Source organism: Solanum dulcamara, chromosome 4, assembly GCF_947179165.1.
Source record: "Solanum dulcamara chromosome 4, daSolDulc1.2, whole genome shotgun sequence".
Lineage (NCBI taxonomy): Eukaryota > Viridiplantae > Streptophyta > Magnoliopsida > Solanales > Solanaceae > Solanum > Solanum dulcamara.
In genome coordinates, this window is record NC_077240.1 from 82,341,377 (window position 1) to 82,413,465 (window position 72,089).

The following is a 72,089-nucleotide window of genomic DNA, read 5'->3' on the forward strand; positions in this document are numbered from 1 at the left end:
TGACAAAATCGCTTAATTCCTATTACGCCGTCAATACAATGCTCCTAAACCCTTCTAAAGTGCCTTTGGTGCTACTGAGGTCATTCCCTAGGTCGTTACGGATGCTAATATGGAAGAATCCAAGAAAATTCGACCCGGACCCCCAGCACCTAAAAATTTCGTGGGCTAACACATACGAAAAATTTACAAAATTGCCTAATTCCTTTTGCGTCTACAATAAAATCCTCCTAAACCCGTCTAAAGAGCCACCGGGGCTACTGAAGTCATTCCCTAGGTCGTTACGGACGCTACTATGGAAGAATCTAAGAAAATTTGACCTGTACCCCCTGCACCTAAAAAATTCGTGGTTAACACACACGAAAAACTAGCAAAATTGCCTAATTCCTATTGCGTTGCTAATAAAATGCTCATAAACCTCTCTAAAGCGCTGCTGGAGCTACTAAAGTCATTCCCTAGGTTTTTACGGATGCTACTATGGAAGAATCTAAGAAAATTTGACCCGAACCCCCGGCACCTAAAAATTATGTGGGCTAACACACGAAAAACTCGCAAAATTGCCTAATTTCTATTACGTCGCTAATAAAATGCTCCTAAACCCCTCTAAAGCGCTGCAGGGGCTACTGAATTCGTTCCCTAAGTCGTTACGGATGTTACTATGGAAGAATCTAAGAAAATTCGACCCGTACCCCCGCCACCTAACAAAATCTATGGGCTAACACACATAAAAAAATTGGAAAAATAGCCTAATTCCTATTGTGTCGCCAATAAAATGCTCTTAAACCCCTCTAAAGCTCCGACGGGGCTACAGAAGTCGTTCCCTACGTCGTTACAGATGCTACTATGGAAAAATCCAAGAAAATTTCGACTCGGACCCCCGGCACTTATAAAATCTGTGGGTTAACAGACACAAAAAAATTGGCAAAATCGCCTAATTTTTATTGCGTTGCCAATAAAATGCTCCTATACCCCTCTAAAGCGCCATGGGGACTACTAAAGTCGTTCCCTAGGTCGATACAGACACTACTATGGAAGAATCCAAGAAACTTTCTACCCGAACCCCCGGCACCTAAAAAATCTGTGGGCTAACACACACAAAAAACTGGCAAAATCACCTAATTCCTATTTTATTGCCAATAAAATGCTTCTAAACCATTCTAAAGCACCATCGGGGCTACTAGAGTCATTCTCTAGGTCATTACGGACGCTAAGGAAGAATCCAAGAAAATTCGATTCGGACCCCCAGCATCTAAAAAATCTGTGGGCTTAACACACGAAAAACTAGTAAAATCGTCTAATTCCTATTGCGTCGCTAATAAAATGCTCCTAAACCCTTCTAAAGTGCCGCCGAGGCTACTGAAGTCATTTCCTAAGTTGTTACGGACGCTACTATGGAAGAATCCAAGAAAATTCTACCCGTACCCCTGGCACCTAAAAATTCATTGGGCTAACAAACACGAAAAACTAGCAAAATCGCCTTATTCCTATTTTATTGCAAATCAAATGCTCCTAAACCTCTCTAAAGTGCCTCCAGGGCTACTAGATTCTTTCCCTAGATCGTTACGGATGTTACTATGGAACAATCTAAGAAATTTCGACCCGGAACCCCGATACCTAAAAAACTGTGGGCTAACACACACGAAAAAATAGAAAAATTTCCTAATTCCTAATGCGTCGCCAATAAAATGTTCTTAAATCCCTCTAAAGCACCGTCGGGGCTACTGAAGTCGTTCCCTAGGTCGTTACGGACGCTACTATGTAATAATCTAAGAAAATTTCGATCAGACCCCCGACACCTAAAAAATCCGTCAGTTAACACATACGAAAAACTGGCAAAATCACCTAAATCCTGTTGCGTTGCTAATAAAATACTCCTAAACCCTTCTAAAGCGCCACTGAGGCTACTAGAGTCGTTTTCTAAGTCGTTACGGATTCTACTATGGAAGAATTCAAAAAAATTCAACCCAGACCCCAGCACCTATAAAATCTGTGGGCTAACACACACGAAAAGCTGGCAAAATTGCCTAATTCCTATTGCATCACCAATAAAATGCTCATAAACCTCTCTAAAGTGTCGTCGAGTCTTCTGGAGTCGTTTCCTAGGTCATTACGGATGCTAGTATGGAAGAATCCAAGAAAATTCAACCCGTACCCCCGGCACCTAAAAAAAGTGAGGGCTAACACACACGAAAAACTGGCAAAATCACCTAATTCCTATTGCGTCTCCAATAAAATGCTCCTAAATCCTTCTAAAGTGCCACCGGGGCTACTGGAGTCGTTCCCTAGGTCGTTATGAAAGCTACTATAGAAGAATCCAAGAAAATTCAACCCGGACCCCCGGCACCTAAAAATTCCATGGGCTAACACACATGAAAAACTGGCAAAATCGCCTAATTCCTATTTTATTGCCAATAAAATGCTCCTAGAACCCTATAAAGTGCCTCTAGAGCTACTAGAGTCATTCTCCAGGTCGTTACGGATGCTACTATGAAAGAATCCAAGAAAACTCAACCCGGACCCCCGACACCTAAAAAATCTGTGGGCTAACACAAACTAAAAACTAGCAAAATTGCCTAATTCCTATTGTGTCGCCAATAAAATGCTCCTAAGCCCTTCTAAAGTGCCTCCGGGGCTACTGGAGTCGTTCCCTAGGTCGTTACGGATGCGCCTATAGAATAATCCAAGAAAATTTGACCCGGACCCCTGGCACCTAAAAGATCCGTGGGCTAACACACACGAAAACTGGCAAAATTCTCTAATTCTTATTGCGACGCAAATAAAATACTTCTAAACCACTCTAAAGCACTGCCGGGGCTACTGAAGTCGTTCCCTAGGTCTTTACGGACGTTACAATGGAAGAATCCAAGAAAATTCGACCCAGACCCTCGGCACCTAAAAAATCTGTGGGTCAACACATACAAAAAACTAGCAAAATTGCCTAATTCATATTGCATTGCCAATAAAATGCTCCTAAACCCCTCTAAAGCGCCACCATGGCTATTGGAGTCGTTCACTAGGTCGTTATAGACACTACTATGGAAGAATCCAAGAAACTTTCGACCCGAACCCCCGGCACCTAAAAAATCCATGGGTTAACACACACGAAAAACTAGCAAAATTGCCTAATTTCTATTGTGTCGCCAATAAAATGCTCCTAAACTCCTCTAAAGCATCGCCGGGGCTATTGGAGTCGTTTCCTAGGTCGTTACGGATGTTACTATTGTAGAATCCAACAAAATTCGACCCAGACCCCCGGCACCTAAAAAATCTATGGGCTAACACACACGAAAAACTGGCAAAATCGCCTAACTCTTATTGGGTCACTAATAAAATGCTCCTAAACCCCTCTAAAGTGCCATCACGGCTACTGGAGTCGTTCCCTAGGGTGTTACGAATGTTACTATTGAAGAATCTAAGAAAATTCGACCCGTACCCCAGCCACCTAAAAAATCTGTGTGCTAACACACACGAAAAACTAGCAAAATCGCCTAATTCCTATTTTATTACCAATAAAATGCTCCTAAACCCTTCTAAAGTGCCTCTGGGGCTACTAGAGTCGTTCCCCAGGTCGTTATGGACGCTACTATGGAAAAATCTAGGAAATTTCGACCCAGACCCCTGGCACCTAAAAAATCCGTGGGCTAACACATACGAAAAACTGGCAAAATTGTCTATTTCCTATTGCATCCCTAATAAAATGCTCCTAAACCCCTCTAAAGCACCATCGAGGCTACTGAAGTTGTTCCCTAGGTCGTTACGGACATTACTATTAAAGAATCCAAGAAAATTCAACCCGGACCACCGACACCTAAAAAATTCGTGGGCTAACAAACACGAAAAACTGGAAAAATTATCTAATTCCTATTGCGTCGCCAAACAAATGCTCTTAAACCCCTCTAAAGCATCACCGAAGCTAATAGAATCGTTCCCCAGGTCGTTAGAGACACTACTATTGAAGAATCCAAGAAAATTCTATCCGGACCCCCGACACCTAAAAAATTCGTGGGCTAACACACACAAAAAACTGGTAAAATTGTCTAATTCCTATTGCGTCGCCAATAAAATGCTCTTAAACCCCTCTAAAGCGCCGTCGGGGCTACTAAAGTCGTTCTCTAGGTCGTTACGGATGCTACTATGGAAAAATCCAAGAAAATCCGACCCGGACCCCCGGCACCTAAAAAATTTGTTGGTTAACACACACGAAAAACTGGCAAAATCGCCTAATTTCTATTGATAAATATATACAAATTGTTACCTTCTAAAAAAAGCTTAATTATTCTCTCGAGTTTGGAAATTTCTAGTAATTAAGAGTGTATATAACTTTGTTAAATTACTGACTCAAGGCATTCATCTAATCTATCAAATCACGCCATGCCTAATAAAATCAAATCAATAATTCCCCTAAAGTTGTAGCGTACACAAGTTTGTTATAAATGTATTCAATTCGAGGCCCTTAATGGAATTTGACAAGAACATTTGTTAGTCAGCCATTTGAGTATGTAAGGTTTGTGGAAATGCATCTGAACTTAATGACTACCTAATAACCTCGGAAGACCGGTCACCTCCTAGTCTTGGAATCCCTCTTGAACCTCAAATCCAAAAGTCATATCCCCTCGTGTTCCCCTAACTTGTTGTTCAGACAAATCTCTTTGGCAAGAGACCCTATACAAAATTGGAAAATCGTTCTTTAACACCAAACACCCACACCAATTCTGGGCCCAAAAACTAACTTACTTCCAAACCCAACTTTAAATGAAATGTTTTCATTACATTCATCCACACTCGAAAAGCATAGTGATATCATTTATTCTCCACCCCTCTTTCACCATACCATGTTTATCCATTTTCACCCCATTTCCATAAAGCTTCTCTCTCCACCCCGAATCTCCACAACCACTTACCCAAAAGAGCTTTGTTAGAAGTCTTGAAATCTTTAGACCCAAGTCCTCCCAACATTTAGAATAGTTGTTGAAGGTGTAGAATTGAATTTTGTACAGTTAAAGAGTAGCCCCTTATTTCTTTTCGGTGCACTCATAAGGTCCCGATTTGTATAGATGAATGGGTGTCTTTCATAGAAAACCATTACGAAAGATTGTACAAATGAAGCACAAATGATTATGCCAAAAATTACATACAATTCACTTCCTTAGGAATTTTAACAATTGTGCATCAATTATTCTTTGACTAACCTCTCTGCAATAAATTAGCATTCTTAAGTAAGAGAACCTTGGCCCACAAACCATAGTTTGCCTGAAGTGGATCAGTGATATATAATGATTACTACCTATACTTTTACATTGATATTACTAGGAGAAATCAAAACGGATAGAAACAGGGATTATTTTCCAGTGGATTAGTAGAAGCAACTTAACTACAAAACTTTTTTGTAAATTCAACAAAAGAATTCAGACTTCTGTGAAGGATGCCAGAGTCTACAAATAGAAAGGAGTACTTGATGAGAATAGGTGAATAATCATAAACTTGACTATTCTCTCTAGCTTGGTTGGAAATATATTAATTGCAAGTGGTATAACTTTGGTAAACTACTGATTCTAGGCAAGTTTAGATCTAATATAGGTATAAATATAGTAATTGAATAAAACCAAATCAAACCTAAGTGATGTAAATCATGTTATAATCTCAATAAAACTAATATTATCACACATCATGACCTTAAGATGTACGAAAAAAATGATGGATAAACCCAAGTCTTTCACCATATGTTCCCATAGAATCCAGAGACAATAATTAAAACGCATCAAACAACACTATGACAGACATCAATAGTCTGCAAGTTTGAGATAATTGCAACCCCATTATCTCCCTGACACAAATAAAAGAAAGAAGGACAAGGAAAATTTGATAACTTAACCAAGATACTCAAATAACTTAGTTCGTCCCAATTTTGTCCAAAATTGATGATGCAATTGTTTTTACTACCATTACATTCCTCTTTGCTGTCCGAAGAATTTGATCAAATTTAAGGACCATCAGTGATTACTATCGAGTGTGCTCGATATCCGCCCCATTACAACTTCTCAAACAATAAGTTGTGTGCCCCTTTAGATGTTTCCTATCCCGTCTGGCTAAGGATTTGACAAGCTCCACGCCGCTTCCTGCCCTATTGAGAAACCCAAACGTGCGGCCCCAAAATATGTAAATGAAGAGAAGGTTTGGACCTTTCATATGCAAAAAATAGAAGAATCTATTGGGCTCTCACCTTTCGCTTGAGAATCTGAGCGGCAAAAAATTCGACTTCAAAGTCGCAGACAAATTGCTGGTGATAATTGGATGTGAGGATGGACGTGGCAACTTCCCAAGCAGAATCTGTCTGCTGAAACTGTACTAGCCATTGATTAGCAGCAACACGGTTGCACGATTGGCTATCGTGATTTAGCACGTGAACAGCTTGCGCGACCTTCGTTTGCAGTTCCATTTGTCTTCGTCTTCAACTCTAAGAAAGCAACGGACATTACTCGATCATCAAAAACCAACGGCGATCGAGCGATACCTGACAGGGTCACAAGTCTCGGAAGCCCAAAGCCCTTAAGTGGAAAAAGTATTACGCTATTCGGTCGTGCCTGTGCCCCACCCCCCAACTACTTACATACAATTGATGTGTTTTTAGCTTTCCACAGTTTTAAAAATAATATTTTTTTTTACTTTTAATAGTTACGATTTTTAATATATTAAGAAATAATATTTTCTTTTTTTAATTTTATCTTTTGATATTAATTAATTACTTCTAAATTATTTCTCAAGATTTAAAATAATATATTAATTAATATAGATATTATGGTTAAATATTCATACTAATTATTATTTCTTAAGAGAAATGCATAGTTCAAAATGGATAAGTAAAAGTAAATAGAGATAGTATTTTTTTTAATTATAATTTATGTATCTTACTTTTTAAAAAACTTTAGTTTTATTTTTTCTAACAATTTTTTTAATTTGAATATCCTACATCTAAATAATATATTTAAAATCATAAATTTAAAAAATATTTTTATATATTACATATATCTTTAATTTAGGATAACAGAATTTCAAAGTCTTGTTTATTTTCTCAAACTTCACATCCAACAAATTAAAATACAAAAAGTAGTGGCAAGCTATTGAAAAGGTCACTTGACAATTTTAAGACAAAGTTAATAATAAATATTGTAATAAAAAATTGAATTGAAAGACTAATAATATTTAAATTTAAAAATACATTAGATTTTTGAAAAGAAAGAAAAAAATAATTAGTTTAGAAATAAAAATAAACAATAGAAGAATCCTAAATGAACTCTTACTTTTAGAACTTTTACTATTTCATTAAAAAAAATCCAGATATTATAAATATATTTAATTAGAAGAATATTAAATATATTTAAATTTAAATTTGGGAGTATGGATAATTTCAAAAAATACAATTCAATTAAAAAATTAAAGATGCGATGTATGTTCAATAATAACTTACAAAAATACGTATTTATAAAAATTCATGACAGATTATTTCATAAACATATCCTTAAATTGTTATAAAATATATTTGATTATATTTGATTTAAATATTAAATAAAAAATGAAGATATGATATCAACAATAATAATAATAATCTTTAATAATAATAATAAAAAAAAAGTAGTAGCAGTAGTAATAATAATAAAGAAAGAAGGAAAGAAAGAAAAGAAGAAGAAACGAGAAAAAAAATAAAGAAAGAATAGAAGGAGAAAACGAGAAAAAATAAATAAAGAAAAGAAGAAGAACGAGAAAAAGAGGGAGAAAATGTGGAAAAAAGATTGGTCTCTTTTATTCAGTTATTGTTAACTATAAAAAATATTTGGATTGTATTTAAAAAATTAAAAATAAGAACGAGTAATAAATTGATTTTATTTTAACAAGTAAATTTTATATTTGAATTTAAACTTAAATGAAATTTGAGTTGGAATGAAATTCTACCTTCTTAACCTCTTCTTATATATGCTCCTACAATTATATCTAATATTAAGTTTCTTCTCTTTTTATATATAAATGATCATTAGCTATACTGGCGAATTTATTTACTTCATTTCTTAATTTTTTAATTTTTTTTTTTTGTTTTAATATTTTTATTTTTATATGCAGATAAGTGATGGTCATATTATAGGCTAAATTATTTTCCTACTATATCCTGACCTGAAATCAAGTAAGTTATATTTCTTATTCTAATTTTGTTCGTTTAGCTTTTTGATAACAATATATACATTTGATTACATAAAGTCTTTATATTGTAAATAATATAATAAAAAAATATTAAACGCAAAAGCTTTATTGTTAATTACATAATTATTTTTACTCATATAGATTTTGATTAGAGGTAGAGGAGGGGGGGAGATATTAACCATCTAATATCTTTAGATTTTGAATAATATAATTAAAAAATATGAAGAATAAAAGTTAAAAAATGTGAAAATAAAAGTCTTTTCTTTTTACGATTACATGAATGTTTTTTTCGTATAAATTAGATTGGAGGTCGGGGTATTAGAGTCATGGGGTGGCGGAGGTGTCCTAGGGTGGAGGTGTGGGGAGAGTAGAATATTTTTTAAAAAAAAATTGAGGGAGGGGGGGAGATATTAACAATCTTATATCTTTAGATTTTAAATAATATAATTAAAAAATATGAAAATTAAAAGTCTTTTCTTTTTACGATTATATGAGTATTTTTTTCGTATAAATTGAATTAGAGGTCGGGGTATTAGAGTCATGGATGGTGGAGGGGTCGTGGGGGTGGAGGTGTGGGGAGAGCAAAATATTTTTTTAAAAAAAAGTTTGAGGGTGGGGGTGGGGTGTAGGGGTAAGCGTAAATATTTTTTTTCTGTATTTTATTGATAAATACGATAATAGTTGAACTTTTATTTCAATGTTATATGATTTTAACATGCTCAAACAAGATATTTCAATATGAAATGATCAAAAATATTAGTTTCATATTATTCGCCCATCGCGCGAGTATGTATACTAGTTAAAAATATATTTTTTTAAACTTTTAATGGTTACCATTTTTAATATATTAAGAAATAACATTTTCTTTTTTAAATTTTATCTTTTGATATTCATTAATTACTTCTAAATTATTTTTCATGATTTAAAATAATATATTAATTAATATAGATATTATGGTTAAATATTTATACTAATTACTATTTCTTGAGAGAAGTGCATGGTTAAAAGTGAATAAGTTAAAATAAATAGAGATAGTATTTTTTTTTAATTCTAATTTATTTATCTTACTTTTGTAAAAAACTTTAGTTTTAAAAGATTTTTTTTCTAACAATTTTTTAAATTTGAATATCCTACATCTAAATAATATATTTAAAATCGTAAATTTAAAAAAATATTTTTATATATTACATATATCTTTAATTTAAGATAACATAATTTCAAAGTCTTTTTTATTTTCTCAAACTCCACATCCATATTCTATTTTTCTACATTATTGCTTGATTACTTAAAGAGGAATTTAAAGTGACAATGTAGATAGCATGTAAGACTTCAACGGTAGTTCGACAATTTTTCTATGGTTTTTAGTTTAAATTACTTATCTTATTTTTAGTGCTTTATAGATTTAGTAATTGTGTAAAATTATTATAAATTATGATAATTAACAATTTAAAATATTTTTAAGATATAAAAAAATTAATTGGCTCTTAAAATTTTATCGATGCCACATAAAATATGACAAAGAGGAAGTAACATGTATTATTTAACAACGACGTAAAATATACTGTAAATCTCAATAATTAGTAGCTTGAAATATTTAAAATCATATTTTAAATTTGGTTGAATCTTTAAATTCTATATGTGCCACATAAATTGAGACAAATAGAGTAATATATATTATTTAAAAAATTATATAAAATAAATCACAATAATTCATAATTTAAGATATCTAAAACATTTGATTGGCTCTCAAATTTCGTGAGTGCCTCATAAAACAGAGAGTCTGGATAAAGGAAGTAACGTATATTATTTGAAAATAACGTAAAAAGTAATATAAATAACAATAATTAACAACTTACAAATTTAAAAAACATATAAAAAAAATTGGCTGACTCTCGTAATTCTATCAGTACCACATAAATTGAGATGACTAGAGTAGCATATATTATTAAAAAATTACGTAAAAAGTATTATAAATCACAATAATTAACACTTTAAAATACCTAAAAATCATATTAAAATTTAGCTGACTCTCCAAATTCTATTTGCGTCTCATAAATTAAGATTAAAAAGATAACATATATTGGATTTGTGCTAGCACGGACTCCTTTATCTAGTTATTGTATAAGATAGTCTTTTGTTTAATTCAAAATGTACAAATTTCAATGTAAAATAATAACATGATATAGTTATACTTAAAAATCAAAAAGATTAGAGAATAATTGGGTAAACGGTCAAATCATTTATTTTGAAAAATATTTTTATCAAAATAATTGTTCATAAAAGTGCATTCAAAGAAAAAATAATTTATATTTGGCTAATTTATTTAAGAAATTATTCTTTCGAGATTTTATAAACATATTGTTTTTGGCCGATCAGCATCAAATTGTAAAATAGATAAATATCAAAATGCATTTTAATATTACGATTGTTTGTAGAGAAATAATTTTAACTTTTTGTTATAAAAGCTTTTAAATTAATGTAAATAAAATATTAACTCATAGTCTTCCTCTTAATTATAGTCTTCATCACTATAATTCTCCTAGAATTCAGAGTATTTTGTCAAAATAAATTCTGTATTTTTACCTTAATAGTTCAATAAGGAAGAGAAGATAGATGACAGAAAAAAAGGGAAGCATTATTCTAAATATGACGAGAAGAAATGAAGAGAGGCTAAATTTCATTTTAACCCATCAATATCATTTTTTGTACCATTTAAACACACAAAAAATATCCAATATAAGTGTTCAGCATGTGTTAGACAAACATTAAAAGGGTAAAAAAAAATCCAATCATAACGTCACATGTTTTGTTTTCTACAAGTCATCCGAATTTACTTCACACGTCAATTGAATCGATTTATCATCTTTAAGTAATATAAGAATATGTATTAATTTGCTATATTCAATTGTTACAAAATTTATTGTGGAGATCGATAAGTAACGCAAGTTAATATAAACATTGAGTTTATGTTACCATGAATGTATCCATTTTTAAAATTTTATTTAGCATCAACAAAATATTTGATATCATTCGGGTAATTATAATTTTAAATTTTGATATGATATTATTCTCCTCAATCTAGCTCTTACTTATAATTTTAATCATGTAGAATATATTATATAAATTAAAATAAAAAGAATATTATCTTTAGCCTAGAGAGAGTTAAATAGAAAAGGAGTTAGATGAAGAAAATAAATGGATAAGTAAAGTAGATGAAGGAAAAAATGGGGTTGAAGGGAAGATGGAGAAAATAAATAGTGGAGAAGGTTGTTAACAATAAAAATATTAAATATTAACGTTAAAAATGATCTTTTACGCGTTTTAAAAGGTGAATAATTTTATTATTCTGTTCAACCAACATTTGTGTTTAAATGGTACATTGAAAATGGAATTGGAGGGTTAAAATAAAACAAGATTGAGTTGGAATGCCAAAATAAAATTTTGGGATAAAGTAAAGGGGCCATGTGTTTGGCATTTTCAATTTACGTGGCATCAACAAAGTATTTGACATCATTGATAATTATAATTCTAATTTTTGATATGATATTGTTCTCATCATTCTAGCTCTTTACTTATTATTTTAACAGTTTATTTAATCCTTTATAACATAGAAAATAATTGATATTTTACATTTTATATAGACAAAATGAATAATATAAATAAAATAAAAAATTATATCTTTTGCATAGAGAGTTAACTAGAAGAGAAGGTGGACGAAGGGAAAAAGATGATAGAAGAGAAGATAGAATAAATAAATAATTAGGAGAGAAGGTTACTAACGACAAAAATGTCAAATATTAACATTAAAAGGATCTTTCACGCACTTTAAAAGGTGAACAATCTAATCAAATCTATTCAGTCAGCATTTTATGTTTAAATGATACATTAAAAATGGAGTTGGAGGGTTAAAATATTACAAGGTAAGTTGAACTGACAAATGATACAAACTGAAATTTAGGGACAAGTTTAAGAAGTTGTGTATGTGTTTGGCAACGTAATTATTACTCTTACTTCCATTCAAATTATCTTATATGCTTTAGTACTTATTTAAAAATTATTAGAGAATATACCCCCTCGATTTTAATTTATCTAATTTTCATTTATTACGGAGTTTAAAACAGTAAAAAAAAATTGAATATTATGATCTCAAACGAAATGCATGTGGTTTGAGGGATAAGGTCTTCTGGAAACCTTTTGAAGTGGGCAAACCAAGTCAAAGAAAGAAGCAACTCTCCCAATACAGCCCCCTATAGTTTTCGTTACCGAGATATCTTTTTTTTTCCATTGTTCCGAGGGATTTTTTGGGGAATCTGCTCCCATGCTGCAAACAGTCAAATCTGAACTGAACTCTGTCGCTCTTCAGGGAGGAATCCTGATCTTCCAATTGCGTCAATACAATAAGATAGATGTCTGAATCGCTCCGTGGCTTTATACACTCCAAAAAAGAAGCCTAATGACCCTAAAAAAAGGATAGCCCGTTTCAGCATATCATCTCGCCCGATTCAAAAAAAAAAGAAGAAAGAGACGCAGTTTTTTATTATCCAGTTCTATATCGAAAACGATACTAAAACGTTCTTTAATCTTGTAATCTAAAATATGCCATATTTTAAGTTAAAATTAAAAAGTTGACAAAAGAAAAAAATATTCTTTTTGAAACACATTAAAAAGGAAAGTACGATCAACAGAAGTAATTCTTTATGTAAAGCGAATGAAAATGAGTTTATTTCCAAGAATTTAAAAAATTCAATTCTAACAAAGCAATTATTCAGATAAGTACTACCCAATTCATTTTTTTTTTGTTAAAAAAAAACTAAAGAAGAATAGAAAATGAAAAATTGGACTCAATCCAAAGACACAACTGACCGGAATTGATCCGGCACTAATCATGCACTTAAGACCAAAAAAGATAGATAGATCAAGAGATAAATTGAGTAAAACTGAAATTGCACTTGAAATTCGTGAAGATAAGAATTAAAAATGTGATATTCGAAAAGCAGTTAGATAAAACATACAGTAAAACCTCGATAAAGTAATATTCGATAAAGTAATAATCTCGTTAAATAAATATTTTTCTTCGATCTCGACTTGGGCCAGTTATATTAAAGTAATATTCTCGCTAAATGCATTAGATAATAATTAAAAATAAAGTATTAAAGGCCCAGAAAAAATATAAAGTAATAATTACTAGAATACATCAATAATTTATATATATATATATATATATATATATATATATATATACTTAATCAGTCAATAATACTAGATCAATAAAATTTCTTTTTAAAATATGATTCTATAATTGAATTCTCTTTCTTATACTCACATATTAAGTTTCTTATTTTATTGGTTAAAAATGATTTTTGTACGCCTTTCAAATGATGAGAAGACATTATACTTGAATTATGATTTTTAAATATCTAGCTTTTTCTTTTTATAGTTAACATAAAATCTCTTCATATTCTATATACATGAATACAATTAGAAACATAATACTTCACTAAATTCGTTTAACTTTCCTAGATTTAAATAATAAATATGCAAAGACTACACTTTTTAGTTTCCTAGATTTAAACTTTTGAAATTCTTAATTCAAATATTTTTTTTTCTTTCTTATGACACATATTGCAAAATACTCTCTAAAATAGTAAATATTTATTTATCGATAAATAAATATTTTTTACATTTATTGATAAACTAATAATCTCGATAAATAAATATTTTTTTTCGATCACAAACATATACATTTATAGAGGTTTTAATCTATTTAAAAGTTGAAATTATCTCGGAACATGCATTTAACTTTAAAATGAGTAAAAATCTTTTGAGTGAAAAAAAGGGTCAAACTTCACATTCATCTTTTTTTCAAACTTGAAACTCACCTTCATCAAACCAATTAAAAGAATCAACATCCAATATACGATCAACATTGTTTTTATCCTTTAATGAATAAAGTGATGAAAAGTGGCACAAGAAAACCAAAATTACATTGAAAAGAAAATCCACATCTTGGTATTTATTTCTTGATTCTCAATGTAACCTGATCTTCAAAAGTGTGTTGAACATGAGCTGTTTCAAATTTGGAGGAAAAAGGTACTCACATGAAAATCCCACTAAAACGGAAACAAAATACCAATCCCCACCAACAGAGTCAGCTAAACCTGTAACTTCACTATATGTAGAAGTTGTTACTTTAGCAATCAGCAAGTGCAATAAGCTGATCAACCACAGTTGGGTCTGCAAGTGTACTAGTGTCCCCAAGCTCATCTAACTGCCTGGAAGCAATTTTCCTCAGAATTCTTCTCATTATTTTCCCACTTCTTGTCTTTGGAAGACCTGGTGCCCAATGTATCTTGTCTGGCGCAGCAAAAGCCCCAATCTGACATGTGAAATGGAAAGCTTCAGACAGTGGTAACAACTTCATGCAGTCTCAAATATAAGGAGAATGCTAGTGTACATTTTGCAGTAAAAAATTATATGCTCATATTTATCAGATTAAAAAAAGCCCGTCTAGCTCAGTTGGTAGAGCGCAAGGCTTTTACCCTTGTGGTCGTGGGTTCGAGCCCCATGGTGGGCGTGATAGGTTTATCCTTTGTCTTCCAGAAACAAAAGGTTTGCGTACACTCTAACCTCCCCAAACCCCACATGTGGGATTACACTAGGTATGTTTTTGTTGTATATTTATCAGATACGCAGGGACTCATTAGCATTTAGCAGTGCTCTATAACCTTCTCTTTTTCTTTTCCTTTTTTCTACTTTGGTGTTTGTACAAGGACATGTATGTTTGGCAAAACAAACTAAATAGACAACTCCCCAAAGGAATAAAACTAATAATTCCTTGGTTTTCATTTTATCTTCTCCAAAAATCCAACACAACCGTTTTTTTCCAAATATCCTACCAAGTACCACAGGTTTAAGTGTCGGACCCGTCAAGGAGATGACTACTTATGCCAACTACTACTTCAGTACTGAACTCCAGAAGAAAAAAGCAACACACACACACCAAAAAAATCTAGTCTTGGTAAGAGATAAGAAGGGCATGGTCCCAACAACTTTGCAATGGAAAGATGAGACACTTGAAGCTTTTGAAGATTGGCACACGCTCTTTGTAAAAGTCATAGCTTCGGTCCCATGGCTAGATTTTCTCTTCTTTTTGTTTTCATTTTCAATTAAGTTTGGATTGTTTATTGGCAAATTTCGCCCCATTAGTAGATAGTATTCAAGTAGTCTGTCTACCAAAGGGAAAAACACACCACAAGCAAATGTTGGATTGCCAGAGAAAATGGAACAAATATACCTGATTCCTAACAACCATCACAAGACTTCTTCGCAGGTCATCACTGTATGGAACACCTCCAACTAGAGTAACAAATGCATATATTCCCTGTCCTTTAACCTTTCACAAGAATCCAAAAGAACAGATTAGAGTAGAGAAGGGAAAACTCCATTTAAACTCAGACGAGAACTAGACCATGAAAGTACCTCATGCTCCACACCAACCACAGCTGCTTCAGCACACAGAGGATGTGAAACTAAAGCAGATTCCACTTCAGCTGTGCCAATGCGATGTCCGCTGCATGTGTTAAAAATTACTTTATACAACAAACAAGTAGAACAACCAGTTCAACCAGCTATAAGAAATAGTACCTGCAAACTACTCACTTCCAATTGAATTAGCACTATTAAAAATTACTTCCAACATAAAAGACATCTCTTCATAATTGAAAGGTACCCGCACAGTTCCCCAAAGGAATTTCCTTGTTCCTCTAATTCTTTCAAACTCTAATTAGGCTCTGAAAATATGAAATTCATATGCAAACTATACCTCACATTAATCACATCATCTACTCTTCCAGTGAGCCAGTAGTAACCATCTTTGTCCCTGAAACAGAAGTTTGAACATGACAATGGAATATCAGTCAAAAATGCTTCAAGAAATCAGAAGGAAAACAAATTATGCTTATACGTCCCTTATGAGAACGTATATAGACAACCAGGAGTGTACTTCACTAGAAAATACCTGCTGCAGCCATCACCACTGAAATAATAGCCAGGGAAGGCACTAAAGTATGTGGTTTCATATCTTTCGTGATCCCCATGAAGTGTTCGGAATGCCCCAGGCCACGAGCTTTTCACACACAGATACCCGCTGCACTCACCTTCAATCTCAACACCTTTCTCATCCACTATTACTGGCTGCAAGATTTTAGACATCATGACCATATGTTGGAGAAAGCGCAAAGACCAAATTTTAGAGGGTATTCCTTGATCCACATTATCATGATAAATAAAGATACAAGAGCTGCGTGCCTCCAGTTTTAACTTTCCTTAGACACATAAGAGGCATCATGTATTAAATCCTAAATATATATTGCGTGGCATGGGTGATACAATCACATACTTGGACATTGGCTTTTACAATAATATCATTCCTACAATGCAAAATGAAATATTGGTTTCTACTCATATTTGGAGATCTGTTTATTATCTCAAGTAGGTACCTGGACTCCAAAGAAAGGAAAAGTAGCAGAACCAGGTTTCTGCGGCCACGCTCCTGGTAAAGGAGTAATCTAGAAGGAAATAATTAAGACTGAAGTAAGATATTAATTTTTCGGTGAGCAATAATAATGATGAAATAAGCAGTAACTGAGCTACCATGAAGCCACCGGTTTCTGTTTGCCACCATGTATCAGATATGGGGCACCTTGCATCACCTATCACATTGAAAAACCACCTGCTCAAAGACAAACAAAAACTTGAAGAAGGCATGTTGTGGATGTCTTATTTAGGGGAAAAAGAACACAAAAGATCTATATGTATAGTTGACACCTCCATGCACTTGGATTGATAGGCTCACCCACACTTCCAAGCACCCGTAAAGATTTGCGTGAATATCGAGAGACATGCTGAAAAGTCAAATAAACAGTTATATATATAAGTTACGCCACTTTTATTTGTTGATATTAGGTCACAATCAATGTTTTAAATAGCAAAAGCAAGGAGTTTTGCCTTTTCTTTTTGATAAAACAAGTATATTATTGATAGAATGGGAACACCTCGCAGACAAGGTGTATATATAAAGCATAAAATTTTCATACAAAAGCATGATTACTATGAATAACATCCAATCATCTGTAGTCTATGTTGCTCGAACTCTTCAAAAACACAAACAAATGCATGTTAGACACTTCATAAGTAGTGCATTTTCGGAGGATCCGATGCAGGACATACACTCGGACGAGGGAATACACAAGGATGAATTTCCAAGTATCTTTCTTAATAGGTGAAATCTTTTACTTTTTCTTTTTGGATAGAGTAATAAAATTTCATTAAAAGAAGAACAAAGCATGCTTGTATACAAGAAGTATACCAAAAAGGTAACCTCAGAAAAAGATATGGTTTCTAGAAAAGACACCCAATATTCTATACATCCTCCTCAGAGCACCAAAAAGAAAGGGATAAGGGGCTATTCCTCAAGTATACGAAATCCTTACTCCAATAAAAGCTCTCTTACTTTTCTCTCCACACGGTCCATATAAGTTCTAGCGGAGCAACATCCCATGTTAAACATTGTTTCTTCTTTCACAGTGTCCATCATTACTTACTTGAGGCCGAACTATCTCATAATTTCCCACCACAAACGAGATGCTATCCGATATATAAAGGAGGTGATTCACATCTTCTGTTGAGTCTTTACACTTAAACCACTGACATAAGTAACCTTCCTCTTCCTCAAGTTCTCTACCATCAAGATCACTACTCACGCAACTAACCAAGTTAAAAAATACGCTTTCTTGGTACCCTAGGGATCCATACCAAGATGTAATGCCCGAGAAATTTTTCCTAAGTTTGGATCAAGTTTGAAGGAAAAAGGGCAAGTTAAGGCTCGTCGCGTCACTCGGTGATTCGCCAAATGCATTCAACAACTCGCCGAAGTGCACGGCAGCTTGCCCTTTAGTTTAGAGAAATTTGGCTCAGGGAGCAAGGAATTTGGCGAGAAGAAGCTTTGGTGACTCACCAAATGGGTTCAGTGAGCTAAGGTACCTCGCCAAAATGATCAGAGGATTTTGCTCAGACTTGAAGCCAAGTTGGCGAGACGATTGTGAAACGTCGACTCACTGATCAGATCGGCGAACTAAGTCGATATCGCCAACTAAATCAGAGAGTTTTCCCCAGGAACTTGAGAAGTTTGGCGAGAGGAGGGAGAGATCGGCAAGCTCGATCGACCTCGCTAAACCGACCCGTCAATAACTTGATCAAGGCTATTTCAGTATTTTTCTACCCTATTAATCCCTAAGCTACGATGTTTTGGGCTATTTTTGGAAGACCTATAACCACCCTAACCCTTTGAATTCCTCTCATTCTCTCTCAAGCTATTGCAATAAAAATTCATCTCTCTAAAACTCTCTCACAAGGATCAATCTTCTTCTCCAAGCTAGTGTTTCAAGATCAAGCTCAAGTCTCTCAATTCCAAGTGCATTTAGGGCTTTGACTAATCAAGGTATGTGGAATTCATCCATGGATCCTTCTTCCATCCATGGAGTCCCGAATGTTTTCTCAATTATCTCTTTGATGAAATTCTCCTAAACCCTATTATGTTGATTTTGCATCCATAGATCTATTCATGCATGATTCAATCAAAATTACACATTTTCAATGAGTTTTACAAGGACTTTTGCATTACACTATGAATTTCAAGTGTAAACCATGGATTTATGATCATGAATTTGATGAAGTATTATGTGTGATTTATGAAAGTTATGAACTATAATTCAAGTATGTTTTCAAGCACATATCCATGAATTGTGAAAGGTTTTCTCACAATAGGAAACAACAACAACAACAACAACCCAGTGAAATCCCACATCGTGGGGTCTGGGGAGGGTAGAGTGTACGCAGACCTGACTCCTACCAGTGTAGGACGGCTGTTTCCGAAAGACCCTCGGCTCAATAAAAACATAGAAACATAGAACAAGGTCAGACAAGAATATTAGAGTAAATAAGTAGATAACGAAAACCGTCCAAACAATAGTATAATCAAAGCACAAAAAACAGTACATATTATTATTGGATAATAACATAAATACCATAAATAACATACAGCAGAGTACCAGAAATCATAGTGCGTTAATACGCCTACGAATAAGGGAGAATAAAACCAATATGTCCTAGCCCTCTACCCTAATGTGTGTCCTCCACACCCTCCTATCCAGGGTCATGTCCTCGGTAAGTCGTAAATACGTCATGTCCTGTCTGATCACCTCTCCCCAATATTTCTTCGGCCTACCCCTACCTCTTCTGAAACCATCCATGGCCAGCCTCTCGCATCTCCGCACTGGTGCCTCTGGGACTCTCCTCTTCACATGTCCAAACCATCTCAGTCGCGTTTCCCGCATCTTGTCTTCTACCGAGGCCACTCCTACCTTTTCTCGAATAGCCTCATTTCTAATCCTGTCACTCCTGGTATGCCCACACATCCATCTCAACATTCTCATCTCGGCAAGTGACTATATGTTTATGTTATGATCATGGTTTTTAAGGAGCTATTCTTATGATGTATTTTATGATGTGGATTGGTTGATTATTGCCTTTCCTAATGACTGTTATGATTATGTATTCCGTTGAGAGTTTACTTAGCAATGAGTGGACCATGGGATATAGGCTCACCTATTAGTACAGGCATGAGACCATTAGTAGAAATCTCATTGTCCCATAACTATGTGCCACCCCAGGAAGAAGGATCACCCGTTAGTAGAGGTTTGATTCATTAGAAAGGATCACCCGATAGTTGAGGCTTGATTTCTTGATAACTTAGTAGATCCACTTAGGCAAAAATCATGATTCTTACCTTGACAAGTATGGATCCTCTCTTTTCAATGTGCGAGGTAAACACTAGACTCCATGTCGTAGCTCGCATGGTTTATGTCGGTTAACGATAACTCTCACACTGACTTATGATTCTTACTATGTTATGTTTAGCTTAGGATTTTCTTATGAATTTTGCATTGACCATGCCTTTTGTCTCAAATGATGTTTTTTAAGCATTTTATTATGTTTTGCATTGCATATTTCTCACATACTTAGTACATTCCATGGACTAATGCATAGCCTACATTGTCTCATAATGTAGGATCCGACTCTCATCCTCCCGCACGTGGCTAGTTGGTGATCTACTTGAAGTTAGCTTTTGGTGAGTCCTTATGTTTCGAGGGCAAGCCTGTCATGTCTTTTATTATGTTCTTTCATTATGTTTTGGTGAGCTAGGAGTATGTCCCATGCCCCGTCTAAAGTAGTAGAGGCATGTCTAGACTTATGAGTATGTTTAGTCTATTTTGACTTTCATTGTCGAATTCTCTTTATTTCGAGATTTTTATGTTGAGGCTATTTCCACATTTAGAGTCATCTTCTAACTCATGTTTTGAATATTATGCTATGTATGCTAAAAGGTTGGTTGGAGTTCTTTGGGATTCTAAGATATGTCAAAAAGTTAACTCCTTAGTAATTAAAAGCTTCTCATACTTGACAAAAGAGTCTTCATTGCCCAGGCCCTATCTCTATACATCTTGAATATCCTATAAATTTCTTTGTTTGTGAAGCAATCGACCAAATTTTGAATTTCTTCAATCTCCAGTTTTGCAAGTTTCTCCTAAATTCAAAAATCCTAAATCACTTCTCCCCCTTGTGGATTCCATAATTGTAGGGTTGATGTTTTTTTTGTGCATGAAACGGTGATATCAAAGGCGAAAAGCACAAAAAAGCTCTAAGGTCCATTGGGGCATTAAGCGCAGAGCGAAAATTAAGTGTGGGCTTTAATGAAAAAAGGCGCAAAGGGAGAAAAAGATACAAATATATATGTTTAGTCCAAGACCAATAATTATAAATACGAATGACAACTATATGACCAAAGAAATTGAAAAAAAGGTATGATAAAAGTGAAATATCAATTGTTTAGTGTCACTTCTTCCAAAGAGGCTCATTGGCAAGGAAAAGCTTGCCTTAAGAATTTGATGACCACACTGAAGTGCACATAAAGCGAAGCGAAGCGCTAAACACGTTTTGAGCCTCGCTTCAGGGCTTAAGCCCGCCTTTGATAACACTGGCATGAAATTCTTAAATGTTCTAGAAATGTAATTCTCAAAATGTTGCCCAACCACCACCCATGGCTCCAAAAATTGATCCTACTCCCATCACTTATCTGGAATGAAATATTCCCATTAGACTCATTTCTCATATAAGAGTTAAAGTAGTTTGTTAAAGAAGATAGCTTACACCAATTGTGGCTATATGTGCAAATACTCAAGAGAGGATGTGAACCATTAGCAGCTACACGGTCATGTAACGAGTCTGTTAAGGTAGATTGCGTTGGACCTCTTGGGCATACGGGAGGTGATGCCAACTACATTGAAAGATATCTTGTTAAATGGGTGTTAGATAAGGAAAACAAATATGTCTAGCTTAGGAACTTCCTTTTTTAACTTCTCATAACTCTAACTTCCTCTCATCCCAAAAGACCAGCATTTGCTTTGGCATAATAAGGTGTTAGATCAAAAATGGAAGAAGGATTGAGGAGGCAATTCGTGGGAAGGAATGAGGAAAAAGTGAGAAGGGGAGAGAGGAATTGTTGTAGACATAATAAAGTAAGTGTACAATCTTTAACTACGCTTTAGCATCAACTATGTTTGAAACATCAATTTCCAAAATTGAATCTTTTCTTTTTCTAAATTTAATTATGAAAAAATACTCGATAATAGATTTGTCCATTTTCTTGAGTTATACACTCATGCTTTTCATGCATGTTACATGAGACCTCAATAGGGACCTAAGCTCTTGTACAAAGCCAAGGAGTACTTTTTGTTTGCATAGCCACTAGACCAGCTCTGTAATTACCTTTTAAACGATGGTTATTCTAATTACATACAATGAAAATAAGTAGATGTATACTTGCCTCATCTCCCTCACGCATCAAAGATCTCACCAGTGTTGGAGCTGTATAAAATATTGAAACCTTATACTTATCAACAATATCCCAACAACGTCCGACATCTGGATAATTTGGGGCCTACAAAATAAAAATAACAGAAGAATATTAGAAAGAAAATGCTAGGTAAGTGGAAGCCCTGCCTTCACAAGGTTACACTTTCTTATCAAACTTCTCAACAAATTAGAAACCTTCACTCATTTCAATAATCACCAACATTTTAAGCATAAGAGACTACCGAAACTTTGACTAGTGTTATTCTACATAAGGCATTGAACTAATAGTGCATAAAGACATATCTACCAATGGACATAGGACATGGAAATTTTATGTTAAGGAAGGTTCAACTATGACGCCATAGGGAATTGGGCGACAATTTATCCCTTTTAGTGAAAATATCAAAAGGCAACTTAGGTTGAGAAAATCCATATATTATTAAAACCATTAATTTAAATACCAATAGTCCATAAATTGTTAACACTAAAAGATATTTAGCTTGCTTCTTTTCTTCTATGGTGCAAACAACTATTTGTTACCAACTATTGTCTATTATGCTTCAGTTACTATTTTATTTCGCCATTGCTACTGTTCTTTTTTGAATGCTCTATACTGCTTTAAGAGTAGTCGTAGTTCTGTACTACTTTAAGAGTAGTTGTACTATTGCTCTTGTAGTTTCTTATCCTTTGATTTCTGTTAAGATATGTTGTTTCCTGTACCCCGATTATTGTATTATTTTGTTATGGTTTTTGTTATGTTACTACTTGTTTTTTTGTTATTATCTATTGTTCTTTATACATCACTTACTTCTTTTTCAAGACTGTTTGAACTGATTTTTCTTGAGCCGAGGGTCTATAGGAAACAACCTCTCTACCTCTGAGATCGGGTAAAATCTGCGTACACTCTATCCTTCCTAGATCCTACTTTGTGGAACTAAACTGGATATGTTGTTGTTAAGTATTGAAAAATGAAACATGTCCACGTTTAGCAGAATGTATTTAGGGTTCATACAGCTAAATCTAAATCCTAAGAAGGATGTGTAGTCATACAAGATTAGATAAGATTAAAATGATCACATTCGCCATACGGTGCAAATGGCACGCAATTAGGATAAAACGAGAGATGGTTGCTTGAGATGATTTCTGTGGTGAGTGAAGGAGTTAAAATGGATAGGCTGAAGAAAAAGATCCATATAGGTGATATTATTAGTAGAGAATAGGTTTGTCTTGTTAGAGAACTTCTAATGTTATTATTGCTATTATTTATTTATTTTACGTGGTGTTCGGTCCAGCTTAGACGGATGGAAAGAAATTACTAGTGTTTTTGTCTCTATTGGGATTTGATCCTGAGACCTCATGGTTCTTCTCCCACTTCATTGACCACTTGGCAACACCCTTGGGTGAGCTATTATTTATAAATATTGAACTTATTTTTCACTATTATTTTTTTGGTATGACGAATGACATGAGTTGAGCTTAAATAGAGAATGGAGATCCATATAGACGACCCAACTTGTTTGGGACTTGGGTGTAGTTATTGTTGTAATACTATCTCCATTAAAAAATGAAAACGCAAGATATGAGTGTAGTTCATGGAAAATCATATTATGTTTTTTATTCTACTGTTTGGTGATCTGCTCATATACGAGAGATTTTCTTCTTATTAATAAAACTATTTAACTTACAGAAAAAATGGAAATGCAAGAGAAAGAAAATTAGAACTAAATTATTCAAACTTGTCTTTTATTTAAACTATTTTTGCTAAATGCTTTCACTTAATCAAAATATATTTGGACAAGCAGATTCTGTTTGGCAATAATAAAATAAATACCCCTTCAAAAACCACAACAGTTGCTCCATTTAGCAAAGGTCCATATGTTACATAGCTATGACCAGTAATCCAACCACAGTCAGCTGTACACCTACAAATATCAAAAGTATCCAAGGAAAATGTATTTCAAGAATTTTGACCTAATTTTGGAATAATGAACAAAAGTATAGAAGAAACAGTCTTTCTTGGAATTACCAATATATGTCTGTCGGCTTGTAGTCAAATGCATACTTGAATGTAGTAGCAGTGTACACCATATATCCTCCCGTTGTATGCAAGACACCCTTAAAATAAACTGAAAAATATAAGACATTAAACATGTGGAGAAAAAGAGAGCAACTCCAAGAAGCATGAAACCTTAGGCTTTCCGGTACTCCCACTAGTGTAAAGCAGGAAAAGTGGATCTTCCGCATCAACCCACTCCACATCACATGTTACTGGATATTTCAGAATAACATCCTGAAACCACACACTCAAACTGGACTCAACTGATCAATGAGAAGTGAAATCCAGAAGGAATACAAGAGCTTAGCAACCTAAAATTGACTGTATGGTCCAGATATACAATTGTCATGTACATTGGACTATAAAAATAAGGTAAATTGACAAGACACGTACAAGGAGAGGAGATGTCATCCAAAAAGTTTGGGGAAGTAGAAAACAATAGTGAAAAGCATAAAAATGTTTGCAGTTGTGAAACCCAACATAACTGTTTACTCATTAACAGAATCCATAGTTACTTAATATATCTTCCAGGCAACCATGCTCATTAACAAAATCATAGTTTTGTACACATATCTTGCAAGCAATAACTCTTCTGAACACCCGCAGAAATCGACATTACAATTAGAAAATGAAAAAATTTACATGAACCCTAACTATGAGGAAAAAAAGAATATAAGAAAGGTATATCTGAGAGAGATCTCTGCAACTACAGAATCGACATTACTCTAATTGAGTTAGGTATTTAAAGGTGCATGTATTGCTAACCTGCCACCAAATGTCTCGCCCCTTGATCCATTTAGTCATTTCCTTTTTCATTGCTGAATCATTTTCATATGTCAAACACACATCTGCAAGGTGAAATAAGATATGGAGACGGAAACCTATAAACCCTTGTGATGTAAACATATGGTGTAAGAATAGATTTCCAATAAATGAAAAAGAGATAGAAATTGGGCTCATAATCCATAGACTTTTGAACTGGGCGCTAGCTGGCCCTCGGTGATTTCTTAGTTATCAAACCCAAAAAAGATGGATATAATCAGCTAAGTTTCTAGAACGGCCTCCTTCACCCTCAATGATATCAATTACTATTGTGAACACAGCGAGCATAAATACCCTCTTTAACTTCTATTGTAACGGATTGAATATCTTTTATAAGGAATTGGAGAAAATAATAAAGTGCGATAGTCCAACTAAACAAGTGCCAGTAATCAGTTTGGAATCACTTTATAATCCTAAATTCTAAGTTTTTTATAGGGTAAATAATTTAACTAATAGATAATTCTCAACCTAACTAGTCACTTTTCAATACTTGCCTCCTTTATATTTACCTTTCAACTCACTATGTGCAGATTTATTAAGCTATAAAACCAAACTTTAGAATGCAAACTGAAGTCATACCCAATCCAAGACTGACATCATATTTTTTACATCACCCAAACACCATTCCAACACTAATTCTTATGACTTCTTCTGATAACCAATTCTTAATACTTTGTCATACTAAAAAATAAGAATGTATTGGTGTAGTGAGAAATCCCATGCACGCAAGTATAAAAAAGAGCAAATAATCCTACACATATACATGATTTGCTACGAGAAAAGGCATCCATTCATAGCATGCATGCAGTGAGGCAATTAAGCAACACATGGTTAGCATTCTCTCTCGTATTCTTGTAAGTGACATACCAACTAATGCAAATTGCCCTTCTCCTCAATTTTTCAGCTGAAAGAGTGGCTCCTTACACTAATATCAAAGCAAATAAAGACACTTTTCGTCGAATCTCTAAGAACCCATATCGAAACCTGCAAAAATTTCCCAATATTCCCTCCCAAGTACTCCACTATAGAAAGACTTAACTATGAACGTGCCCTCTCTCTGTGTTTCCCATCTCCAACTTTTGCTGTCATTATCCACCACAAGTGATCTGTTGTAAAATGATTCCACGAACCTGTTGAGTTACAATTGTTCCTTTTTGCAAAATCTTTCTAAAACTTAGGTCTCCACCACCATATTCCTTTTGCATATCCATAGATTTTCAATAGGCTTCTGTACTTTCCAGAAGCAGCAGATGATAAAGGCAGCCTTCAAAGTAGATGGCATCACCCAGTGATTCCAAAGAGATTCATGAGCATATATTCCAGAGGTCTCTTGCCACAGGGCAGAGGCTTTTCTTTTATTTTGGGAATTGAAAGCAGAGTTTGTTACTGCATAAGAGATGTTTATATTCTGTTTCATGTTTCTTTAAGCAGTTTGAACCGCTTGTGATGCTCTCTTTATTTGTATGTTGATGTTCAATAATTTGGTATCAATTCATTAATGATGCCTAACCTAAAGCAAAATACTTATATCCCTTTACAAAGAATCTTTTGCTAGTAGGAAACATCCCACACTTTTGGTACGACAATTTGATTTACAAGTAGACAAGTGAGTTGCAACCAAAATGTACAAGATATTGGACAGGTGCAAATTACTTCCTGCACCATGAAAGTCCACTTTGCTCATCTGTGAAATAATTTTTAGAAAGATATGGTTTATCCCGGTAAGAGAGCATATTCTACTTAATTCGTTAGAGATTAAAATAATCAACACACACAAATCCCAATTGACAACCACGAAAATTGAAGTTGTGGTTAAAAAAATCTACTTAATTCGTTAGAGATTAAAATAATCAACACACGCAAATCCCAATTGACAACCACGAAAATTGAAGTTGTCAACAGAACATAATGACAATGAACACATAATGATGGGTTTGACAAGCTTTCAATATTTGGGTCATGAAATTATAATAAGTGTTTGCTACAAATTGCACTATTGAGAAAATTAAATGAATCGAATAGAGATTTGATAATCATCTCACCTGTAACAATGCCATTTTGAGCAGATTCTAGAAGGGCACTATCAACAATTTCTTTGAGATAAATAATCTTGGACCCCCTCCTAACAGCGTTGCATGTTATGACGACCTTCGGTCTGCAGTCTATGATCCTTTGAGCAAGAGATTCAGCTGAAAAACCAGCAAACACAACCTGAAGTATAAAACAGCCTTTGAGCAAGAGATTTTGATGTTTCCTACCCTATGTATCTAGTTATTCTAATTTGGTGGAAGTGAATCAAGAAGGAGGAAGATATGAAATGTTGTTTGCTAAAATTAAAGGTCATGGTTCACTTAGTAAGAGTCAATTAGACCATTTTTCGGAATGAAATTGGAAGATAATTTATGTGAGTTTTAAAAGATAATTATAGGCATTGGAACGCAATGCTAAGAAGAAAGCTTTAAAAAGAATCCAAATTTCAATGAAAACACAAGTCCAAAGATGATGATGAAGATTTAACTCAAGAAGGGGAACAACAACATTCAATTTGAAAGAAAAAAAAGAAAGGGGGGGGGGGGGATATATATTAGACTAACTATTACCGAGTGAATGGCACCAATACGAGCACAAGCAAGCATTGCAATTGGTAGCTCCATAAGCATGGGTAAGTAAATGACAACTGCATCACCCTTGTGAACGCCAACATCTTTCAAATAATTTGCTAGCTGGTTAAAAAAGAATATTAGAAACTTCTATGATATTTTTGCACATTGTTTTATAAGAGGAAAAATAAAAATATATAAGTTTGTAGGTGGAACAGGACGAAAAAATGCAAAAGAAAACCTGGCAAACTCTAGCCAAGAGTTGATTGTACGTCAAAGAACTATCAAGACCAAGTTCATTTCCTTCCCAGTAAATTGCTGTTTTGTCACCATTTCCAGACTCGACGTTTCTATCCAAGCAGTTGTAGCAGATATTTGTCATTCCACCCTTGAACCACTGTTAAGAAACATTTGCAGACACTAAAGAGGCCGTTTGGATGGCTTATAAGCTTGTTTTCAGTATTTTTTGAGTGTTTGACTGGTCATTTTGACCTTAAAATAAGACCAAAAAATAATTGGGTTTATTTGGATGAAGATATTTTAACCAGTTTATATCAAACCAAATAGGATAGGTCACTAACCTCGATCTTGATTTTCCCCTTTCGAACATCAAGATTCTCATGGTAGACCTGTTTACCCCATTTCTCTCTCCAGTAGAATTCTGATGCAATGTCAGACCAGAATCCTGAGGGATCGTGGACCGACCTTCTATACATCTCCAAATACTAAATAGAAGATTGAAGAGTCAAAATTTTCCATGACAAGGTCTAATAATTAAAAGACCAAATGGAAGCAGATGCTAGCTAGACAGATTGAAGAAAAGATGCTGAGGTAAGGAAGGGAACCTTCTGAGGAGAAGAAACATGAGCCTTGCTAGAGAAATCTTCGCTGGGAAAGACGAGATCATCCTCCTCGGAAGCAAGTGCTTCGCCTAAGATAAGAGCATTCAACCTGGTTATCCTGCCGGCTCCAGAAGGCAAGTGGGCCATGGATTCCACATGGCGCAAGTGATTCGATGTCGTCGAGTTCTTCCTTGGACTAACAGTAGTCGATGACGACCAAGAAGCAGTGAACGGGTCTTCCATCCTCACCAAGGGACTTTCTCCAAATTCAGACGGCAAGCGAGGAAGAAAGGTGAAGGAAGGCCTCTTGACGCTGACCGACGGCCGGTTCAGCGGGAACTTGGCAGTGTGAGGGATCGGAATCGGAGATGTTGAAGTATAAATACAGCTGGTGCTGTTAATAATGGTGGTATTGTTGCTCCACGAAGGATGATGGGTCATCCTTCCTTCCATAACTATTTTTATTGTGCTTCCGATTTAGCAGGAAAATACTATTCTACTAGAAAAAATAATGCCACTGAAAAGACTTTTTGTGTGCCTTCTTAATTCTTTGTTTTTATTATTTGTATTATAATTTATTTTGTTGTTTTCATAAAGGGCTAAAATTGCCTTTTATTTTCAATTTCGTCTAAAAAGTTTTGAATTCATCCAATGATACAGTGAATCCGCTATTGAAGACAAGAAGATAATGAAGAATCTCCCATTAAAGGAAATTTCATCAATAGTTATGATAAGTTTGTATATATTAAACAAAGAGATCAAAATTATTAATTTTAATTAACTAATAATTAAATGCTTAAGTCATTCATTAGATAATTACGGATGATTTTACAAGTTTTGAGTCAAAAAGTTCCAGACAGAAATATTTACAAAAAATTCATAGCCTAATGATCACGATAAACTATGAAAGATACCAAGTTCCTATTTCATGACTCAAACACTAAAAATGTGGCGTGAATTTCTATATACTAATTTAGTGTACGTGTTTGCACGTGTGTATTATGTCAATAAAAATATTATATATATAAAAAGAAAATAAATAATACTTGCCATTAGATATTCATGTTAATAAAAATAAAAAAATGTTATTATTTTGATGTAGTTTTTAAATATGTTATTAACCTGCAAAAATAAGAAAATCAATTCAATTACTTGTATAATATTTGTACTTATAGATATATTAATGTTAAAGAAAATAATGTATTTTGTTTGCATTTAATATAATATATTTTTATAGATGACGTTTTAGGTATATGACATATGTAAGAAACCAAAAGAGAAAATACGCACGGTAGCTTGCGACTTCCCCTTTGTCAGTGACGGTCGTTAAGTCCATCGTTAGAGAAAGTCGCACGGCAGCATGCGACTTTCCTTAACGGTGTGGACCATGCCCCTCTTCCCACCCCTACCCCCCCCACCCCATCCCGTTCCCCCCCAAGTCCACCCCAACATTTTATATTAATTAGGTGTTTTTTTATAAATTTATATATTATGTTTTAGCTTAAATTTACAAATTAGATTTTGTCATTTTTAACGTTAATTTATTTGATATTACAAATATTTTCTCTTTAACTTTCATTATTTATTTTATTTTTTATAAATTTACGATCATAATTTTTTTAAGTTTGCGTGTTTCTGATAAATTAATAGTATTTGTAATGTAGGATAGAGATTCTTATTGCATTGTTCAACCTATAAACGCTTTTTCATTAATTAGATGAGTAAATCTAGTTAGAATGGTTTTCATGCTATCCGTGAATAACCATATAATATGCGATCCAAATTTAATCAAAGTTCCAAGAACTCCGAACACCAAATGAAAAAAGAAAAAAGAGAGTATTGGTCTATACCACTCGTTTCCCCCACCTAGCCTACTTTGAGAAGAAATTATTTAATTATGGTAATAGATTGAAGTAGCACATACACTTAGTGTTCGGAGATCTTGGTTTCTTACAAAAATTGATTGGGTTCAGGATTCAGGATTCAGGATTCAGGGTTTAGTTTTTTTTATTTTTTTGTTTTTTTTATGGGAAATGGAACTTGCCAAGAGGTTCCCACCCTCGTGACGGTCAGGGATTGAGCCGCACACCCCCAAGCTTTATTATACATAAAAATAGAAAAATACAAGGAGAGGGGCATAAACCTTACCTCCGAAACTAAGGTGATTCATAAGTCGACTAACCTACTAAGGTCGATCGGCTCATCCCCTCTACAATACAGTGGCCCCTAGATAACTATGTTCGTATGAGAAGACTCTTCTCAATACAACGCTTCTAGAAAGGCTTAAATAAAGTGAGCAAACTTAGATTATGCACTTTAGAGAGGACTCCTCTCGTTACAATAATTCTAAGAATGCATAAAAGAGGGAGACTCTCCCCTTACATAACCGAAATAGAAAAATGACTACCTATTCCTATTCAAGTAAGCTATAACCTAACCAAGACATAGCTAAATTGAAAAATAACAAGTATACATCTTAGGTGGAACTTAAGTCGACTAACTTTTAAAGATCGTTCGACTAATGTCCCAAACTATTAAGAAGTAAGGGGTGACTCATGATTGTGTCTTGATCAATGTATCTTTGCTTGTGTGTGACCAAGCATATGAAGAACTATATATGTTGCATCAGATGTAGCAATTCCATTGGAATTCTTGGAAGCTGTTTCTAGTGTTGGTGGCAAACTGCAGCTCCTTAGGCTCTACATGTGCTGGATGATTGATTTAACTCCAAAGTTTGTTTTTGATCCAGTGTTGCAGTTCTGGAAGTTATTGCATGTTGTGGGATGCTGAAGGTTCCAAGTATGATGTATTAGAGTTGTGTAGATGGTTGTGTAGTTGTAGGAATTGTTGTTTGATGCTGCAACTCTGCATTATATCTGCATAAGGAAGCATAATATGAAGGGAACTCCAGGTGTTGGATGATGTGCTGCAGGTCTGGATTGTTGTTGCATCTCTGTAAGTTCTTCTATGTTGTTGGATTTTGAGGATCTTGTTCTTGGAAGCTGCAGTTGTGTAGAGTACCTGCACAAAGTAAACAAACAAGAAAAGAGTTCCAATTATTGGTTCAAGTGCTGTAGCTCTGCATCATTCTTGCATCTCCAAGACAAGCTCCAAGTTGTCAAATGTTGCACCATGCCACTGTTGTACCAAGAAGCAAACATGAATGGGCTTCCAATTGTTGGATGATATGTTGCAGGTTTGCATGTACTTGCACAACCAAGAAAGAGAAGAAAAGAGAAGAAATCTACTCTATTCCTTACCTCTAGTGGTAAGTTGGTTATTCTAGGAAAACAATAAACAAGGGAGACTCTCCCCTTTACAATGGTCCTAACTATGGAATCTTCAAAGTAGCTATAACTATGCATAGTGATATCCAAGTTGAAGAATAAGTTAGAACAATAAAGATGATGAGGTCATAGTGGTTTCTTAATCCTCTTGAGTCTTCTTCTTCTGAAATTAGCCATTCCCAGTATGTCTAATTCAAGGTGAGCTCTAGCTTCTTTGGGTAGATCATGCTTAGTGAAGTAAAGCTCTGGAGAAGTGCATTTGTGGTTGTCTTTGGACAATGCATCAGCTGTGAAGTTGGCTTCTCTAAAGGTATTGTAACAGCCCAACTTTTTTGTCACGACCCAATTCCGCAACCTGGACCTTCTTATGCGTATCTATCAGCTACACTTAAGTTGAACCGTGTGTGATGTGATACTACACATAGACCCCAATGGGTCAAAAACTTTTCCATATACTTGTAGCCTCTTTCAACTGTATCATAACAGGGAAGGGCACGTAAGCCGACGAGGCTACCATAACACGAGAACATTTGCAATACGTCATATGAGCATAACTGGAACAAACTTACAAATAACCCACATACACATGTCTATAGACCTCTAAGAGTAATAACTGCATCATATGGCGGGACAGGGCCCCCTCCGTACTCTTGAATAAATAAATATGTAAATCAAATGACTAGTATCAAAAATTAGGCTCTAGAACAGTGGAGCACTTCCAACATAGTTAAGAGAAAATCCTAAGCTGACGGATCTCCAAAATGAATATTTGTACCTGCGGGCATGAAACACAGCTCTCCGAGAAAAAGGGGAGTCAGTACGATATATGTACTGAGTATGTAAAGCATAATACATCATAACTGAGATCATAACTGAAATAGAGATGCAGGGGACAAGTATAACAATTAACAAATTACTGTACCTGCATCTTAGGACACGTAATCATATACATCATCATATACTATGCCCGGCCCTCCAGTGAACTCGGTGTTATAATCATTTCATCATATTCATATGTCATCATATCATCATGTATTTTACTTCATCATATCATCGTATACGGTATCATATCATCGTATATGATATAATCTTATTGTGTATGTCACCGCATTACGAGGCTTGAGGTCACAAATGTATCACTCTATTTTCATATGCATGCTTACATAAAGTATCCGACCCTTTAGTGAGGGACTCGGTGAATGGAGTAGTGTACGTCTATAGCGTACCATCATAATATACATACCGTACCCAGCCCTCTAGGGAGGGACTCGATATTCCTTCCTTATTTCGCCACACATATTATCATATTATAGCCGGCCTGGGACTCAATGAATAATCATATCGTCATAACATATATCACACACCATGTACGAAATTGCCTCATCGTGCGTAGAACTGTACACATCCGGCCCGGGACGCTATGAAAGAAGTGGTAAAGCTGCGCCCGATATAATATCTGGCCCATCGTGGGACACAAAGAAAGAAGGGTTACAACATGCACGAGTAGAGTAGTGAAAAACTATATGCAACTAAGTCACCCTCTAAGACTCAATGAAACAGTTAAGTGAACCGTCACCTGAGGACCAGGAAAGTAATTATCCAAAGTGCCCTTTAGATGTAATTAAGGGTTACACCAATTGGGGCCTCGGGAATTGTAGATATGCATCAAGACACATCATATAGACCATGCAAACAAAGACACAACTTATGCAATCAGAGACCATTATCACCGTAGAGCCTTTAAAAAGAGGAGCTGGTACCTCTACTTACTATTCATTATATAACAGGCTCGAGAATAGTAGTTTAACTACTTTTAGATCGTTAATGTTCAGAAGTGACTACAAGTCACGAGTTATACCTAAAACTAATAAATGAAGTCACCTCTAAACCTATGTCGTATATTACTTATAGTAAAGTCATTCCAGAAAAAAGGAGAGACAGGTTTTACATGTATTACTTTTCACTATACAGAGAGCTTATAAGGTAATGACTCAATCATTATAGGAGTCCTAACATCAAGAAATAAATGAGAGTTTTGACTTATACTCAGGGCTTTATGAATGGATTGAATCCCAAATATCATATACATATCATTCATAATTTACATCTAAGACATGCCAAAAGAAAAGAAGGATAGATCTACATACCTCTCATGGGTTATTCTTTATCCCGGTCGCCTTGTCGTCCCGTGAACCTAGGTGACATGAAAGCAATATGAGTATCAACATCCTTATACCTTTCAGCGTCTTACATTATTTACGAGTATTCATAAAACCCATTTTCTCGCTCGCCTTCTCGACTAGTTCTTTAATTAGCTAAGGTGTTAACCGAAATCAAACAACACCTCCCCTATAATGTGCCCTATCTGAATTCTTAATCACGTCCCTAATACCTAAAGCCAACCAACAACATAACCAGCAGCTCATATATATATAAAATATGGCAACATTGTACATTACAACCTCCGAACGACTCACTCGAAATTATGATATCCAGAATAGGGTTTCTAACATACCCCTCAATCACCGAATCGTTATGTTTATCAACTTTTTGTACTAACATACCCCTCAATCACCCCAACTATCAAGACATAGAAAAAGATCGATAAGGTCATAATATTGAAATGGATAGCTATATTTTCAACTCCACTCACTCTCTAAATCAACTATTGTATGCTTTTTTCTTTCCAATTTTAATTTTCATTGAATTTCAATAAACTATGAACATGTACAAGTGTGTGACATCCAGTCAATAATATTGGAACTTCATTTCAAACCATTGTCTTACTAACAAAAACTGTTTTTTACCAGAAAATGATACTGCAATACAAAATTACTTGAACAAAGACCAAGGACCTTCAAGTAGAAAGATTTTGAGACAACATACAGTTTATAGGACAAACCTCTTCAATCCAAAGTAAGATCTCACTCTCTATATCAACTATCGTATGCTTTTTTCTTTCCAATTTTAATTTTCATTGAATTTCAATAAACTATGAACATGTACAAGTACATGACATCCAGTCAATAATATTGGAACTTCATTTCAAACCATTGTCTTACTAACTAAAAACTATTTTTTTACCAGAAACTGATACTGCAATACAAAATTACTTGAACAAAGACCAAGGACCTTCAAGTAGAAATATTTTGAGACACCATACAGTTTATAGGACAAACCTCTCCAATCCAAAGTAAGATCTCCAAACTTGAATGTTCATACATAGGGGTAGCGGCATCTTCACATAACTTGAGCAAAGCACTGGCACAAGCTGCTGAACATAAGGGTTCTGAGATGCACGTTGCAAGAAATAATCTGAAAATAACATATAAGATCATCACTACAACATCAACAGGAGATGCTCATGGACAAAAACAAGGGGGGAAAAGAGGTATATGGTTGATAATGGTAAAAAAAAATTGCTTTCACCATCACAAATGGACAGAAAAACTTTGCAGAAGAAATGGGTCACGAGGATTGTCTGAGGTAGAGTACGAGGAGAAGAGGGAAATTCATGGTACTATACAAACAACTGTAGAAAAAGTATGTCGTGAAAAACAGGATGTAGGGAATCGATTTTAACCAAATCGGAGCCATGGAATGAGGATGTGGAGCAGGAGCTCTCAAAAGAGGAAGATTGGAACCAGGCTGGACGAATGCTGTGGGAACAAAGTCCCAGACCCATTCGGTGAAGCTTTTTTCTAGCAGTGTAGGAGCACAGTAAAGACAAATTACATAGTACTCACTCCATTCATTTTATATCCCTTGAAAAGTTGATAAGAGCAACAATATCAGTTTATATTGCAGTTGTAACAAAGAAATAAGGGGCTATTCCATTAGAAAATTTGACCCGTAAGTTCCGTTGAAAATCACAAAAAATAATGTAGTTTTATAGTATAATGTCTCCAAATTCATCAAGTACAAAATAGTATCCTAATAATTGTAGAATATTTTATATGACATTCTAGGATATTCTCTAATTAAATGTACAAATATATTTAGATACCTTTATACGAGTAGATAATAACTGCTTACCATATTGTAAGTAGAGAATAGCTACTTTATCTTAATATATGAGATTAAGTACATAAAAAGCTTATGTTCAGTAATGTCAAAATCAAGTTTTAATACATCTCTGTTGTTAAGTCTTTTATTTCATTACATGGTATCAGAGCATTGAGATCTTTGTAGAGACTCAAATAAAGCTAACCTACTAGCAGGCAGCCTTGCACTCCTGTAAGTCGGATGAATTCTTTTTTCTTTCGAGCATCTGGAACTACTACTTTTTCCCACTACCAGCACAACTCCCGCTTCCATGAGCGGGCATCTCTCTCTCTCTCTCTCAAGTAGGAGTGTTCGAGAAAAAAAAACAAATTGAAAAATCAAATCATGCTGACTCAGTATAGAGTTCTCTATACTCCTTTTTGCTTAACCCTTTTTCTTTCTAGCTATGTCTTCTTTTGGATTATAGCTAGTTAGAATAGGTCATAGTGAATTTTCTTTTCTTACTTTTGTAAGTGGAGAATCTCCCTTATTTACGTTACCTAGATAATTTGAATCGAGAGGAGTCCTCTCTTTTAGGTGCATAGTATCTAGGTTTACACTTTCATAATACTGGGGATGAGTCGACTGACCTTAGTAGGTGAGTCGACTTATGAACCACCTAGGATCGGAGGTCAGGTCTATGTCCCCCTCCTTGCATTTTGGTTGTTTTTTATTTATGTTATGGCCTGGGGGTGTTGCTCAACCCCTGAACCCCCCCCAAGGGTCGTTAAAATAAAAAAAAAATCATACTGACTTAAAAATATTTTTTCTTAGACATATTAGAGATCCTTGCTTATAACATAATATTTAATGACTATTATAGAGAATAGATTTATGCTTATTTAAAGGCTTGATTCTAACGTGTATGCCACTTTCTTAGCATGTGTTGTTTAAACACTTCAATCTCTTCATTTTCAATTTCACAAGACAAGTTTTATTAAGGTCGTGTACTTTTTCCCAACTTTGAGATATTGTTTTACAGACTCCAAGCCACTCTTTGGAGGCTAAATGCCTTTCATATCTTTTTAGTTAGAACACTCCTTTCCTTGTAAATGATGTTGTCTCCCTCCTAGATTTCATCAGTTCACTTAATCCAGCTTAACCCATATACCTTTCGTTACTTTGGTTAGCTTCCTGGGCTGAGTTCTGTAACAATGCATTGGAGCCAACATTTACCTGTTTTTGTAACTATGATCTTCTTGAAGCAAACAATAAAACACCTTATTTCATTAAAAAAAGGGTCCTACCAAAAACTATAGCTGAAGTTTCAAAATTACCCCGACTATTATTAGTTTTAAGGCATAACACATAAATAAACGCCTTAACTCATTATAAAATGCTACCAAAAACAATAGCTGACGTTTTAAAGCTACCCTGACAAATGGTTTTAAGGCATAACAGATAGATACACACTTTAACTTGGCCTCAACTGGCAAGTAAACACCCCAACTTTGATAATGTACATCTAGACACCTCAACTTGGTTTAAGTTGGCCCATAACATGGGCATTTCGCGAGTGTTTACGAGGCCAACTTAAACCAAGTTGAGGTGTCTAGATGTGTATTCTCAAAGTTGGGGTGTTTACTTGACAATTGAGGCCAAGTTAAGTTGTCTATCTCTGCAATAGAGCTATACAAAAAGGTTTGAAACCAACGCCTACAGCTTAAAAATACATCAGAAACAAAAACAAAGCCTAAACTGATAAGACATGGCCTGTTTCAGCACTGTATCTTCAGTTTCTATTTTATTTGAAAGAATATGGAAAGAGAATTCTTACAGTAAAGTTCTAGCATTAGTTTGACAAGAAGATATCCACTTCGAATAGGAAGCAACAACCTCTGCAGCTGATTTATATACTTGGAACAACAGCAAAAGAAATGGAACATAATTAAAGAAAGGAGGTCAATCAAAAAGTACAAAATATTGTATAACTCAAACCTACTGAAGCAAATAGTTAGTCCAGAATCACTGTCTATAAAATTTTCAGTATGTTTCTCTTTCTTCCTAACAACTTCATCTATTCTCACATCCTCCTTTTGCGACAAGGATAAGCGAACCAAAAAAATCCAGTAAGATAATACATACAAGTCTCATGAAGCCCTTAGCATCATCCTGTGGCCTACTAGATAAAATTGTCACCAAGTGAATAACAAATGAGAAATCAATGTCTTGGGCCTCCGTGATAATAACTTCAGCTATCTGAAAAAGAAAAGAAATAACACAGTGAACTTCCTAGCATAATCAAGTTTGTGTCATTTTCATAAATGAACTGTAGGCAAAACATAATCAGTCAAGTGATCATTAACAGAGAAACAACATGATTTGAGCATGCAAATCACTGTGAAGCCAAAGAAGAGTGCAGAAAGAGTGACACACTAATGTCAAATTACCTTCTCTTTTATAATCAAATCATGCAGCACAAATCACATGTGAAGCCAAAGAAGAGCGCAGAAAGCATGATAGACTACTGTCAAATTACCTGCTCTTTTATAATCAAATCATGCAGCACAGTTAAAGAGGAATGCTGAAAACAACAGCAACAACAACAACAACATACCAGTGAAATCCCACAAGTGGGAAGAGTCTATTGTATGCAGTCTTACCTTCAGCAAAACCTTGAAAAAAGATCTCCACAGAAAATACAAGTACATGATCACAAACTACAGCTCAAAATCATGTATGTACTCCAACAAAACAAACGAATGTAAAGAAGTATTTGCTTAGAGACATCTTAAGGAAGCAATGTGATCACAAAAGAGCATACAATGGAAGGAGTGATTTCAATCACTTACTATTACATCGTAAGATTGTTCAATGCAGGGGAATTTAATAGTTGGGAGCCTGGCGCAGACAAAGATCTGATGTGGAGCAGGAGTGAAGAGAGTTGGGCAGAGCATCTCAAGAAAATAGTGATTGTTCAGATTTGTATATCTCTAATTTTTAGAAACATTAAAATAATAAATATATAATTAATTTATTTTTATGATGGTGGTGCCCTGCCAGCTTGCGCATACCTAGCGTTGTAAGGACCCCTCCGACGTTACGGGTAAACCAAGCCAGAAAAAATTGGGTAAGAAAATATTTGGGATAGTTTCTTGAAAAATTTCAGGCTAGGTCAGTCTGAAAGGGAATCTGAGTAAGGTGAGGTATAGTGAAAATGGGGTGATATGTCCAAGCGTAGATCGTGTAATCTAATAGCTAAGACACTAAGGAGCCTGTAGGACTTTTCGGAATTGAATTCGGGTAAGTAGAACTCCTGATATTGGACTTGGTGTGAATGGGTTAGTTTGGAACATCAAAGTTCGAAGGTGTGTTGAGAAATAGGGCCTTTTGGGGAGAATGCTGAGTTTCTATCTTGTACAATCCTCTATAGCGGATGTCATGCCGCTATAGCGGGGAAATTAATTCCTGCTATAGCAAGTGGTCCCACTATGGCAGAGCCGCTAGAGCAGGTTTGGGCCGCTATAGCAAGGTAAGTCGGGTTTTAGAGCAGAAAAGTCCCATAAACCAATCATTATTTGGTTATCTAGTTTTGGGGAACTGCAAAGGCAACCTAGGGCATTTTTTATCTCATTTCCATCGTTCTCTTCGTTAAAGGTAAGTTAATTACTCTCCTAATTTAGTAATTTGATTCTTGAGCCTTAGAATCTATAGTAGTAATCTTAGGGGAGGTTTTGACTCAAATTAATGGTGGGAAAGCCCTAATTTGGGTGGAATAATCATGAAACTGGCATGGGGTTGGGATTAATTAATCCAAATATTTTCAGTAATTCGCTTATTGATTTATTGTATTTGAATTATTATTTTAGATCGAGAACATGCGAAAGCTTCACAAAAGGAGCCAGAAATTCATGTCCAGAGTTCTTCAGCAATTGTTTGGCGTCCAGGTAGGCTAGGCTTAACCTAGTAGTTATAGACTTGTTCCCATTGCATATTATATTGTAAATTGATGAGAGACATCATGGCTAGGCCTTCGGTACGATGTCTAGATGGTTAAAGATTGTTGTTTATTGTTGTTAAGGCGGGAAAAGATAATGACTAAAGGGTGATTCTATAGTTCTTGATTGTTAACCTTGAGTTTTCTTGTCGAGGTGGTTTGGTGGTAATTGTAATTGTTGTAATCAAGGGAAACAGAATGAACATGAACAATATTAACTCATGGGCCCAGAAATGAATGTGTGTTCATAATGGGATCCAGTATTGGGCTATTGATATATATGTGTCTATATGTCTGTGTGAGTTCATGTTAACCATTCCATGTGAAATACTTGTGCAATACATGTGGGGAAAACATAAGGGATTAATATGAAATGACATCATGTTGATAACCTCATGCAATGAACCTGTTTTAATTACTGGTGGTTTCAAGTGTGATTGTTCATTGTGATTTGATTATGCATGTTGTTTGTGATTGCATGGTTGGCACGGATACCACGCCTGGTACAGGATATCCCCATGGTTGTCTCAGATACCACGCCTAATATATTATACTAACGGTTAGCATGGGTACTACACATGTACGGGATATCCATATATGGTTGGCTTGAGTACCACGTCGGTACACTAATAGTTTGTGTATGGATTCCATGAGAGAACCGAGTTGATTTGTTGTGTTGTGGTTGTTCATGGTTATTGTGCATATCAACTCAGAGTAAGGACTGGGAGTCTGGGCGTACAGGATATCATTGGTTGGCTCGGATACCACACTGGTACAGGATAGCTTATATGTGTGTTGGTTCCTTGAGTGGACTAGGTATATGTTAATGTGATAATGTGGGACATTTTCATGCAAAGGTTAATTCAAGATGGGTGACTGGAGTCTTGGTTATATTCTGACTGTGGCTATGATTACATGTTGGTCCATGAGTGGCCGAATTGCTTTGTTTAAATGTTGGGATGGTTCTTAGGTAGACCGGGATTGCATGTTAAACACCGTAGACTATGTCTTAGTGGATCCTTGAGTGGTTCGGGTTACTTGAAGGATGAGTGGGACTCATGTATGTGTGAGTGTGATGGTCTGTTCATGTCTCATGTGATGCTTAGGTCAGGGCTAGGCTTGGAAACCCTTAATGTACAAAGGGTAGGCTTGGGAATCCTTAGAGTGTATGAAGGGTTGAGCTTTGGAAGCCTTAGTGGGTAGAAAGGGATAGGCTTGGAAAGCCTTAGTGTGTATAAAGAGGTTAGGCTTGGGAAGCCTTAGTATGTATAAGAGGTTAGGCTTGGGAAACCTTAGTGTGTATAAAGGGTTGGGCTTGGAAAGCCTTAGTATGTATAAAGGGTTAGGCTTAGGAAGCCTTAGTATGTATAAAGGGTTAGGCTTGGAAAACGTTAGTGTGGGTTAGGCTTGGGAAGCCTTAATGTGTATAAAGGGTTAGGCTTAGGAAGCCTTAGTGTGTCTGAAGGGTAGGCTTGGGAAAGCCTTAGCATGAAAAGAGAGTGGAATGATAAATGGTAGAGTTGGCAGCGGAGCGAGGTAGAACGCTAGGATCAAAGTGTACTAGTTATGGGTATTATACCTGCGATGGAAAGAGCATAGGGATAGAAATTTGGGTGGTGCATTTTCTTATTGCATGTTTTCTTCCGCATATCTACTTTATATTATGTAAGTGGTTAGGGTTGACTGATGATATCTACCAGTACGTGTTGTTTGTATTGATACTACTCTTGTTATGCCACTTGGCATAGTCTAGTTGCAGAGTCAGTGATGTTTTTTAGGTGAAGACGTTGATGATCTCCAACAACTTTTACTTCTCTCTGCCTATGGTGAAAGTTGTGTCTACTTTATTTATATTTATTTCTTGAGAGGTTTTCTTGGTATTTTCAAAAAGATTTTTATTGAATTTTCTCAGTGTTTTATATGGAAAGATTAAGTTGATCTCTTTTCTTTATTGTTATAAAAGTGAATCATGGTGCTTTCATTTATTCTGCATGACCTGTTTTTAAAAATGGGTGGAAGAGTTCTCCTATCTAGATGTTAGAGTAGGTGTCTGCACTGACCAGTGGGTTGGGTCGTGACAAGCGTGCTCTGTATTAGTTTCACAAAATGAAAGAATGTATAAATAAGATTTTGAAGTGATTCCAACAATGACAAAGTACTGAACACAAAATTAGTTTCAAAAAAAAGAAAAAGGTTTGTTAAGTATCTTATGGAATTGAAGTTACAAGGCGCAAGAAACGTACCTTCTCATTTAAGAGGAATAATGACCTGATTTATTGGTTGAAATAGAAAAGTGAGGTGATAAGCCAAGCCTTGCCTTGCACTAGTGACGACCAACTTACAAATTATGGCAGAGGGAGTTCATTGTTTAAAGATCTTGAGATGCACAGGAGATTAGCTGGGAAATTAAAACCATCTTACATAATGTGACTTTACACTGCTTACTTGGGCAGTGTAGTCTGAAAATTCATGTCTACTCCAACTAGTAATCATTGAGAGAATTTGGGCCAAATCTTGTGTCACTTCGAAGGAACACCTGCCGCAGTCTGTTCTATAGAAACCACTTGAGTGTTCTAGATGCAGATCGGAGGGGATCTAAAGCTTTCCGGAGAACAAGAGGATTCAGGTCTTGTTGGAGATAATTCGGTGTAGTATAAAAAGTAAAAAGTAGTGGTAGTCCCCTGATCTAGTGTTGAATCAAAGTAATGAGCTATGTCACAATACATGTGCGAGGTAATGTAGATATGCAGTTGATAGATGAGGTTAGTCTTAAGACAGCTCTGCTAAGTTGTAGTGTGATAATGGTGATGCTCCCTATAAAGGGGCAGCCCGGTGCACTAAAGCTCCCGCTATGCGCGGGGTTCGGGGAAGGGCCTGACCACAAGGGTCTATATTGCTTCTAATTTGGCCCATCACAAGTAGGAGTAAGGCTGCTACACACCACCTCCCCAGACTCCACTTGTGGGATTTCACTAGGTATGTTGTTGTTTAAGAAAAGATATAACAGAAGATTATCTCGATGAAACATATCATGACAGGGGAACAGTTAGGTGATGTCTTCACACAAGTCCTGCATGGAGCTCTAGTTAACTATGTATATAACAAATTGGACATGATTAACATCTAAGCTCCAACCTGACACTGTTGTGAAAAGTCAATCAATATGTATTTTGCAGTGCTAATAAAGCTATCATAATTGTAGGTACTTGTATTGCTGGAGAGATCCCAGGGACTTGTCTCTTATTAGTTAAGAGATTTATTACGAAGAGCGCATACATAATCTTCCACTCTACAAATGTGTGAAACATAATCACCTTTAATGGCATATTCTATAAACTAGAGGTGAATATTGTGTTACACAAATTGACATGATCATGACAACTAGTGCATGTACAGAAGATTTATAGGTATACCGCAATTGGAGATGACAGATAGAATGACATGGAGGTACTAAGGGGTCGTTTGGTACAAAGATTAATAATGCAGGGATTAGTAACGCAGAGATTAGTAATACAGAGAGTAGTAATGCAAGAATTCTTTTTTATCACGTGTTTGGTTCATTGCTTCCTACCTAATATTGTGTTTGGTTTAAAACTCTACAAAAAGCTTTTTTCCAATATACCATTGAATTATTATGGGATTTTTTATTTCATGTAATTGGGTCAAGGTAGATAATTGTCAGACAATATTATTTTTTTGTGGGCTTTTAACTAGATAGAAGAAAAACAATTTTGTCGCCATGTTTGCTATTTTCTCAATTGAATTATTTAAAGATAATTAATTGTCATCTTAATAAATTGATTACTCACAAAACGTCAATTTTCAATTTAATAAAGATAGACCACTACTTTTAAAATCGAAAAGACAGTAAACAATAGTAAAATCGAATAAATCATCTACGTTTACACATAAAAATTGCAAGTTGTAGTTTTAATATGGAGTTAATATCTTAAAAGGTCGCTCAACCTTGAGAATTTATCTAGTAGTCATTGAACTTTATTTTGTATTAATAAAATCACTAAATTAGGCCTTTGTATCAACAAAATCACTCAACTAATTAATTATCAAAAAAAATTGACATGACAAATTTATTTTTTGTATATTATGTAAATATGAATCCACAAATAAATAAAATTTAAAAATTTGACATGGCAAAATATTTTTTTATATTATGTAAATATGAAACTACAAATAAATAAAATTTGTCAGCTAATTTATTTAAATAAATTTACTAGTACAAAACTACAAATATAAAACATAAAATCAAATCCTATGTATTACTATTACCACCAAATGAAAGGTATTACAACAACAACAACAACCCCCCAGTGAAATCCCACAACGTGGGTCTGGAGAGGGTAAAGTGTACGCAAGTAGGACATGAAAGGTATTAGTTATACACTTTATAATACCATATAGGGTGTATAATTAATACATGTATTAGATATACAACAACAACAACAACTTACCCAATGAAATCCCACAAGTGGGGTCTGGGGAGGGTAGGATGTATGCAGAGGTTGTTTTCGAAAGACCCCCGGCTCAAAAGTTACAGTTCCAAGTACGAAAGAAAAACAATATATATAGCATAATGAAAAAAAAAATGCAATGCAAAATTTACAAGACAAGAACAATAACTATAGCAAAGTACTGCGATAATCAAAGGCAATAGCAACACAACTATAAAGGCACGCCTAAACCTCACCACCCTAAACCGACACACAGTAAGACACCATTCTATTCCTACTAGCCTTCAACCCTAATCCGCGACCTCCACTCTTTTCTATCTAAGGTCATGTCTTGGTGATATGGAGTAGCGCCATATCTTGTTTAATCACCCCTCTCCTATACTTTTACGGTCTACCCCTACCCCTTCGCATAGCCCCCAAATCCAACCGCTCGCACCTCTTAACTGGGGCGTCGACACCCATCCTCTGCACATGCCCAAACCATCTTAGTCTCACTTCTCTCATCTTGTCGACCACAGATGCCACTGCCACCTTCTCCTAAATAACCTCATTTCTGATCTTATCACTCCTAGTGTGTCCACACATCCATCTCAACATCCTCATCTCTGCAACATACATCTTCTGAACATGAGAGTTCTTTACTGGCCAGCACTTCACTCCACATATTAACGCTGGTCTAACCACCATTCTGTAGAACTTACCTTTAAGTTTAGGTGGTACTTTCTTATCACACAGGACTCCAGAGGTTAACCTCCATTTCAACCATGCTGCCCCAATGCGGTGCGTGACATCATCATCGATGTCCACAGTACTCTGGATGATGGATCCAAGATATTTAAAGCTTTCTGTCTTGGGGATAGGTTGGGTGGCAAGCCTCACTTCCCTGCCCTCTTCATCCCATCGCAACACTAAATTTGCACTCCAAGTATTCTGTTTTGGTCTTGCTCAATTTGAACCCTTTGGACTCCAGCGTTTGTCTCCAAACCTCCAACCTATCATTAACTCCGTCTCGACTCTCATCAATCAAAACTATGTCGTCTGCAAATAGCATACACCATGAAACCTCCTCTTGAGTAGACTATGTCGGCTCATCCATCACCAAGGCAAAAAGAAAAGGGCTCAGCACAGATCCCTGATGTAGCCCCACCTCAACAGGAAAATGCTTTGAGTCACCTTCCACCGTCCTAACCCAAGTCTTGGATCCAGCATACATGTCCTTTATCGCCCTAATATACACCATCGGGACACCTTTAGCCTCTAGACACCTCTAGAGAACATCCCTCAGAACTTTTTCATAAGCCTTTTCAAGGTCAATGAACACCATATGGAGATCATGTTTTCTTTCTCTAAATTTCTCCACTAGTCTCCGCATAAGATGAATTGCTTCAGTACTCGACATCACCGGCATGAATTCAAATTGGTTCTCTTAGATTAACACTCCTCTCCTCACCCTCATCTCCACCACTCTCTCCCAAATCTTTATAGTGTGGCTTAGTAATTTGATAACCCTGTAATTATTACAGTTTTGGATATCACCCTTGTTCTTGTATTAGATATACATAGGCCCAAAATTCCTACCAAACATAGTACTATATAATACCATACATAATACATGGACTATTTCTCCTCATACACCCTACCAAACGACCCATAAGGGATATCACATTTTCTATACAAATGTATTATGTAGATATAGCAGGACAAAACAAAATGCTAGGTGAAAGACGAAATAGAAGTTTGAAACTCAATTTTACTATTAACATCTTTAAGGACATTTCCATCATTTTAACAGAAAAGTGCTTATCAGCACCATTTTACCAAACATATCAACTTCTATTCAAACACGTAATTGCTTATTCATAGATTCAGCCAAAACACTTAGAAGTGCTTATCAACACTAATTGCTTAAAAACTACTTAAATTATGCTAAACCAAATAAGCTCAAGTACATAATCCTCCCTCTTACAACTTAAGCTTTTCAATGAGATGGTCACACAATTCAACATAAAAAAAAGTTTTTCTTTTTGCGATAGTTTTTTGTATAGATAGATGGATAGCTTACGTTCATGATTATATAAATGTTTTGGCACCATTTGGTGATTTAGTAAAATGACTTTGAATTATTAATAAAATACATTTGGACATTTACTTGGGGATGTATTGAGGAAAAATGCAAACACCTAACCTAAGATGAAGTAAAATTGTTTACAGAGAATTCAGTGAGTGGGATTTTATAGTCAAAAATGTCATAGGAATAGATCATGACCTTAAACCTGTCAAACAAGTTATGAGGATACCTTAAATAAAAATGTCACCAGGTATAATTCAACTTCTATTATTATGTAGTTCAGTTTTGGACTATAAGAACTTGGATTTTAAGAACGTTATCTTAGCACTTCCAAACATTGAAAATAAGCGATTCATGATTTTGATTAACGACAGTTTAAGTATACGAGCTTTATAACAAGACACAAGTGGAATCTGCTTTCACCTAGTGCTTAGATGCAATTAAAAGTAGGTGTTAACTACAACGATTGAGCCTTTGCCTCTCAGAAAGCTGCATGAGTTCATACTGCAGCTAAAATAGTGTCAATGTTCTATGCTGTTAAGTACCAAGTGTTCTCACTGTTCTGATACACTTTTACCTGACAATGCTACACATATCAATAACAGGAGTATGGACAATCATCCAGCGGGTATTGTTTCATTAGAATCATGCTTCCAACTCTACCAAGATTGATGGCTTAAACTATCCAAGGTTGATTGCTGCAGTGACAGTTATAAATGTAAAATACGCTGTTGTTCCTGATTTTGAGAAAAGAATACATGGTTTATTTTCTCTTTTGTTTGCCCTTTATGTTTTTTCTTCTCATTTTCTGCTTTGCATTCTGACCTTGTCCAAACGCTAATTAGCAAAACCCACAAAGAATTGAGTATAATGAAGCATTAAATAGGAGATGAGAGCAGAACGATGCATATGTTACTGCCAAGGCTTTGGTTCACAGTACTAACCGCATTAAGTGCAAACATTTTAGCTTCCACCTCCTTCCAAGGAATATGTACACTGTTACTGGTCCAACCTCCAAGGAAGATCTGGTAGTGCATACAAAAGCAAAAGTCATTTGACTAGGGTTCAGGGTTCAGGGTTCAGGGTTTAGGGTTCAGGGTTCAGGGTTCAGGGTTCAGGGTTTAGGGTTCAGGGTTCAGGGTTCAGGGTTCAGGGTTCAGGGTTCAGGGTTTAGGGTTCAGGGTTCAGGGTTCAGGGTTCAGGGTTCAGGGTTCAGGGTTCAGGTTTTTTTTTTTTTTTTTTTTTTTTTTTTTTTTTACGGGAACAGACCCTACACGAGGCTCCCACCTCTCGTGCACAGTCAGGGGTTAAGCAACACCCCCAAGCCTTAACATAAATAATCAAAATAAAAATACAAGGAGGGGGACATAAACCTTACCTCCGATCCTATGGTGGTTCATAAGTCGGCTAACCTATTAAGGTCGGCTAACTCATCCCCGATACAAAAAAGAAACTAACTATAACTAGAAAGCATTAAACCTGTGAGAGGACTCCTCCCGGTACAATTCAACTATGAAAGCATAAATGAGGGAGACTCTCCCCTTCCATGAGAAAAAAGAAAAGTAACCTACACTAGTCCTATTCAACTATGCTACGTACCAGACATAGCTACATTGAAGAAGAACAAGCATACGAAACTTCTATCTCGCATGGGATGGGAAATTCCTTTCATCTTTGCTCCTTTTAGTCTTGTCGTACCAAGTAAATCCAGGTGAAGTGTGCCTTTGTATCAGCATCATGATTACCAGCTATGGAGGTTGAAAGGAAGGAAGTAGCTGCATGGTGGTCCAAATGTATGGTTGCTGCAGACCTGTACCTGCACAGCCAAACAAGACCAACAATACATTCAACCAAAGAGGTGTGCAAGCTGCTGTAGCATTAGCTTGTATTTGTTCCTTGGCTGCTGCAAGTTGGTGGAGCTGTTGCAGCTGTTGATGGAATGCATCCAAGGCTGCCAATCTGCAGGTGGCTGCAGGTTCCCTAGGCTGCTTGTTGGTCTTTGTTTTGAGGTGGTTAGGCCTCTTGGAGCACCTGCACAAAATAACAAAACCAACAAACTTGTATATGTTTCTTGTCTGCTGCAGGTTGATGGAGTTGTTGCTGGAGTGTATTAGTAGTGGAGAATGTGTTTGGCAAGCTGAGGGTGCTGCTCCAAAGCAGCCCCAAGATACTGCAGTCCTTTTAGCAGTCTGCCAGCTGCATTGGTGAAGCTGAGAATGACTGGTCATGGAGATCAATGCATTCTCCTGGAGGGGGGTGAAGCTGAGGTACCTGCATAGACAAACACAACCAACAAGACAAACAGCCAAATACAAGCAACCAAACAACCACAAAATCCAGAAGGAAGTTGCTGCTCTGCATAGTCCTTGTGTAGGCCTCTTAGTGAAGGTATTTGTTTTGGTGGTTGTATCTGTGCTGTGCTCTATGTAGGTGTTGGAAACACATGTTGATGAGTTCATCCTGACATCTGCATCTACACCACAAACAAGAACCAGCAAGAAAGGAGCTGCTGCAAGTGTTGTGTTATTAGAGTTATTAGAGAAGGCATAGGTGGATTGGATTTGTTCCTTGTCTGCTGCAGGTTGGTGCTGGGGTGTGTTGATAATAGAGAGTGTGGTTGGCCAGCTGAGTGTGCTACTCCATATAAGCCCAAGGTTACTGCAGCCCTCATAGCAGTACCAAATAGGTTCTAAGCAAAGAAAGTCAACCAAAGACAAGCAACAAAGCAAACAAGTGTTGAGCTGCTGCAGGTGTTGCAGGTGTTGGGCTGCTGCAGGTGTTGAGCTGCTGCAGATGTTGTCCTCTATGATTTTGATGTTAAAGCATGTTGGTGTAAGTCTCCAACAACCTGCAAATACACAGCAAGTAACCAAAGACAAGCATAGACATATACAGGTTAGTAGAGAGGAATGGATCTCAAATAGGATTTTGGAGCCTGTTAGCATTTTCCATGTCGCTCGACTAACGTCTCCACTTATCCGTTTGAGCTGAAATTTCATGAGGTTTGCATATATATTCTTTACTTTAGCCTTGCAAAGTTTGAAGGCTTGATTCCCAAGTTGGAGCTTCCATTTAGCAAATTTCTTCCTTTTTAAGCTTAAGACAGCTGATTGTTTCAAGCTCGCTCGCCTAACGTCTAAAATTATCCGTTTTGGCTGAAATTTCTTGGGCCTTATCAAAAATATATATGCTACCATCCTGCAAAGTTTGGGAGACTTTGGACAAGTCCACAAGTTACTCCCTACCCTGCACCTACTGCCCTGCTGAGGCTTAGAGGTTGCAGGGGGTTTGGAAGATGTTGTTGTGCTCTTGTCTATGTATTTGTTGTTGAAGAATGCTAATATATTGCTCCAGACACCTGCAATAATACAACAAACAAGCCCAAACAAAACATAATATACACAGACTATCAATAGAGAGGGGACCTCAGTAAGAGCTTTGGAGAGTGTTATCATTTTCCAAGCCGCTCGACTAACGTCTCCAATTATCCATTTGAATTGAAACTTTATGGAGTTAGCATGTATATCCTCTCCTTTAGTCCTGCAAAGTTTGAAGACTTGTTTCCCAAGTTGGAGGGTCCAAATTACTAAAGACCCTCTCTTTAGGCTTAAGGCAGCTGAATGTTTCCATGTCGCTCGCCTAACGCCTCCATTTATCCGTTTGGGCTGAAACTTCTTGGGGCTTGTCAAAATAATATATTCTAACTTCCTGCAAAGTTTGGGGGGCATTGGACAAGTCCACATGCTACTCCACACCCTGCACCTGCTGCCCTGCTGAAGCTTAGAGGTTGCAGGGTGTTTGGAAGTTGTTTTTGTGCTCTTGTCTATGTATTTGTTGTTGAAGAATGCTAATATATTACTCCAGACACCTGCAATAATACAACAAACAAGCCCAAACAAAAAATAATGTACACAGACTAGCAATAAAGAAGGGACCTCAGTAAGAGCTTTGGAGAGTGTTATCATTTTCCAAGTCGCTCGACTAACGTCTCCAATTGTCCATTTGGGTTGAAACTTTATGGATTTAGCATATGTATCCTCTCCTTTAGTCCTGAAAAGTTTGAAGACTTGTTTCCCAAGTTGGAGGGTCCAAATTACTAAAGACCCTCTCTTTAGGCCTAAGGCAGCTGAATGTTTCCATGTCGCTCGCCTAACGCCTCCAATTATCCGTTTGGGCTGAAACTTCTTGGGGCTTGTCAAAATAATATATTCTAACATCCTGCAAAGTTTGGGGGGCATTGAACAAGTCCACCTGCTGCAACTCACCCTGCACATCTTACCCTGCTGAATCTCAGTTACAGGTGTTGCAGGGAAGGTGTTAGCATTAGTGAGAGGCTGAATATTTGGTGAAGTCCTAGCATGCCAGGTTGTTGCTTCTCTTTTGTTGAGATACTTTGAACCTGTAAAGACAAGTGACAAGAAGCCAAACAAGAAGGATAGGTGTACAGGCTGCTGGAGACTCTTTTGTAGCTCCATGTGACTTCCATAGTAAATGAGGTTAAATTGCATGTTGTTGCAGGCTTCTCCCAAGAGAGGACCCTTAGTTGTACTCAGAACCAGCTCCCTATGGTACCTGCACCCACCAACAGAAAAACACACATACAAGCAATTCTGCAATATTCTAATTACTTGTAGTTGGTTCCTGATTGCTGATTCCCATTGCTGGTTCCTGTGCTGCATCACTACAGCTTTCCTTGCCTGGCTTGCAATTGTTGGTTCCCATTTTCCAAATCTACTGATACCTACACAAGCAAGAATGAAAAGAAAAAAGAAGCTATCTATTCTAATCCTTACCTCTAGGGGTAGGTTGATTGCTCTAGGAATGCAATAAGTAAGGGAGATTGTCCCCTTTACAAAACTCCTACCTATGAATTTATACATAGGGAGTTCTGTACTACTATTATTGGTATGCAAATCAAGGAGGTTGTTTGATCCTCTTCAGTTTTGTCCTCCTAAAATTTGGCATCCCCATCTTGTCTAGGATGTAATATCCTCTTGTTTCCTTAGGAAGCTGTTGAACACTGTAGAATTGAGCCATGCTATCTACACTGTGGCTATGCTTGGAGAGTGTATCAGCAACAAAATTAGCCTCCCTATAGATGTGCTTACATTGAAAGAGATCCAGCATTATGATCATCTCCTGCAGGTTTGTGATGTATTTCCTGATGTTCCAGGGAGATGTGATCTCTTGTTTTAACCATTTCACAAGTAATTCAGAATCAACCTCCAGTAGAACCCTGCTGTAGCCATGTTGAATACACCAAGTAATGCCTATGACTGCAGCTTGTACCTCAGCTTGGTTGTTAGAACCAATTCCAAGTGGTGCAGCAAATGCATAAAGGATGTTTCCTTTATGATCTCTTAGGATACCCCCAGCTCCAATTCTTCCAGGATTATCCAAGGCACTTCCATCAGTATTCAGTTTAACCACATGGTATGCTGGTTTGTGCCAACTGACTTGGATGATTTTCATTTCATGGCTGCATCTTTCCACCATAGCTATTAGCTCCTTCCAGTCATTTGGCCAACTAATGTAAGGGAAATCTGTGAAGATCAGCATGTAGAGTTCTTTGATGACTGAGAATTTCACTCTAGTACTGCTAGACTTTTTGCCACCATATTTACTAGCACACCTGTTCTTCCATAAGTTCCAACAAATAAATATAGGAGTAGCTTGCAATAATAGTTTATGGACTTCATTATTTGGTTTAGCCAGCCACCATTTCATCATATTGCTCCTCATTGGGTTGCTGCTGTGTTGTATACCCCAACAGTCAGAAAAATACTTCCATATGTGACTAGCCATGTGTCCAGAGATAAAAATGTGATCTATAGTATCCCATCCTGGCCTGTAGCAACAAGAACACTGAGCAGCTGCATGACCAAAGTGCTCAATATTTTCATTGGTGGGCAACTTGCTTCTGAGAGCTCTCCAGATAAGAAAGGATATTTTGAAGGGTATATTCTTGTGCCATATATTATTGTCTGTCATGGTTTTGTTCCTTTTAGGCCTGATTTGGTTCCAAGCTGAAGCACATGTAAAGTTTCCATCTGAATTCAGCTTCCAGTAGGCTGTATCTGGGAGGTCAGGTTGGTACTTGAAGGAAACATTTAGAATCTTCTGTATCAGATGCTGTGGTGCATGTTGCCTCACCTTCTCTTCATCCCATTCTCCATTCTTCAGGAACTTGGAGACAGTGGTATTGTTAAGTCTAGGTAGACAGTCTTTGTGATAAGCTAGGGGGCCAATTCCTAACCAATCATCCCACCAAAAGCTGCAAGAGCCTGAGTTAAGGTGCCACTGTATATGAGGCTCAATCTCAGCTTTGTTTGTCATCATGTGTTTCCACATAATTGATTGACCAGTGTCCCATTTCTTGATTACTGGATTTGCCCTTTGGCAATACTTGGCCCTCAGAAAGCTCCCCCATAGAGTCTTCTTAGACCTAAAATTCCACCATTGTTTATATTGCATTGCTAGGCAGACATCTTTCAGATTTTTCATGCCAACACCTCCTTCATCTGTTGGGTAGCTGAGGGTCTCCCATGATGCCCAATGGTATTTTCTTTTTTCTTTGTCCCATCCCCAAAAAAAATTTGCTATTAGGGACTTTATTTGTTTGAGTGTAGTGGCAGTTGGAATCACAGCAGATAAGAGATGAATTGGGAGGGACTGCAACACATACTTCACAAGAGCAGCTCTCCCCCCATAACTGAGAATTTTGGTATGCCATCCTCTAATTCTGGATGTTACTTTGGACACCATACTAGTAAAGTATATGATCCTTTGACCTCCAATATATAAGGGGCAACCCAAGTAGGTAATAGGGCCATGAGTTGTTTTGAAACCAGTGGTAGAAGTGACCCTTTCAGTGATCTCAGGATCAGTATTCAGAGGGATCATGCACTGACTCTTTTGTGTGTTAATAAGCTGGCCTGAAGTCTGTTCATACACTTCCAGTGTCTTCATGATCAGCTTGAGAGAGTTACTACATGTTGAAGTGAAAATGATTATATCATCAGCAAAGCTCAAATGATTAATCAATGGACCTTTCTTCTCCATGTGGAAACCTTTGTACAAATGGTGTTGATGAAGATTATTGAGCATTCTTGATAGTACCTCAGCACCTAAAATAAATAGGGCTGGGGATAATGGATCTCCCTGTTTGAGGCCTCTTGTAGAGTGGAAGAAACCATGCCTACCTCCATTCACAATAACTGAATACCAGTTATTAGCCATAAGTCTCCAAACCATGTCAATAAATCCTTCTCCAAATCCAAACCTTCTCATGACTAGACATATAAATGACCAGGACACCCTGTCATAGGCTTTGGCCATGTCTAATTTGATCACAACATTATCTCCCATCTTTGGTTTTTTAATGCTATGAGTGATTTCCTGTGCCAACATTATGTTTTCAGCTATACTTCTTCCCTTAACAAAACCTGACTGATTTTCAGAGATCAGTTGAGGAAGAATAGGAGCAAGTCTGAGACATAGGATCTTTGAAATAACTTTATTGGTGAAGTTACTTAGTGATATAGGCCTGAAATCTGATAACTTATTAGGATGATCTACTTTTGGGAGTAGAACCAAACAAGCATGTGAGATGAACTTGGGAATAGAATGCCCACAAAAAAAGTATTTCACCAAATTGAATAAGTCTTCACTGATGATATCCCAGCAAGTTTGGAAGAACTTGCCATTAAAACCATCTGGACCTGCAGCAGATACATCACTGAGGGAAAAAACAGCTTCTTTCAGCTCCTCTTTAGTTGGCATAGCATTAAGAGCTTGGTTTTGATTATCTGTGATGGATTTGGGGATACATCTGAGGATATCTTCATTGATAGCATCATCCTTACCAGTAAATATCTTCTCAAAGTAGTCACATGCAGCAGTAGCTATATTCTGATCACCTTGAATAGTATTATCCTGTTCATCAGTAATCTGATGGATGAATAATCTTCTTCTCCTTCCTCTAATAATAGCATGAAAGTACTTGGAATTGGCATCTCCCTCCTTAAACCACTGAAGCTTAGTTTTTTGTTTAAGGATGGATTGTTCAGTCTTTAAGTATTTAATGTACTGAGCATTCACAAGATTCAGCTTGATCTTGTTATCCTCAGACTTGTCTTGGATGAGATCAACTTCAGCTTGCTTTACCTTCTCTTCAAACTCTTTGACAGCTTCATATATGTCCCCATACTGTTGCCTTGACCAGCTACTAAGGGTGTTAGACACCCTCTTAAGTTTCAAGTGGAATATTCTCATTGGATTACCCTCTACTGGTCTTTCCCAACAGACTCTAACAGTGTACTGGAAAGTCTCATTATCCACCCAACAGTTGAGGAACTTGAAGTATTTGATAGGATTACTGTGAGTCTCCTTACATTCAAGTAATAGGGGGGAGTGATCTGAACCTGTTGAAGCAAGATGAGCCACAGTAGTCATGGGCATCATCTCTAACCACCTATCATTCACCATGGCCCTGTCCAGTCTCTTCCAAATTCTAACTTCCATGTCCCTGTTGTTGCACCATGTAAATTTCTGCCCATGGAATCCCAGATCAGTGAGACCACATGCCTCAATTACACTTATGAACTCTAAGCTTTTGTTCATGTTGTGTGGTTGTCCTCCTAGTTTTTCATCAACATCAGTGATCACATTAAAGTCTCCCATAATGCACCATGGCTTGTCTGTGTCAGCATACTGCAGCATTTTATCCCAAAGAGTTCTTCTCAGGTAATCCTTACACTTGGCATAAACAAATGTAATAATATGAGAATTAGGATTAGCCACATGTTTGATTTCACAAGTACACTGTTGTTCATCTTGGTCTACAATAGTGCAGTCCACATCCTTAGTCCAAAACAACCAAATCTTGTTATTGGGATTATGAATGGCACTGTCCATTCTCAGCTGAATTCTGTAGTGGTTAAGATGTGATTGATTAGCAAATGGTTCCAGGATTGCCAGCATAGTTAAATTGTGATAATCCTTGAGTTTTTGGAGTCTATCCAAGGCACCTTGAGTATCAATACTCCTTGCATTCCAGCATATTGTATTCATCATCAAAGTTTCAGGGATTTGGACCTTGTGTTGATGCCACTCTTACAAGTAGCATTATCTGAACTGGTGGAGATGTCTTGTTTCTGTTTTTTCTTCTTCTTCTTTGCTTGCTGACCCCTGGGTGATAAACCCTGCTTCTCAGTGACTTGCAACACTTCATCCTGAGTTGTAGAATCTGTGATATCATCCAGTGCTCTAATGGGAGAGGCACTAGTTTCCTCATCCTCATCATGAGTTTGTTCCTTTTGATCTAGGTCCTCTTCATCTTCAGATTGAATAGGTCTATATTCATCCTCCAAGTCATCTGATATGGCTCTCTTATTAAGCACATACAATTCAGTAGAGCTGGATTGAATTTGAAGAGGTGAAGCATAAATCCCTGCTCTGTGTTGTGTCTTTTCAGACAGAGATTTTTTACTTTTTTTTCCTATCTTTTTCTTCAGTGCCTCTCTCTTCTTTTTACTCAAAGAAAGAGTATATTTATTGTTCAGTAGCTGAATCACTGCACCTGTATTTTGTTCACTATTTTTTGGAAATTCAACACCTCCCTTATCACTGTCCTCTGAAAGCTGTTGACCATCATCTTGTTGCAATTGCATGTTGGACCTTATCTCTGCTGGAATAGTGGTGGCAGGGGCTCTAGGGTCTTTCCTATGGTCAACCAATAGATTTTCCCTCCCCTTGGTTTCCCCTTCCTGCAGATTAGTGATTTGCTCCTGTATTCCTCCAACCTGACCTCCACAGACTTCTTCAGCCACAACATTAATACTATTTAAGATATTAAAGTAATTTGGGGAGCCATGGGGTTGTGGGAGCATTAAGTCAATACCTGGGATTTTTCCATTGGCTTTGTTGCTTTCCACATTATTCAAACCAGTATTTGGTGCACACCTGGCAGTAATATTTTGCTCTTTTTGTTTGTCTGCAGGTCTGCTCTCTTCATTAACATGTAATACCTGCTGTATGGGATTATGGGGGCTGGGATCCAATACTGTATGGGGAATGGGGAGTAGGCTCTGGACTCCAGAGTCTACATTACAAGTTTGGATATTACAAGTATTAAAGTTAGAGTTATTAAGCATACCTGCCTGCTGTTGAGATTTTCCTTCTTTGCTGCTGCTGATAATATGCTGGGATGGTACTGAACTTTCCCCTTTTGTCATGGATACTTGTGTTTTATGCTGTTGTGGTTGTTGTTGGTTATGTTGTCCATCTTTTTTGCCTTTCCTCCTTTGAATTTGCCAACCTGCATGTTCTTGGTCTCTTTTTTCAGTTCCAGCTTTGCTAGTGTTTTGTTGTTCCTTATTTTGTTTGTCTTCTTGGTGTTTTAGCTCCTTGTTCTGTTGTTCCTTGTTCTTTTCATTGCTGGATTTATCTTTGTTTCTTGCTTCTTCTTCTTGAACTTGTTTTTTCTTATTATCTTCATCCCTTCTTTTCACAGTACAAACATGAATGGTGTGACCTTGATGTTTGCAGTGTTGACAGTAATCTGGCACCCCCTCATATTGGATAGACTGCCACCTTCCTGCTCCATTTTCATCCTCACCATACCCCATCCATACATGTTGTGGTCTTTGTTTTGTAAGGTCAATTTGTACTTTGACTTTTGCAACACTACCCCTTGTTTTCTTGTAGGTTGCCAAATCCAAGAACAACACCTTTCCAATTGGGGATAGTAATGGAGTTACCACTGCAAGACGATAACAGTGCCAAGGTAATTCAGGTAATATAGCCCATATAGGAACTAGAGATGTTTCTTCTTCAGGCTTGAAGGTGGGGGTCCAAAGTTGGAGTCTCATAAGTTGGCCATTTATGTACATTCTTCCTTTGGACCAAACAGTAGAGTGATCATACTCATTGTCCAAGTCTATGTACAGATGCCTAGAGTTAAAATGGGTAAGTTTCACTCCTCCTCTGAGTTCTGTTTGCAAGATGAATTCCTTTCTAATGGTTTCCATCTTAGGCATAGTATTTGTGAATTTTCCTATTAGAGTATACTTACAATCACTAGCCAATTTCACCAGGAAGTCTTCTTCTGTAAATACTACAGCTGGATAGCCTTGCTTTGTGGTAATTTTGGGAGGTGTAATATCAATAGTGTCTGTTTTCATAGCTTCTTGGGCTCTCAACTTAGTAGCCAGAGTTTGGTGGATGACAGGATTAGGAGGGGTTGGAGTATTAGTATTGGGGTGCTGGGTTTGTTTTGCAGGTAAATTAGTATTGGGAAGCACCACATGATTATTAGGAGTTGGAATATTAAAACTTGGAGCTCTAAGTTGGTTTGAGTTTCTGGAACCTAGGTTGCTTCCAGTATTCAGAGCAGCAGGTTTGTTAGTAGATTTAATAGCATCAAAATTATTAGACACTTTCATAGGATTGCTATTAGGAACATAAGGTCTATGGACAGGTTGAGTTTTCACATTGAGCCCCCTGTTCAACTGGTCAGGTTGTTTGTTTTTTTCAACATTACCAAGTATTATGTTCCCCTGCTCCTTGTGCTTAACAACAAGATCAGTATCACCATTGTGAGTAGCATTCTGAATTTCCTCATTATTCTTGGTCAGAGCTAGATGCAAATTAGTAGGCTTAACAATAACAACATTAGCTAAATTTCCTTTTTGTACATTATTATCAAGCAAGCTAAGTTCATGAGGTTCGACAGTGTCACTATGCATTTGAACAACATTGTTAATATGGTCATCACTTTTGACTAGATATTGGTTGAAATAGTTAGAAGACTTACCTGGATGAGCCACAGCAAGAGCACTGTTCCATTGCTTATCAGTGAAGTTCCCCTTCGAAATTTCTTTTGGGGCATGACCATTTTCTTCAATGCCTTCCAATATTAGCATTCTATTTCCTTGTTGGTCATTTTGAACATGATCCAATACACCAGCCACAGCTTCAGCTCGAACAACACTGTTACAGTGTTCTTCAGGGAGATGCAAGTCTTGACGACTTTTTGAATTTGAGCTTGTTGATGGTGATTCGAGACACTCTATATAGCTTGGAAGCTTCATGACTCCTTGATGAGTCTTTTGGTATTGGTCTCTTGCCAATTGGTTCGCCGGAGCTCCGGCACCACCAAAGTCGTCTTGACGACTTTTTGAATTTGAACTTGTTTGTATAGATTTGAGACATGTGTTATAGTTAGAAACCTTCTCCACACTGTTACTCACCTTTTGGTATTGGTCTTGGCTGAATTGGCTGGCCGGAGCTCCGGCGACTCCATTGTTGTCAGAGCTCAAGGATACATTCGAAGAGTGTGGCAGTGATTCGAGATGGCTCTCATGACTGAGGAGATTGAAAACAGCTTGAGGAACATTTTGGCATTCATCTTGTGCGTTTTGGCTTGCCGTAGCTCCTGCGTCGACTACAATTTGTTCGCCGGAGTTGATTTCGCCAGAGGTTTTTGTTCCTATCGGGGCGCCTTGTCCTTGCGAACAAAGTCCAGATGGTGCGAGGGCTAGAATATCGCCGGAGGTGGCTGGAAATTGAAGGCGCAGTGGTGGCGCATTGGCGGCGATGCTGAGCTGATGCGCCTCTGCATTTTTCTCAATTGGGACTAAATTTTTTTGTGAACTTTGTACTGTGCTTGGCATATGGGATGAAGAATCATCTCCAATATTGTTTATAATCTTTAGCAATCCCCGATTTCTCAAGGATATGATTTTTTCAGCTTGCAGCAGCTCCTCACTCGAACAATGAACAGTGATCACTTCAGTCTTTTGCAAATTTGAGGAGCTATAGATGGAATCTGAGAGTGAGATAACTTTCGTTGTGTTCGTATCGACGGAATCTACGATTCCATCTTTCGAACGAAATTTTTCGAGGTCCGGAGGTGGGTCCCACCCCATTTCGTTTTTGTGACTAAAATGCCCTTCTTTGAGATAATGATTACTAGGGTTTGAGAGGATTTTTTTCTTTCAAAAGTTTGAATTTGAGAACCTCAGGGTTCAGGGTTTAGGGTTTAGGGTTCAGGGTTTAGGGTTCAGGGTTTAGGGTTCAGGGTTCAGGGTTTAGGGTTCAGGGTTCAGGGTTCAGGGTTTAGGGTTCAGGGTTCAGGGTTTAGGGTTCAGGTTTTTTTTTTTTTTTTTTTTTTTTTGGGAACAGACCCTACACGAGGCTCCCACCTCTCGTGCACAGTCAGGGGTTAAGCAACACCCCCAAGCCTTAACATAAATAATCAAAAATAAAAAATACAAGGAGGGGGACATAAACCTTACCTCCGATCCTGTGGTGGTTCATAAGTCGGCTAACCTATTAAGGTCGGCTAACTCATCCCCGATACAAAAAGATACTAACTATAACTAGAAAGCAGTAAACCTGTGAGAGGACTCCTCCCGGTACAATTCAACTATGAAAGCATAAATGAGGGAGACTCTCCCCTTCCATGAGAAAAAAGAAAAGTAACCTACACTAGTCCTATTCCAACTATGCTACGTACCAGACATAGCTACATTGAAGAAGAACAAGTATACGAAACTTCTATCTCGAATGGGATGGGAAAATTCTTTTCATCTTTGCTCTTTCAGTCTTGTCGTACCAAGTAAATCCATGTGAAGTGTGCCTTTGCATCAGTATCATGATTATCAGCTATGGGGGCTGAAAAGAGAGGAAATATATGGAGCTATAGTTTCCAACAGCCTTGGAGTTGGTGTGGAGAAAATTGATAGCCTGAATTAGCCAAGGAAGCAAACAAACATGGTTGTTGCAGTCTTGTACCCAATTCCTTGCTGCCTCTATAGTTGCAGTGGTAGCATGATTGTTGTTGCAGGTTAGGTTCAGTAGTAGATACCTATTTTGGTACCTGCACAGGCAAACAACACCAGAAAAACACACAAACAAACTATTGTGTGCTGCATATGCTGTATTCTGCTGCTGTGCTGCATATGGTAGGTACAAATGGTGGTTGATGATGATGGCTGCAGTATCCTTATGATGCCCAGTATTGTGCATCAGTGAACCTGCATTATCAATTAACAGAGGGCCAAGCAATTGTGGGAAGGTAAAAGGCTGATGCATGTTTTTGTGCAACTCCTTGTTGCTTCCATTGTAGTTAGGCTGCTTATTGGTCTTTGTTTTGAGATGGTTAACCTTCTTGGAATACCTGCACAGAAAAACAACACCAACACACTTGTATTTGTTTCTTGTCTGATGCAGGTTGATGGACTTGTTGCTGAGGTGTGTTGATAATGGAGGATGTGGTTGGCAATCTGATTGTTCTGCTTCATAGCAGCCCCAGGTTGCTGCAGCCTTTGTAGCATTTCTGCTCATTGCCAAAGAGATCTGCAGGCTGCTGTATCCATGTTCCTTGTGGAAGTAATGGGATTGGTTTTGTGGAGTCCTGTTAGATATCTCCAAATTCTGATGGAATAGCTCCCCAGTTGTTGATGTACCTGCAGCTACACAACAAACAAACAAATACAAACAAACAAACAAACACAAAAACCAGGGGCTAATTGACATTCTGCACAATTCTTTTGTAGGCCTCTTAGTGAAGGTATTTGTTTTGTTGGTTGTATCTGTGTTATGCTCTATGTAGATGTTGATAAAACATGTTGGTGAGATCATCCTGACACCTGCAGCTACACAACAAACAAAAGCCAGCAAGACAGGGTTTGCACAAAGGACTGCTACAAGTGTTGAGCTATTATAGAGTGCATGGATGGAGTGGAGACATTGCTTTAGATTTGTGTGCAGCTCCATTTTTGTGTTGAAGCATGCTTCCCAGAAAAGAGGATCCTCTCTTGTGATCTGGTTCAGGTTGCTTATGTGTGGCTTCCCAGTAGTTATTGCACCTAAACAAAAACAAAACCAGGAGTACATACAACCAAACAAGCAACAAAAACAATAGGGGGCTCCATTTCTGCACACTCCTACTGTTTCAGTCATGGATAGTCCTGTAGCAGTGTTGTCCTCTATGTATTTGATGTTGAAGCATGTTGGTTTAAGTCTCCAACAACCTGCAAATACACAGCAAATAACCAAACACAAGCAAAGACCTATACAGGTTAGTAGAGAAGAATGGATCCCAAATAGGATTTTGGAGCCTGTTAGCATTTTCCATGTCGCTCGACTAACGTCTCCACTTATCCGTTTGAGCTGAAACTTCCTGAGGTTTGCATATATATTCTTTACTTTAGCCTTGCAAAGTTTGGAGGCTTGATTCCCAAGTTGGAGCTTCCATATAGCAAATTTCTTCCTTTTTAAGCTTAAGACAGCTGATTGTTTCAAGTTCGCTCGCCTAACGTCTAAAATTATCCGTTTGGGCTGAAATTTCTTGAGGCTTATCAACATAATATATGCTGCAATCCTGCAAAGTTTGGGAGTCTTTGGAGAAGTCCACATGTTGCTTCCTACCCTGCACCTGCTGCCCTGCTGAGGTTTAGAGGTGGCAGGGTGTTTGGAAGATGTTTTTGTGCTCTTGTCTATGTATTTGTTGTTGAAGAATGCTGATATATTACTCCAGACACCTGCAATAATACAGCAAACAAGCCCAAACAAAACATAGTATACACAGAGTAGCAATAAAGAAGGGACCTCAGTAGGAGCTTTGGAGAGTGTTATCATTTTCCAAGCCGCTCGACTAACGTCTCCAATTATCCATTTGAATTGAAACTTTATGGAGTTAGCATGTAAATCCTCTCCTTTAGTCCTGCAAAGTTTGAAGACTTGTTTCCCAAGTTGGAGGGTCCAAATTACTAAAGACCCTCTCTTTAGGCTTAAGGCAGCTGAATGTTTCCATGTCGCTCGCCTAACGCCTCCAATTATCCGTTTGGGCTGAAACTTCTTGGGGCTTGTCAAAATAATATATTCTAACTTCCTGCAAAGTTTGAGGGGCATTGGACAAGTCCACATGCTACTCCACACCCTGCACCTGCTGCCCTGCTGAAGCTTAGAGGTTGCAGGGTGTTTGGAAGTTGTTTTTGTGCTCTTGTCTATGTATTTGTTGTTGAAGAATGCTAATATATTACTCCAGACACCTGCAATAATACAACAAACAAGCCCAAACAAAAAATAATGTACACAGACTAGCAATAAAGAAGGGACCTCAGTAGGAGCTTTGGAGAGTGTTAACATTTTCCAAGTCGCTCGACTAACGTCTCCAATTGTCCATTTGGGTTGAAACTTTATGGATTTAGCATATGTATCCTCTCCTTTAGTCCTGCAAAGTTTGAAGACTTGTTTCCCAAGTTGGAGGGTCCAAATTACTAAAGACCCTCTCTTAAGGCTTAAGGCAGCTGAATGTTTCCATGTCGCTCGCCTAACGCCTCCAATTATCCGTTTGGGCTGAAACTTCTTGGGGCTTGTCAAAATAATATATTCTAACATCCTGCAAAGTTTGGGGGGCATTGGACAAGTCCACCTAGGGTTTAGGGTTTAGGGTTTAGGGTTTAGGGTTTAGGGTTTAGGGTTTAGGGTTTAGGGTTTAGGGTTCAGGGTTTAGGGTTTAGGTTTTTTTTTTTTTTTTTTTTTTACGGGAACAGACCCTACACGAGGCTCCCACCTCTCGTGTACAGTCAGGGGTTAAGCAACACCCCCAAGCCTTAACATAAATAATCAAAATAAAAAATACAAGGAGGGGGACATAAACCTTACCTCCGATCCTATGGTGGTTCATAAGTCGGCTAACCTATTAAGGTCGGCTAACTCATCCCCGATACAAAAAAGAGACTAACTATAACTAGAAAGCATTAAACCTGTGAGAGGACTCCTCCCGGTACAATTCAACTATGAAAGCATAAATGAGGGAGACTCTCCCCTTCCATGAGAAAAAAGAAAAGTAACCTACACTAGTCCTATTCCAACTATGCTACGTACCAGACATAGCTACATTGAAGAAGAACAAGTATACGAAACTTCTATCTCGCATGGGATGGGAAATTCTTTTCATCTTTGCTCTTTTTAGTTTTGTCGTACCAAGTAAATCCCGGTGAAAAATGCCTTTGTATCAGTATCATGATTACCAGCTATGGGGGCTGCATGGTGGTCCAAATGTATGGTTGCTGCAGACCTGCACCTGCACAGATAGACAAAACCAGAAATATACACAAGCAACCAAGTCTGGAGGTTGCTGTACATGGGTGTGTTGGTTTTGGCATCTGTTGTTGCTGATGCTGTTGAACTTCATCTTTCAATTTCGCATTTTCAGCTTCAGCTCTGTGATTGAGTTGTTGTTTGGTGTGTGGCTGAGTAGTTGTTTGGTGTTGTGTTCCCACAGTATGTATATGGAGTTGATGGAGGTGTAAACTTTTACAGCAGCTTATGATATTGTTGTTGGTTCTTGGATGTTGTCTATGAGGGTGTTGGAGTTCCCTCTGGGCTGTATCTCCAACAACCTGCATAAACAAAGAAGAAAACAAACAAGCAAGCACACAATTATGAGAACAATTCCAAGAGTTCTGTTGTACAAACTCCTTGTTGCTGCCATTGTAGTTAGTCTGCTTGTTGGTCCTTGCTTTGAAGTGGTTCATTCTTGTACCTGCACAGCCAAACAAGACCAGCAATACATACAACCAAAGAGGTGTGCAAGCTGCTGTAGCATTAGCTTGTATTTGTTCCTTGGCTGCTGCAAATTGGTGGAGCTGTTGCAGATGTTGATGGAATGCATCTGGTATGCATGGAGAGATGATCCATGCTTTAGTATCCAATTGTGTACAATTATGAGGATCTGCACCTGCACAGACAAACAAAAACAAAAACAACAAACCCAAGGCTGCCAATCTGCAGGTGGTTGCAGGTTCCCTAGGCTGCTTGTTGGTCTTTGTTTTGAGGTGGTTAGACCTCTTGGAGTACCTGCACAGCAAAACAAAAACAACAACCTTGTATATGTTTCTTGTCTGCTGCAGGTTGATGGAGTTGTTGCTGGAGTGTGTTGATAATGGAGAATGTTGTTGGCAAGCTGGTTGTGTTGCTTCATGGCAGCCCCAGGTTACTGCAGCCTTTTTTCCAAAGGGGGACTGCCAGTTACAATGATGTAGCTGAGGATGATTGGGGCTCAATACAGATCCAAGGAGGGAGCTGCATCTGGGGTACCTGCATAGACAAACACAACCAACAAACCTCCCAAGCAAAGAGAGCTGCAGGTTTCTGCATTCATGTTCCTTGTGTGTTGCAAGTTGGTGTAGTTGTTGCTTTGGAGTGTTGATAGAGGATGTGGATGGAAAGCTGCTCCATAGGAGCCCCAAGACTTTGCAGCCCTCATAGCAGTTCCAAAGAGGGCCTGCATAAGTGGACAAAGGCCATGTCCAATAAGATGGAGGAGAACAAGACCAAAAGCTGGATTGGATGTTATGGGAATGTGTCTGTGGAGTCCTGGTGATCAACTCCAACTTCTGATGGAATAGTTCCACAGTTATTGATGTCCCTAAGCAAAAACAATCAGCCAAATGCAAACAACCAAACAAACACAAGAACCAGCTGGAAGTTGCTGTTCTGCATAGTCTTTGTGGAGGCCTAGTGTACATCTTCTTGTTGCTTCCTTTGTGATTATGGTGTTTGTTGGTATCAGTTATACAAGTGTCCTTTGTTGTGATCAGGTTCAACTTGGAGTACCTGCACAGACAATCAGAACCAACAAGCCACACAACCACAGCCAAAGACAAGCAACAAAGCAAAAAGGTGTTGAACTGCTGCAGGTGTTGCAGGTGTTGGGCTGCTGCAGGTGCTGAGTTGATGCAGGTGTTGTCCTCTATGTATTTGATGTTAAAGCATGTTGGTGTAAGCCTCCAACAACCTGCAAATACACAGCAAATAACCAAACACAAGCAAAGACCTATACAGGTTAGTAGAGAAGAATGGATCTCAAATAGGATTTTGGAGCCTGTTAGCATTTTCCATGTCGCTCGACTAACGTCTCCACTTATCCGTTTGAGCTGAAACTTCCTGAGGTTTGCATATATATTCATTACTTTAGCCATGCAAAGTTTGAATGCTTGTTTCCCAAGTTGGAGCTTCCATTTAGCAAAATTCTTCCTTTTTAAGGTTAAGACAGCTGATTGTTTCAAGCTCGCTCGCCTAACGTCTAAAATTATCCGTTTGGGCTGAAATTTCTTGGGTATTATCAAAAACATATATGCTACCATCCTGCAAATTTTGGGAGACTTTGGACAAGTCCACAAGCTACTCCCTACCCTGCACCTGCTGCCCTGCTGAGGCTTAGAGGTTGCAGGGTATTTGGAAGATGTTGTTGTGCTCTTGTCTATGTATTTGTTGTTGAAGAATGCTAATATATTACTCCAGACACCTGCAATAATACAGCAAACAAGTCCAAACAAAACATAATGTACACAGACTAGCAATAAAGAGGGGACCTCAATAAGAGCTTTGGAGAGTGTTATCATTTTCCAAGCCGCTCGACTAACGTCTCCAATTATCCATTTGAGTTGAAACTTTATGGAGTTAGCATGTATATCCTCTCCTTTAGTCCTGCTAAGTTTGAAGAATTGTTTCCCAATTTGGAGGGTCCAAATTACTAAAGACCCTCTCTTTAGGCTTAAGGCAGCTGAATGTTTCCATGTCGCTCGCCTAACGCCTCCAATTATCCGTTTGGGCTGAAACTTCTTGGGGCTTGTCAAAATAATATATTCTAACATCCTGCAAAGTTTGGGGGTCATTGGACAAGTCCACATGCTACTCCACACCCTGCACCTGCTGCCCTGCTGAAGCTTAGAGGTTGCAGGGTGTTTGGAAGTTGTTTTTGTGCTCTTGTCTATGTATTTGTTGTTGAAGAATGCTAATATATTACTCCAGACACCTGCAATAATACAACAAACAAGCCCAAACAAAAAATAATGTACACAGACTAGCAATAAAGAAGGGACCTCAGTAAGAGCTTTGGAGAGTGTTATCATTTTCCAAGTCGCTCGACTAACGTCTCCAATTGTCCATTTGAGTTGAAACTTTGTGGATTTAGCATATATATCCTCTCCTTTAGTCCTGCAAAGTTTGAAGATTTAGGGTTTAGGGTTTAGGGTTTTTTTTTTTTTTTTTTTTTTTACGGGAACAGACCCTACACGAGGCTCCCACCTCTCGTGCACAGTCAGGGGTTAAGCAACACCCCCAAGCCTTAACATAAATAATCAAAATAAAAATACAAGGAGGGGGGCATAAACCTTACCTCCGATCCTATGGTGGTTCATAAGTCGGCTAACCTATTAAGGTCGGCTAACTCATCCCCGATACAAAAAAGAGACTAACTGTAATTAGAAAGCATTAAACCTGTGAGAGGACTCCTCCCGGTACAATTCAACTATGAAAGCGTAAATGAGGGAGACTCTCCCCTTCCATGAGAAAAAAGAAAAGTAACCTACACTAGTCCTATTCCAACTATGCTACGTACCAGACATAGCTACATTGAAGAAGAACAAGTATACGAAACTTCTATCTCGCATGGGATGGGAAATTCTTTTCATCTTTGCTCTTCTTAGTCTTGTCGTACCAAGTAAATCCAGGTGAAATATGCCATTGCATCAGATTCATGATTATCTTCTATGGGGGCTGAAAAGAGAGGAAATATATGGATCTATAGTATCCAAAAGCCTTGGAGTTGTTGTGGAGCATAGTGTAGTTACATGGACCTGCACCTACAAGTAGCCAAGGAAGAAAACCATGGTTGTTGTAGTGTAACCAGCTCCTTGCTGTCAGTATTAGATTCCTTTTTTGGATGGTGGTCAATTCCTTGGGATTCCTGCACAGGCAACCAAAAACCAGAACACATCTGGATGCTGCTGTACCAGGTATTAGTGACTTGTAGATGCATTGTGTGCTGCATATGCTGCATATTGCTGCTGCTGTTCTTCCAAGCAATTGTGAGAATTGAATGTGCAGCTCCTTGAAGTTGTTCAGCTTCTTGGTGTACCTGCACAGATAAACAAAACCAACAAACCACACAACCAAAGAAATCTGCAATCTGCTGGTAACTTGTAGCTGTTCCTTGTGTGCTGCTGGAATGCAGCTCCTTGTTGCTTCCAAAGAAACATTGGTCAGCTTGTTAGAGTAAATATGTGCCTGCAGGGGGGTCCAACTGCACATGTCCACAAAAACAAGACAACTTGTTATGTTGTTGTTTGTTCTTGGATGTTGTCCATGATGATGTTGGAGTTCCTTTTGGGCTGTATCTCCAACAAACTGCACAAACAAGGAAGCAAACAAACAAGCAAGCATACAATTATAAGAACAATTCCAAGAATTCTGTTGCACAAATTCCTTGTTGCTGCCATTGTAATGCTTGTTGGTCCTTGCTTTGAAGTGGTTCAGCCTGCACAGCCAAGCAAGACCAACAAAACATACAACCAAATAGGTGTGCAAGCTGCTGTAGCTATTGCTATTAGCTTGTATTTGTTCCTTGTCTGCTGCAAGTTGGTGGAGTTGTTGCAGGTGTTGATGGAATGCATCTGGTATGCATGGGGAATTCTGAAGATTTGCACCTGCACAGACAAACAAAAACAAAAACAACAAACCCAAGGCTGCTAATCTGCAGGTTCTGATTGCTCCATGTTCCTTGTGTGTTGCAAGTTGGTGTAGTTGTTGCTGTGGAAAGCTGCTCCATAGGAGCCCCAAGAATTTGCAGCCCTCATTGCAGTTCCAAAGAGGGCCTGCATAAGTGGACAAAGGCCATGTCCAATAAGATGGAGGAGAACAAGGCCAAAAGCTGGATTGGATGTTATGGGATTCCCCAGTTATTGATGTCCCTAAGCAAAAACACTTAGCCAAATGCAAACAAACAAACAACCACAAGAACCAGCTGGAAGTTGCTGTTCTGCATAGTCCTTGTGGAGGCCTAGTGTACATCTTCTTGTTGCTTCCTTTGTGAATATGGTGTTTGTTGGTATCAGTTACACAAGTATCCTTTGTTGTGATCAGGTTCAACTTGGAGTACCTGCACAGACAATCAGAACCAACAAGCCACACAACCACAGCCAAAGACAAGCAACAAAGCAAAAAGGACTGCTGCAGGTGTTGCAGGTGTTGGGCTGCTGCAGGTGCTGAGTTGATGCAGGTGTTGTCCTCTATGTATTTGATGTTAAAGCATGTTGGTGTAAGCCTCCAACAACCTGCAAATACACAGCAAATAACCAAACACAAGCAAAGACCTATACAGGTTAGTAGAGAGGATTGAATCTCAAAAAGGATTTTGGAGCCTGTTAGCATTTTCCATGTCGCTCGACTAACGTCTCCACTTATCCGTTTGAGCTGAAACTTCCTGAGGTTTGCATATATATTCATTACTTTAGCCATGCAAAGTTTGAATGCTTGTTTCCCAAGTTGGAGCTTCCATTTAGCAAAATTCTTCCTTTTTAAGGTTAAGACAGCTGATTGTTTCAAGCTCGCTCGCCTAACGTCTAAAATTATCCGTTTGGGCTGAAATTTCTTGGGTCTTATCAAAAACATATATGCTACCATCCTGCAAAGTTTGGGAGACTTTGGAAAAGTCCACAAGTTACTCCCTACCCTGCACCTGCTGCCCTGCTGAGGCTTAGAGGTTGCAGGGTATTTGGAAGGTGTTGTTGTGCTCTTGTCTATGTATTTGTTGTTGAAGAATGCTAATATATTACTCCAGACACCTGCAATAATACAACAAACAAGTCCAAACAAAAAATAATATACACAGACTAGCAATAAAGAGGGGACCTCAATAAGAGCTTTGGAGAGTGTTATCATTTTCCAAGCCGCTCGACTAACGTCTCCAATTATCCATTTGAGTTGAAACTTTGTGGATTTAGCATTTATATCCTCTCCTTTATTCCTGCTAAGTTTGAAGAATTGTTTCCCAATTTGGAGGGTCCAAATTACTAGAGACCCTCCCTTTAGGCTTAAGGCAGCTGAATGTTTCCACGTCGCTCGCCTAACGCCTCCAATTATCCGTTTGGGCTGAAACTTCTTGGGGCTTGTCAAAATAATATATTCTAACATCCTGCAAAGTTTGGGGGTCATTGGACAAGTCCACATGCTACTCCACACCCTGCACCTGCTGCCCAGCTGAAGCTTAGAGGTTGCAGGGTGTTTGGAAGTTGTTTTTGTGCTCTTGTCTATGTATTTGTTGTTGAAGAGTGCTAATATATTACTCCAGACACCTGCAATAATACAACAAACAAGCCCAAACAAAAAATAATGTACACAGACTAGCAATAAAGAAGGGACCTCAGTAAGAGCTTTGGAGAGTGTTATCATTTTCCAAGTCGCTCGACTAACGTCTCCAATTGTCCATTTGAGTTGAAACTTTATGGAGTTAGCATATATATCCTCTCCTTTAGTCCTGCAAAGTTTGAAGACTTTTTGCCCAAGTTGGAGGGTCCAAATTACTAAAGATCCTCTCTTTAGACTTAAGGCAGCTGAATGTTTCCATGTCGCTCGCCTAACGTCTCCAATTATCCGTTTGGGCTGAAACTTCTTGGGACTTGTCAAAATAATATATTCTACCATCCTGCAAAGTTTGGGGGGCCTTGGACAGGTCCACATGTTATTCCACCTCCTGCACCTGCTGCCCTGCAGCAGGTACTCCAGTGGTGCTCCAAGCTGAAGGGTAATCATGATAGCTGAAGATCTAGGACCCTGCAAAATCAGATTAGTGAAATAGAAAAAGGAAAATATACTATGTCTTACCTCAAGAGGTAATTTGGTTATTGTGAACAAGTAATATGTAGGGGAGACTCTCCCTTTTACAGTGGTTCTAACTGTGGGATCTTCAAAGTATTTGTATCTATGCATAAGTTGAAGATAGAGTTAGAACAGCAGTGCAGCAGATCAGGGTGGTTTCTTGATTCTCTTGAGCTTCCTTCTTCTGAAGCTAGCCATTCCCAACCTGTCCAGTTCCAGGTGGGCTTTAGCTTCTTTGGGGAGATCCTATTTGATGAAGTATAGCTCAGGAGAAGTACATTTGTGGCTGTGCTTGGATAATGCATCAGCAATGGAGTTGGCCTCCCTAAAGGTGTGATTGCATTGAAAATCCTGGAACTGACAGATGATATTGTGAAGGTTGTCCAGCAGTCCTCTGATGGTCCAGGGGGGCTTTGCTTGATGATGCAGCCACTTGGTGAGGAGTTCAGAATCCACTTCTAGTTCTACCTTGTAGTAACCAAGGTGGAGGCACCAGGAGAGGCCAAAGATAGCTGCTTTAATCTCAGCTTGATTATTAGTACCTGTACCTAAAGGGACAGCAAAGGCAAAAATGAGATCTCCATAAGAATTTCTTAAGATTCCTCCTCCACCAATGTTGCCAGGGTTGTCAAGAGCACTGCCATCTGTATTTAGTTTCACCCTGTGGCCTGCTGGCTTTATCCATTTCACAGGAGTGATTTGGATAACATGAGAACACTGATCAATCCAAAGGACCAGTTCCTTCCAGCTGGTAGGCCACTTGATATAGGGGAAGGCTATGGTGAGCAAGTTGTGGATATCTTTGTAGATAGAGAATTTGACTCTAGCCATATTAGAATGTTTTCCACCATATTTAGAGGCACATCTGTTTTTCCAAAGGTTCCAACAAATGGAAATAGGAGTAGCCTGCAGAATAAGCTTATGAGCATTATTCTTATACTTAGAATTCCACCACCTCATCAAAAGAGTTCTAAGAGGTGTGTACTCCTTAATGATACCCAAGGAATCAGAGAAGACTTTCCAAATGTTGGTAGCAAAGGAACCTGCAACAAAAATGTGATCAATAGTGTCTTGGCCAGGTCTATGGCAGCAGTAGCACTGAGAGGGGGTATGACCAAATCTGATCAAGCTCTCATTGGTGGGCAACTTCCCTCTAAAAGCTCTCCAGACCAGGAAGGAGTATTTGAAAGGGATGAGGTTGTGCCATGTGGAAGAATTGAGCTTAGTCTTTGGTCTTTTGGCTCTGATGAGCTCCCATGCTGTGGAACAACTGAACTCCCCAGAACTAGTGAGCTTCCAGCTTGGTTGATCTTGCTGGAGAGGCTGATAGTTGATGTAGGTAGCCAGGATGGTTGACACAAGTTGGGGAGGAGCCTTTTGTATGACAAGATCCACATTCCATTGACCATTGGTCAAGAAGGCAGAAACCTGAATGTTGTTGAACCTGCAACTGTTAGTGGTGAAGAGTGCTAGAGGTCCAACCCCCAGCCAGTTGTCCCACCAAAAGAGGCAAGTACCAGACAAGATTTGCCATTGAATATGAGGCTCCATGTGTGTCTTGTTGTGCATCAGGTGTTTCCAAGTAAGGGATTGGCCAGTATCCCATTTCTTGGTGATGATATTAGCCCTCTGACAATACTTGGCTTTAAGGAAGTCACCCCACAAGGTGTTCTTGGTTCTAAGAGTCCACCATTGCTTATATTGAAAGGACTTAGCAACATCAGCAATTTGTCTGACCCCTATGCCCCCCTCATCATATGGGAAACTCAGGTTCTTCCAAGAAGACCAATGGTACTTCCTTTTGTCATTCTTCCACCCCCAAAAGAAGTTGGCAGTAATGCTTTGGATTTGCTTGATGGTAGTGGAGGGTGGTGTGCTGGCTGCAAGCAAGTGAATAGGCATGGCTTGGATGACATGTTTGACAAGAGTAACTCTGCCCCCATAGCTCAGGATCTTTGCCTGCCATCCTGTGATCTTATTAACTACCTTTGCAATAAGCTCAGAGTAGTAGATAATTCTCTGCCTTCCAATGTAGATGGGGCATCCCAGGTAGGTGATGGGGCTGCTCTTTTGAGTGAAACCAGTAATATCCTTGATTCTCTGCACAGTAGATTGGAAGGCATTGGAAGGAAT

At 37.5% G+C, this 72,089-nt stretch overlaps 1 protein-coding gene, 1 long non-coding RNA gene and 1 other non-coding gene across 3 annotated transcripts; 1 reads left to right on the forward strand and 2 right to left on the reverse strand.

Moving 5' to 3' along the window:
* Window positions 1-14,102: 14,102 nt before the first annotated feature.
* Window positions 14,103-28,987, reverse strand: LOC129887976 (acetyl-coenzyme A synthetase, chloroplastic/glyoxysomal-like). The gene is made up of 18 exons (XM_055963244.1): window positions 28,482-28,987; window positions 28,218-28,361; window positions 27,878-28,033; window positions 27,637-27,759; window positions 27,079-27,247; window positions 24,980-25,062; window positions 24,347-24,448; window positions 24,185-24,273; window positions 23,990-24,080; window positions 22,130-22,243; window positions 17,014-17,090; window positions 16,840-16,918; window positions 16,686-16,754; window positions 16,205-16,380; window positions 16,010-16,066; window positions 15,667-15,757; window positions 15,482-15,580; window positions 14,103-14,563 (listed from the first exon to the last, which is right to left on the reverse strand). The coding sequence occupies exons 1-18, from the start codon at window positions 28,929-28,931 to the stop codon at window positions 14,378-14,380; spliced, it is 2,355 nt and encodes a 784-aa protein (XP_055819219.1). The 5' UTR covers window positions 28,932-28,987; the 3' UTR covers window positions 14,103-14,377.
* Window positions 14,689-14,761, forward strand: TRNAK-UUU (transfer RNA lysine (anticodon UUU)). The gene has a single exon. It is a non-coding gene; the product is annotated as a tRNA-Lys (tRNA).
* An 8,903-nt stretch (window positions 28,988-37,890) lies between the features above and the next one.
* LOC129887977 (uncharacterized) lies at window positions 37,891-47,310 on the reverse strand. The gene is made up of 2 exons (XR_008766526.1): window positions 47,228-47,310; window positions 37,891-38,008 (listed from the first exon to the last, which is right to left on the reverse strand). It is a non-coding gene; the product is annotated as an uncharacterized LOC129887977 (long non-coding RNA).
* Window positions 47,311-72,089: the final 24,779 nt, after the last annotated feature.

What these genes read in the sequence shown, in the direction of transcription:
- LOC129887976 (XM_055963244.1), bottom strand. Translation starts at nt 28,931, where the DNA reads ATGGAAGGAAGGATGACCCATCATCCTTCGTGGAGCAACAATACCACC. An exon ending in GGCGAGACATTTGGTGGCAG is followed by an intron (nt 24,449 to 24,979) that starts GTTAGCAATACA and finishes GTGTGGTTTCAG; the next exon opens with GATGTTATTCTGAAATATCC. An exon ending in AGTGGTGATGGCTGCAGCAG is followed by an intron (nt 16,067 to 16,204) that starts GTATTTTCTAGT and finishes CTTCTGTTTCAG; the next exon opens with GGACAAAGATGGTTACTACT.